Source organism: Alnus glutinosa, chromosome 9, assembly GCF_958979055.1.
Source record: "Alnus glutinosa chromosome 9, dhAlnGlut1.1, whole genome shotgun sequence".
NCBI lineage: Eukaryota > Viridiplantae > Streptophyta > Magnoliopsida > Fagales > Betulaceae > Alnus > Alnus glutinosa.
Genome location: NC_084894.1, coordinates 3,985,400 through 4,055,620, shown reverse-complemented (window position 1 = coordinate 4,055,620; position 70,221 = coordinate 3,985,400). Strand labels below are relative to the sequence as shown.

At 36.3% G+C, this 70,221-nt stretch overlaps 6 protein-coding genes across 12 annotated transcripts in view; 4 read left to right on the top strand and 2 right to left on the bottom strand.

Moving 5' to 3' along the window:
• The window catches only part of LOC133877659 (nuclear cap-binding protein subunit 1), a 26,289-nt gene extending 4,538 nt beyond the window's left edge, over positions 1–21,751 (top strand). Inside the window, exons 5-19 of the mRNA XM_062316048.1 lie at positions 336–398; positions 5,628–5,804; positions 10,592–10,723; positions 11,647–11,713; positions 12,425–12,624; positions 13,425–13,495; positions 14,709–14,793; positions 15,240–15,308; positions 15,427–15,545; positions 17,097–17,235; positions 17,470–17,970; positions 18,508–18,807; positions 19,759–19,937; positions 20,160–20,271; positions 21,409–21,751. Coding sequence (XP_062172032.1) covers positions 336–398; positions 5,628–5,804; positions 10,592–10,723; positions 11,647–11,713; positions 12,425–12,624; positions 13,425–13,495; positions 14,709–14,793; positions 15,240–15,308; positions 15,427–15,545; positions 17,097–17,235; positions 17,470–17,970; positions 18,508–18,807; positions 19,759–19,937; positions 20,160–20,271; positions 21,409–21,513 — 2,319 coding nt within the window. The 3' untranslated portion in view covers positions 21,514–21,751. The remainder of the gene's footprint in view (positions 1–335; positions 399–5,627; positions 5,805–10,591; positions 10,724–11,646; positions 11,714–12,424; positions 12,625–13,424; positions 13,496–14,708; positions 14,794–15,239; positions 15,309–15,426; positions 15,546–17,096; positions 17,236–17,469; positions 17,971–18,507; positions 18,808–19,758; positions 19,938–20,159; positions 20,272–21,408) is intronic.
• An 18,065-nt stretch (positions 21,752–39,816) lies between these two features.
• On the top strand, positions 39,817–47,570 carry LOC133877789 (hexokinase-3-like). Its single transcript, XM_062316203.1, has 9 exons — positions 39,817–40,426; positions 41,864–42,011; positions 42,120–42,302; positions 42,622–42,696; positions 44,444–44,599; positions 44,704–44,802; positions 44,884–45,011; positions 46,764–46,845; positions 46,962–47,570. Exons 1-9 carry the CDS (start codon positions 40,152–40,154, stop codon positions 47,343–47,345), a joined length of 1,530 nt encoding a protein of 509 aa, XP_062172187.1. The 5' UTR covers positions 39,817–40,151; the 3' UTR covers positions 47,346–47,570.
• Positions 47,571–49,062: 1,492 nt separating this feature from the next.
• On the top strand, positions 49,063–54,561 carry LOC133877818 (uncharacterized). Of its 2 annotated transcripts, none has more exons than XM_062316243.1 (7): positions 49,063–49,257; positions 49,355–49,471; positions 50,256–50,750; positions 51,768–51,907; positions 52,006–52,126; positions 53,593–53,733; positions 54,232–54,561. In XM_062316243.1, exons 1-7 carry the CDS (start codon positions 49,180–49,182, stop codon positions 54,313–54,315), a joined length of 1,176 nt encoding a protein of 391 aa, XP_062172227.1. In that variant the 5' UTR covers positions 49,063–49,179; the 3' UTR covers positions 54,316–54,561. The 2 variants fall into 2 exon arrangements, with proteins under 2 accessions (XP_062172227.1, XP_062172226.1); XM_062316242.1 differs by having other exon boundaries at positions 49,064–49,257; positions 49,352–49,471.
• Positions 54,562–55,817: 1,256 nt separating this feature from the next.
• LOC133877583 (large ribosomal subunit protein mL102 (rPPR5)) lies at positions 55,818–59,178 on the top strand. 4 transcript variants are annotated; one of them, XM_062315948.1, is made up of 2 exons: positions 55,818–58,325; positions 58,680–59,178. In XM_062315948.1, exon 1 carries the CDS (start codon positions 55,990–55,992, stop codon positions 58,288–58,290), a length of 2,301 nt encoding a protein of 766 aa, XP_062171932.1. In that variant the 5' UTR covers positions 55,818–55,989; the 3' UTR covers positions 58,291–58,325; positions 58,680–59,178. The 4 variants fall into 4 exon arrangements, with proteins under 4 accessions (XP_062171932.1, XP_062171933.1, XP_062171935.1 ...); XM_062315949.1 differs by having other exon boundaries at positions 58,663–59,178; XM_062315951.1 differs by having other exon boundaries at positions 58,626–59,178.
• Positions 59,179–60,603: 1,425 nt separating this feature from the next.
• LOC133877952 (ubiquitin-conjugating enzyme E2 20-like) lies at positions 60,604–62,684 on the bottom strand. Its single transcript, XM_062316414.1, has 6 exons — positions 62,249–62,684; positions 61,689–61,716; positions 61,257–61,484; positions 61,099–61,162; positions 60,944–61,003; positions 60,604–60,854 (listed from the first exon to the last, which is right to left on the bottom strand). Exons 1-6 carry the CDS (start codon positions 62,599–62,601, stop codon positions 60,808–60,810), a joined length of 780 nt encoding a protein of 259 aa, XP_062172398.1. The 5' UTR covers positions 62,602–62,684; the 3' UTR covers positions 60,604–60,807.
• An 802-nt stretch (positions 62,685–63,486) lies between these two features.
• LOC133878120 (uncharacterized) lies at positions 63,487–69,727 on the bottom strand. Of its 3 annotated transcripts, none has more exons than XM_062316623.1 (9): positions 69,562–69,727; positions 69,146–69,193; positions 68,767–68,836; positions 68,283–68,373; positions 67,813–67,874; positions 65,446–65,723; positions 65,328–65,361; positions 65,117–65,248; positions 63,487–64,036 (listed from the first exon to the last, which is right to left on the bottom strand). In XM_062316623.1, exons 2-9 carry the CDS (start codon positions 69,191–69,193, stop codon positions 63,846–63,848), a joined length of 906 nt encoding a protein of 301 aa, XP_062172607.1. In that variant the 5' UTR covers positions 69,562–69,727; the 3' UTR covers positions 63,487–63,845. The 3 variants fall into 3 exon arrangements, with proteins under 3 accessions (XP_062172607.1, XP_062172606.1, XP_062172608.1); XM_062316622.1 differs by having other exon boundaries at positions 69,573–69,726; XM_062316624.1 differs by lacking the exon at positions 69,562–69,727 and adding an exon at positions 69,306–69,365.
• Between the last annotated feature and the right edge of the window lie 494 nt (positions 69,728–70,221).

Here is a 70,221-nt window from a genome sequence, read left to right as displayed (position 1 = left end):
TATGAAAACACAACTAAACTGGACCTATATTTGTTCCAAATTTTTAGCGCTCTGTAACAAGCTAAAGTTCTTTTGAATTTCTGTTCGAAATCTCTTGTACACACGCAGAGGACATGAGGTTTCTAAATGAGATTCCTGATTACTTAGAAAAAGAGAAATGATTACAGGATCGTAAATTTGATTTTATTCTAAACAACAATCCTGATTACAGGATTGTTGTTTAGAATTTGACCTTTGTTTTTTATCTTGTTTGGATGTAACTTTCTTATTCCTTTTGGGATTATTCCTGTAGATAACCTCTTGTTTCTCTTTCTTTCTCTGTGGCTAACATTCAGGATGCCCTAGATTCTGGAAATTGCAACAGGATTCGTATTTTTATGCGGTTTCTGACTGCTTTGGTATGTACATTTTAGAATGAGATATGCAATAAAATCTGCAATTAACTTGTATTGTTGATTACCTAGTTCTTTGACATACCTTATGGGAATATGACGTCTCTCTAGTTTTTGTTTGTAAACTTGACCTTTTAGCCTTAAAGTTTTGGTGAATGGTTTAGATTATTACTTATAACAAAATGATGTTGGAAGAGATAAATTGGGATTTTGAATTATTAATATTCTTACTATGACTCATTGAAGTACTTATGAAAAAAAAAATATTGTTACTTGACTGTTAGTCTGTTATGGTTCTTTGAAGTGCAAGCTCTCTCTCGCTTTTTTTTTTTTTTTGATAAGTAAGAGAAATTTCATTAAAAGCGCAAAAAGCAATCAAGTACACAGGTAGTATACAAGAACGGCAACTAAGAAGAAGAAGAAAACAGTACTAGAAAATCATTAAAGTTAATCACTAAAGGGGTAAGGAACGCAACCGTCTAAGAGTACAAAGAATAAAAGAAAAAAGAAATGAGCTCCTCCTCAATGGTTCTTTCTTTGTCTTACGAACTGTCTATCGTTGCGTTCCCTCCCAAGCACCATAAGTGATAGCAAGGAACCTTCTTTCACACAACCGCACTCCGAGAGCGACCACCCGTCCACCAGCAAGCGAAAAGATCAACCACCCGACGAGGCATAACCCAAGAAAGACTGAAGTGGCTAAAGATGGCATTTCATAGAACGCAAGCGACATCACAATGGAGAAGAAGATGATCCACAGACTCCCCATTCTTTTTACACATACAGCATCTATCAATCACAATGACATGCCTCTTTTTGAGATTGTCCAAAGTAAGGATCTTCCCTAGTGCTGCCGCCCAAGTGAAAAAGGCCACTTTCAAGGGAACCTTGATACGTCAAATACTTTTCCGGGGGAAATGAATTGTCTCCTTATAGGCAAGAGTCTTATAGAAAGATCTAACATCAAATTTCCCTTTGCGAGAATGAGACCACCAAAGCTTATCTTCGCCATCACGATCTAGACTGATGGAATACAATAAGGTAAAGAAAGAAGTCAAGACGTCCACCTCCCAATCGTGTGCCGCTCAAGTAAATCTGACATCCCACTGAAAAGATTGTTCTCCAGAATCAAATGAGCTGCCACGAACGAATTCTTGTCACAAGCTATGTCATACAAACCTGGAAAAGTTTTCTTGAGGGGCATCTCTCCGCACCACACATCATCCCAAAATCTGATCTTGGATCCATTTCCCAAAATAAATCTGGTATGGCTACTAAATAGACTCAACCCCTTCCTAATGTTCTTCCATAGCCCCACTCCTTGAGACTCATGGGGGTCTAAGGAACACCAACCAACCCACGAAGAACCATACTTTGCATCCACAACTGATCTCCACAAAGCCTCTCTCTCATGCGCATGACGCCACAACCACTTCCCTAACAAAGTCTGATTGAAGATCCTCAAATTCCTGATACCCAAACCACCTTCTAAAATAGGGGAACAAACTGTGGACCAGCTAACCAGGTGATATTTGAATTCTTCACCTAGACCTCCCCACAAGAAGTCTCGATGAAGCTTTTCTATACGACTAGCAACACTGGATGGAATAGGGAACAAAGAAAGGAAGTGCGTGGGTAGATTAGATAAAGTACTCTTTATAAGGGTAACTCTACCGCCCCAGATACATTCGCTGCCAACTAGCCAGCTGTCTTTCAATCTTACCAACTACATCATCCCATATGGATTTAGCCTTAAAAGGGGCCCCCAATGGAAGACCGAGATACTTTAAAGGTAGAGAGGAAACATCACAACCCATGATGCCAGCCAATTCATCCATATTATCCACATCACCCACAGAAACCAGTACTGACTTGGCCAGATTGATTTGTAAGCCTGAAACAGCTTCAAAAGACAATAATAAAACCCAAAGAAATCGGAGATGATCAGGATTAGCCCCGCAAAAGACTAAAGTATTGTCTGCAAATAACAGATGAGAAATATTAAACACCCCGTTGCTACCAGAACCCACTGAGAAACTTGATAGAAAGCCCTTGTGAATAGAAACAGTGAACATCTTACTAAGGGCTTCCATCACAATGACAAACAAGAGAGGCGACAGAGGATCACCCTGTCTCAGTCCGCAAGAACTGCTGAAAAAACCAGAAGGGGAGCCATTCACTAAGACGAAACGTGCCGAGGAAATACAATGCGCTATCCATGAACACCATCTCTCTCTAAAACCACATCTTTTCAACATATACAATAAGAAGTTCCAGTTGACATGATCATAAGCCTTCTCAATATCCAACTTGCAAATCAACCCTGGTACACTTGATTTAATACAACTATGCAAACACTCATTAGCAATAGGAATAGAATCAAGAATTTGCCTACCTTTCACAAAGGCATTTTGAGGTTTCGAGATTATCTTTTCCACAACCTTTCTTAGTTTATTAGCAAGAACTTTTGCAATGATCTTGTAAACCTCACTCACAAGACTAATAGGCCTAAAATCTTTAAGATCCACAGCCCCAGACTTCTTCGGAATTAGAGCAAGAAAAGTGGCGTTCATGCTTTTGACAAACTTGCTATGAGTGTAGAAGTCCTGGAATACTCCCATGAGGTCTGACTTAATCACATCCCAACAATCTTGGAAGAACGCTAAGGTGAACCCATCAGGACCTGGGGCCTTATCACGATTCATGCCTTTAACCACCTTTAAGACTTCATTTTCCTCAAAAGGAAGTTTCAAGGAAGATGCCTCAACTGCATCCAAAGAGTCAAAAGCAAGGTTGTCCAACCTAGGCCTCCCAAGTGTGAGGTTCTGTAAAAAGGGACTCATAAAAATGAGTAACATGATCCCTAATAACCTATTGATTGGAAGAAATAAAGCCATTGACTGAGAGAGACTCTATGGCATTGGACCTCCTGTTCGAGTTAGCTATTCGATGAAAAAATTTAGTGCATTTATCCCCCTCTTTAAGCCAAAGAACCCTAGACTTCTGTCTCCAACTAATCTCCTCCTGCAAAATAGAGTTCTCCAGATCTCTGATGACCTCATATTTCCTATCTTCTCTTCGGGAGCTAAACCACGTTGTTCATCCAACCTATCAAGAGCACATAAATCTTCTATAAGCATATTTTTGCGAACCTCCACATTGCCAAACTCCTGTTCGTTCCATCTCTTAAGAGCAATCTTTAAAGCCTTAAGCTTTTGAGAGAAGATAAAACTAGGAAAGCCTTGAAAATGGTAAGACGTCCACCAAAGTCGCACCCTTTCCACAAACCCTTCAGCCTTCAACCACATTCTCAAACTTGAATGGTCTGGGACCCCAGTGAACGCCTCCACAATCAAGAAGAATCGAAAAATGATCAGAACACAATCTAGGAAGCCTTTTCTGCAGAGTACCTGGAAACTTGACTTCCCAATCAGGAGATACAAGAAATCTATCAAGGCGAGACCAAGAGGGATTCTCCTGATTATTAGACCACGTAAACGACCCTCCTGCAAGTGGAAGATTTTTAAGACCCTACTAAAAAATAAAGTTTGAAAACTCCATCATGGCGGCGTTCAGGCAAACATCTCTTGATCTTTCGGCAGGAAAGCGAGTGGCATTGAAGTCGCCCCCAATACACCAAGGCATCTCCCACCAAGATGAAAGGCCGGCCAACTCATCCCAAAGAGAACTTCTAAGGGCGTCAATATTAGGATTGTAGACCCTAGCAAAGGCCCAAGAAAAGTCATCAACAACACTTCTAAAGGAGCATGCAAGAACAAACTCACCCACGAACACGTCTATCTTCTCGACAATCTTTTTATCCCGCATGATCAACATACCTCCAGAGGCACCACAAGAGGCTAAGTAACACCAATCAACAAAGGAACAACCCCAAAGACTTCTCACTATGTTGTCTGAAATAATTTCTAATTTAGTTTCTTGCAAACAACTAATATTTGCCTTCCATTTTCTGACTCTTAACCGCTTATCACCCTCATTTAACCCTCTAACATTCCAAGAAAGGATTTTGGGCTTCATAATAAACTGTTGTGCACCATCCCTTTGCACCTACCACTAGAAGAGCTTCCACTATGTGCATCATAGTTAACAATACAGAATAATCTGTTTAGTTCCCTCGTACCTTTGTTACCCGATTTCAGACTAAAACCCATTACCTTCTTATCATGACTGGCAATGAGATTCTCAAACAAGGTCAAAATCTGACCTTTTGAGCCATCACACATAATTCCCAATGGATGATGGTACTCTAAAGCCATCTTCAACTGCAACTCCGGAGACCCCTTGCCAGAAAATCCCCTGACCTTGTCACTAGGACAACAGGACAGAGGAGTTGGCTCTGCCTCAGGGATCGAAACTAATTCCAGCCCGTTCCTTAACCCCAAACCAGAAAAAAGTTTGTGAATAAATGGGCCGGACATCAACGAAGAGATAGAGGCAGCAGGATCCGACTCAACCAAAGAACCGGAAGGACCCGACCCAGCCCAGACAACCATCGCACCATCTGTGTCTGTCGGAAAATTGGCCAAAACGCCCAATACTAAGATTTTGGCCTCAGTACCAAGGCAAGCTCCCATGCTTCTTGTGGGATTTTTTGTTTTTCGATAAGTAATAATGTTTTTTTTTTTCAGTTGCATAATGCATATTTGCATTTTCTACCCTTGTACTTATTAAAAGGAGAAACTCCAATAAAGTATACTCTAGAAGACAACCAGAATCAACAGGATAAACTAAGTTTATTAGACCCTTTATTTTTAGATTTCTGTCTATTTATAGTTGGTGTTTTAAATGCTTTAGACATGACTACCTGTATACATCATGATATGATGTGTAGATTGGGTAGCACCTGTTTTCTGTTGCCAATTTTTTTTCCTCATAAAAATTTTTTTTAAAAAAAAGAAGATTTTTTTTGAGATGATGCCTATATCAACCCCTTTCTGATATCAGTTTGGACACTTAAGAATGATTTTTTCATGTTTTACCCCTTTAAGTGCATGGCACAATAGTTGCATTTTGTTTTCTTGATTTAATTCCGACAGCCCGCCTGACATTCTTTATTCTCTCTTTGTTGTCATTTGACATGCACGCATAAGTTTCAATTTAGATGAAAATTTTGTATTCTAGAGCAGGAATATCTTTTTTTTTTGGTGCTACTATATATAAACACTCATTTTTCGTGCTAAAATAGTTGGAATAATATGCATCTTTGTTCTACAGATGTGTAGTAAAGTCCTCCAACCCAGTTCTCTGGTCGTTGTCTTTGAAACATTATTATCATCGGCTGCCACAATAGTGGACGAGGAGAAGGGAAATCCCTCGTGTCAAGCATGTGCTGACTTTTACATAACTTGCATTTTATCTTGTCTCCCATGGGGAGGAGCAGAACTAATGGAGGTAATGTTATTTAGGTGCTGCGTATATAATCTGCTGATTTTATTTGGCATTTGCTAGTTTATCTTCTTATGAAAGCTATGATCATCAAAGTGGATTCTTTTTTCGCATTATTCCCCTAAAGCTTAGACATCTCTTTCAACATTTTTCTCAACAACATCCTTAATCTTGAGTTCTCAAACTTGGGTTTTTCATTCTTTTGCTTCTTATTTTTTGTGTGTATATGACTATCATGGGCATACGCATTTATGTCACAGCTATGAATTAAGTTGCAAAACATAGAGAAAAACATGGGATTGTTTGATGAATCGAAATATCATCACCATTTAAGGGGAAAAAAATGAAAAGAAGCTAGTAAAATTAGCATAGTCCTGTGCAGTCAATCATATTTACGCATTGATCAATCTGAAGCAAAGTCCCCTTTCGATAAAATGAAATAGAATCATATTGTAAGCAAAAAGCTTGACCATATGGAATAGGCTAGCGTCTAACTGTTTATGTACTGTGAATTTATGGCTTTTCTTTTTGGGTAGCCCCACATATCCCAAAGAATGATAGTACCATAACAGAGAAGGGAGAAGTAATATTGCACGGGTCGCCAGAGGAGTACTCGCTTCCTGCATGTTCTCGAGACTCTTCGGTTGATCCCATGGACAAGGTTTTGGATCTACGTCCGCTGGGTAAGAAGACCCAAGCCATCCACTCTCCACGAGGTGCGACAACTGCCCATTTGAAGTCGAATCTGCGTTCATGGGTTCAGATTCTCGTTAGTTTCAACTTGGCCATGGGCAAGGTTGCTGGGTCCGGTAGGGGCCTCAAGCGGAAAGGGGTCCGTTTGAGTCGGTTTTTACCAAAACCCAAACCCAAAGCAACGCTCCTATTGGATGCCTATGAGGGTTCAGGTCTGGTGCCAACGGTTGTTCGCAGGTGCTCTCCTCGGCCAGAGTTCTTGCCACCAGAAGCTTTTGGGGTGGCTCCGGCCTGCATGCAGTTCTTTTTTCCCCCCCTTGCCGGCTTCGGAGTTGCTGCCTCCAGTGGTTCTGACTGTTTCTCCGGCTTCGGCAAGGTCAACAGTGGAGGGCTTTTGCGCTGGGTTGTCTCAACCTACTTTCCATGGTTCTTGAGGCGTTTAGGGTTTTCGGTTCTTAGGGTTTGTTGGGTTTTGTGGTCTTGGATTTTTCAGTTTGTAGGGTTTGTTTGTTTGGGTTCTTTCTCTTGGACTAGCTTTTGGTTGTTCTTGTGTATACTATCGGTGTACTTAGGGACGCTTTACGCTTTTTAATAAAGCTTTTCTTACTTATAAAATAAAAATAAAAAATGTAATGCTATATTATTACATATTACTATATATAGTATTAGTACATATAACTATAGTATAATTATTACATATACTTATCAAAACCTATATTACTTAGAACTTTTGAGAAACTAGGAAAGTTGAACATTTAGTGGTGAAAGTATTATAGTCCTTCTGGCAGGTTCTTAGATGTGATTAAAATCATAGGGTTTTGTGGAAAGGGTGAAATAGTGGTGGACTTCTTACTGCTTCCAAGGTTCTCCGAGTTTCATTTTGGCTCATAAACTTAAGGCTTTGAAAGCTATTTTAAGAGTATGGAATGAGAAGGTGTTTGGCAATATAGAGAGACAAAAAAACTTCTTTTGGATGAATTATGAGTTCTTGATGTTCTAGAAGAAGAGAGCTTTATGTGATGAAAAGAAAATGAGGAAGGATAAAGTTATTAGGTGATTTGGAGAGGACTACTCTTTTGGAGGAGGTGAGTTCGAGGTAGAAGTTGCTGATGTTGTGATTAAGAGAGGGTGATAAGTGCACAAAGTTCTTCCATCGAATGGCCAATTCAGATAGAAGAAATAACAACATTGAATCTTTGATGGTTAATAGCACTGCTTGTTTGATTATTATTATTATTATTATTATTTTATCATTCTGAGATTAGAGAACATATTGTGCAGTTCTATAATAGTTTATTTATTGAACAGTTCAGCTGGTGGCCTAAATTGGTTGGCCTTTCCTTTGAATCCATTGGTGAGGTTGAGGTTGAGGTTGAGGTTGGAGAGAGTGTTTGAGGAAGGTGAGGTCTTTAAGGTGGTGAAAGCTTTAACAGTGATAAGACCCCCTGGCCCTGACGGTTATTCTATGGCATTCTTCCAATCTTGTTGGGATGTTTGAGGCTTGGATGTTTTAAAAGAAGATATAATGAATGTTTTCCATGATTTTCACGCAAGAGGCAAGTTTGGAAGAAGTTTTAATGCAACTTTCATTGCTCTTATTCCCATGAAATCAGGGCTGTTGATATTAACAAGTTTTTTACCTATTAGCCTAGTGGGGAGAGTTTACAAAATTGTTGTCAAAGTTCTAGCTAACATGTTGAAAATGGTTTTGGAGAAGATTATCTCTTAGTCTCAAAATGCTTTCATCAAGGTAAGACAAATTCTAGATTCTATTCTCGTAGCTAATGAAAGGCTTATGATCATGTTAGTTGGGATTTTTTGTTGAGGAGGTGCAGTTTTGGAGAGAAATGGCATAATTGGATAGCTTATTGTATTTCTTCGGTGCGTTTTCTATATTGGTGAATGGCACTCCGATTGGATTTTTTAATAGTTCTCGTGGCCTGAAACAAGGAGACGTTTTGTCTCCTTTGTTGTTTATCATCATTATGGAGGCTTTATGTAAAATGGTGTTAATGAGTCGTATGGGGTTGGTCTTTGGAATAATATCAAGAGGGGTTGGGGGGAGTTTTCTAGTTATACTAGATTTGATTGGGTGACGGCTCCAAGATTAGATTTTGGCATGATGTGTGGTGTGGGAATCTTGCCTTAAGGTAGCTTTTCCAAAGTTATTCAGTATTGCTCGCTCTAAGGATGCTTTCGTGTAAGATCATTTAGAGTTTTCAATTTACTTAACAGTGGAACGTTAATGTTATTAGAGCAGCACATAATTGGGAGGTGAATTTCTTTGTTTCGTTCTTCAAACTATTGTACTCCATCAGACTGAGATAGGGCGGTGAAGACAAGCTTTGTTGTGCTCCTAAGAAAGGGTTATTTGATGTCAAATTGTTCCATAATGTCCTAATTTCCCATGATAGTTTTCATTTTTCTGGGAGGAGTGTTTGGTGGAACAAGGTTCCTTTTAGAATGGCTTTTGCTTGGTTGGTTGGTACAGAGCTCCCCGCTTTCACTCCTCCTCCCCTCTCAAGGGCTTTCGAGTTGGGGGAGAAGATTCGTTCTTCTCCCCCCTTGCTACTTAATTCCAAACACTTTCGGCATTATTACCGGAGGGCTAGGGAGCTTAGGGAAGGTCATTCTGTGAAATGGAACGATGGGTTTCTCTCAGATTCCTTGGAAGCCTCGAAGACGGCTACAGAGCTTCCATTGAAGAAGGTTGCAGAGCCTCTAGTGAAGAAATACTTTCTTAGGAAGGGATTTCTCAACTCTTGTCAGAGTGCTCCCTCTCAGAAGGTGGGAAATGGCTTCTCCCAAACCTAGGCTTCAATTGTTGATTTTGAACACAATAGGGAGATAGATGTTTGGGAGAAGGCGTTTTTTGAGAGGCTGCCCGTGGAGTGGGTGATGGATGAGGGTCAAGGTGAGGAGTACAGGGCTATCTTGGGTGAGATGATTGAGCACCAGATCCAATGGAAAGAGGGAGCTTCGGAATCTGCAAAGTTCTATCAATTATGGCGACGTTAAAGCTTCTCCTAGGTGTAGAAAAGGCAAGGCACACATGTTGTAGGGTTGTATGCCTTGGTGGATTTTGTGGGTTGTATCTCGGGTGTTCTTTCGATTTCTAGGTGGTTGTGTTTGGTTTCTTTTTGTGGGTGCTTTTGTTTGGGTTCTTTTATGGGTTGTTTTTTGGATGTTCTTTCAGTTTCTAGCGTTTAGTTTATGTGGTTTATGTTGGGTTTTCGTGGGTTAGCCTTGGTTCTCTTATGTATACTACCTGTGTACTTTGGAGTGCCTTACGTTTTTTTTTTATAAATTTTGCTTGCTTATAAAAAAAAAATAAAAAAAATAATAATAAATAATAATAATAATAATAATAATAATAATAATAATAATAATAATAATTAATTAATTAAAAAAAAAGATTGGTATTTCATGTGCAAGAAGAGTGGGGAATCTATTAATCATTTTTTACTCCATTGTGAGATTGCTAATGCCTTATGGAACTCTATTTTTCAATATTTTTGGTTTCGATTGGGTCATGCCTAAAAAAGTGGTAGATCTCTTTGCCTGTTGAAGAGGGTAGTTTGGTAGTCTTTATAGTGTAGCAGTGTGGAAGATGATTCCGTTATACTTAATGTGGTGTATCTAGAGAAAAATAAGTGATCGAAGTTTTGAAGACCGTGAGAGGAGATTGGCGGAATTAAAGGTTTTTTTTTTTCTTTAATAGCCTTTATCACTAGATGCTTGCCTATGATTGTTTTCATATTTCTAGCTATCATGATTTTCTTGAATATTTTCTTTTTTTAGTTAGGTTTTTCTCTTGTATACTTTGTGTGAACTTAGGTTGCGTCCTTTCTCCTTTTAATGAATTCCAGTTACTTAATAAAAAAAAAAAAAAAAAAAAAGGTTCTTGGCATATTTTGAAGTTGGGTGTCAAGGAAATTGAGTGTGGTAGTTACTGTGCTTTTCTTTTGAGTTCCTTTACTTTTGTATCAACTCCAGGCTTGCATTTTGTATGTGCTCTTATGATCATTAGTTTTAATGCTCTCAACTGTAAAACTCTCTATTCTCCCCCTTGTTTGTTGACATGGCACATCTATATGCAGCAAGTTCCTGAGGAGATAGAGAGAGTCATGGTTGGTATAGAAGCTTATTTGAGCATCAGAAGGCATGCTTCTGACAGTGGTTTGTCGTTTTTTGAAGATGATGATGAAACTAAGAATGGACTTGGTGAAAAGGTAATTTTTTTTAGTAACTATCTATTGTAAGGGGGTGTTAATTTCTGTTTCTCTCTCTCTCTCTCTCTCTCTCTAATAAACACCAACTTGTTTCTTTATTTGCATATCTCTTTTTTTATAGGTACTAAGAGAAATTTATTTGCATATCTCGTTTACATCCCATGTACTAGGGAGTACACTTTTGATTTTCTTTCGATGAAATTTGATTACTTATTAAATGAAATAGGGCCAAGACAGCTTTCAATTTGAAGCCCACTGCTGCTTTCTTTCCAGCACCAGTATTGACCCATTTAGGTCCCTTAATCAAGAAAAAAAAATACAATTTAAAGCCAGTGTAAAATAAGACTACTTAGATTTCTAAGAATAATAGGCCTTGAACAATCTTTGTATAACAAATATAGAAATTGCAACTTAGATTGTTGGTGCCAAGAGGGTTGATCTGAAAAATGAGTTCCTTTATATTCTAATAAGTAATTACATACTCTAAAGCTTTTTATGAGCTTTTTTAGAGGGGCTTAATTGAATTTTTAAACTAAATACACTTGTAAATTGTAATATGAAAATACAGAGAGCGCTTTAGAGAGAGGAAGAGACTGAGAATGTGAGTCACCAAGAGAGAGAGAGAGGGCTGAGGGGGAGCTGCGGCTGCGAAGAGGGGGACAAAGAAAATGAGGCATTAGGGTTTCGTTTTCTACTCCTTTCCCTAGACAAAATAACGTCATTTTGGGATTAAATGTTGAAACGACGTTGTTTTATAAGACAATTATCTTTTATATATTTAAGGTTAGGCAGAGGCAGATTATGGCTATATATATAGATATATGTTGCCATTTTTTACAACAATTTATTTTTCTTGTTTCTCCTTGGATTACCATGGTGCAGTTGTTCTACTCAAATTGTTTTATTTTATTTTCTTTCTTCAGGATTTCTTGGAAGATTTATGGAGTCGGGTACAAGATTTATCTAACAATGGATGGAAACTTGAAAGTGGTAATGGTGTTTAGCTAAATTGTTGTTTTTTCCCTTGATGAAATGGGCTACTAGTTCATTTATTCTCTTCTGGTTGAATTTGGGAAAATCATTTGTAACTAAAAAAATATTTTATGGCAATTGATGGTTTATAGGTAATGCATTAGTAATAATTAATAATAACTTTCGGTGATTGCACTGCTTTGAATTTAATTCCGAATGAATACAATGTTGTATTCTCCTTTCATACAGTTCTATCAGGGAAATTTGGAAGGATTCATAATATAGTTAATTTTTTACAGAAGTATATAATATTGAACAAGTATGTACTTAACTTATTTATTGTGTATTTTTTTTTTGATAAGTAAATGAAATTTTATAAAAAGCGTAAGGCGCCCCTCTAAGTACACTGGAAGTATACACAAGGAAACATCTAAGAAGGCAAAGAAAAACGAACAAGAAAATCAGAGAAACTAATAGACACGGGTGACAAAAAAGCCTCCGTCCAAAGATACAACATAAGAAAAAACGAAGCAACAATATCCTCCATGGAATTCTCCAAGTCTTCAAAACACCTAATATTTCTCTCCTTCCAAACACACCAAAGAAACTTATTTATTGTGTATTGTATGTTCATTGATTAGTCTATGCTCTGACAAGCTAATAATTTGTTTTCGTTCATGTTTTCTTTGGTTGATTTTATGACCTGTGTTCTACTTTTTCACTTGTCAGTTCCTAGACCTCATCTTTCATTTGAAGCTCAGCTGGTTTCTGGTAAGTCTCATGAGTTTGGGCCCATCAGCTGTCCTGAGCAACCCCATTCACCTTCAACACTTTCTGGGATAAATTATGGTAGACAAAAGCATGAAGCGGAGTTAATGTATCCTCAAAGGATACGCAGGCTTAATATATTTCCCGCAAGTAAATTTGAGGTAGTTTTCAATTGAAGATGTTAATGTTGAAATGTATGTGGATTCATATTTTCATTCTTCAGGGTCGTCTGTGTATTTAACCTCTTTGGTTCTTAAGCTATTTGATTTTAAAATTACTAATGCTTATATTGTTACAATTAGCTTCCAATATCGTTTTTCCCCTAGGGTGGGAAAGCTTTATCAAACTTCTGACCTCTAGGTGATACAGCTATCTGTTAAACCCTTTTATTCTGAGTGGCTTAAAAGATACCCCTCTGCCCTATATCATTGGTCCTTTCATTTTGGATGTCCTAAATATTATCTGCTTTGAAAGTCAATTGATACATTTTTAATAACTTTTCTAAATTACCCTTTACTTTATTTGAATAGTCAATACCCTTTTTCCACTTGCTTTATTTGAGTTTAAATTGAGGGTAGTTTTGCGAGCTTATACCTTTTGGTGACTGATTTGATGTGACAAACTTTTTTTGATTTGCATACTTTTGTTTGCATTTCTACTTCTTGATTTTTCATGCTATTCCGTGCTATCTCTTTAATTAGATTTTACCTTAGTTTTAAAAAGTGGATTAGACTGGACATAGCATATTCAATAAGTCTGCAAATAGAAAATTAGTCTACTTCTTCTTATATATAACTCTATGTATTATCACTATGCTACTTTAAAATTAAGTATTAGCATATCATATTTCAGTATTTGGACTCTTTTATTTCTGTAAAATGCAAATTGGCACAGCATTTGGAAACGGTGACTGATTGATGCCATAATTTTTGTGTTCTCTCTCTGTTCTCTTGAATGGCAGGACCTACAACCTATTGATCGGTTTGTTATGGAAGAGTATCTGCTAGACGTGCTTTTCTTCTTTAATGGATGGTTTGTATTGCTGTTATTTAAATATCAGATCAATTTTATAGCCTATTTGATTTTTCAACTTTTTGTTAATTTTTGGATCAGTAGGCTCACTTTCTTTTCAACCTTGTGGGGAACATGTTAACAGATGGTAAAATTGGAACTCGTGGAAAATATTGTTACATTAGGTTTATTTTGTTTAGGTAGAGGCCTCCTTGTAAGAATTCATAGTGATCTCCAATATGTAAGATGATGAAATTCTTTATCTTATGCATTTATTGTGAAATAAAATCATTTATTTATTTATTTGATATGATCCATGGTGTTTTTGATAAAGTTTTGCTTGTTCTCTTAAATTGCCATCTGGTATGTTTATGACAAGCTGAATCATTTTTTGGAGTGAGAAAATTAGTTCTTTTAATTAAGGTATCATGTTAAGACTGTATAACATTTAGAAGTTGCGGTGTGGTCAAGAAGGCTAGATGGTGTTCTTTAAAATGGTGAGGTTGTTGCCCTTATTTGCTTCTACTCAGGTGAAGTAACCTATTTGTTGATGTGTGCGCCCATTTATGCTCAGTCCTCTTTAAGAGAGGAAAGATCATAAATATCTTAAACTTACATTTCCTTTTCCTCTAAGTTTTGGGACTTAGTTGGATCTACAGTCAAGTGCATTCGAAGGCTTTTAATGGTACTTAAAGAATAAGATCAGTCTGAAACACACGTAAAGCATTACATGACATCCTTCTGAAAAATAGTAGCCTTATGACACAGAAGCATTAAAGCTTTCAAGCTAAAGAAGAATCCCTGAAGAAGTTGCACCTCCTCTTCTTGTTGAGGATGAGGTTATGGATTCAAGACCCACTGGATGTACCAATCAAGTATCTAAATAAGTAGGCAAAAATTCATTGGACCATATTGTTACCAAGGTTAATTCATAAGCAATGTGCCAGCCATGCTATGGTTTGAATGTTGGGTCAGAAAGAGATTTGTACACCCTAGAATTTTTTATTTTTTTTTTCAACTTGTTAGTGTTTGTTAATCCTGCATATTGCTTTTCTTATAGTTTCAATTTTAGTTATCTGGTCTCTTGTTTAATTTGTTGCTGCTTTTTTATGCTCCTTAATTTACTTTTTACCGGTGAACTTTCCTATCCTCAGTTTTTTTTTTGGTGTTTTTTGACCTTTGACCTTTGGTATTAATTTTTATTATTGATGTTTCTTGGTTCATGCAAAGCTAGTCGAAAGGAATGTGCTTCCTTCATGGTTGGCCTGCCAGTGCCTTTCAGATATGAGTATCTTATGGCAGAGACAATTTTCTCCCAAGTAAGATTTTGCAACCTTGCCATTATGCTATTTGGAAATTTGGCAAGATCCTTTGTGTTATGTGGTTATTCCTGATTATATGCTTTCTCGTATCAGTTACATATTTAGTTGCAATATTCATGTTGGAAACCAAAACCATATGAAACATAAGGTTTCTTTTTTGTTTCTTTTCCTTATTTTTTTCTTCCCCTTGAGAGTATATGGAAGTGATACTTGCTGCAGGCAAATTGCCCCCCCTCCACACACACACACGCACCCTTTTTTTAAAATAAAAAAATTTAGCAAAGTCTTAACTTACAAAATTGAGAAGAAAAAAAAAAGGAGTTTTATCATGTTTAGAATCTGTATCCAATTGTTCTCGGTATGGCTTTAATACTAGCCTTTGTTTAACAGTTTGGTTTAGTAGAATATCTGACTCAAATGATTCTTCTGCCTCTTTCTTGCAGTTACTTATGCTACCACAACCTCCATTCAAGCCAATATATTACACCCTGGTTATCATAGACCTTTGTAAGGTACTATGGAAACTTTATTTTAGTTGAAGCAAGTCTTACCACTTCCTCTTTTGTTTTCTTGGAAGGAACTAGAAGAGGCTCTGTAATAAGTTGTCTGACTATGAGGTTTTATTCTTAGGCTCTTCCTGGGGCATTTCCATCAGTTGTAGCAGGTGCAGTTCGTGCTCTTTTTGAGAAAATAGCTGATTTAGATATGGAATGTCGAACACGGCTCATTCTTTGGTTTTCACACCACCTGTAAGTTCAAGCATCAGGATTTTTTTAATTTGAGGATGTAGTTTTTGTGGCAACTAGACCAACATTTATACTTTTTCCGTTATTTAGATGGGGTGACAAAATCCAGTTTTTTACGAATTGCTATTAGTAATGCTTTTTGAAGATTTTTCTCATATCTCTAGTTACGTGCTACTATGAGATCTAGCCATCCAAGAATGTAATCTTGTTCTAAGTTTTTTTTTTTTTTTTTTTTTTTTTTTGGGGGGGCGGAATATACTTTAGCTCCCTGAACTACTACTGCATTTTCATTTATACCTCCAAACTTTAAAAAGTGAAATCGGGGCCTCTCATACTATCACTGCGTGTCAAATTAGACATTTTTGCAATTTTTTCCTCAAAATACCCTTAAAGTTATTAAAAAATAGCCATTTGAAAAAAATTAAAGTTATTAAAAAATAACCATTTGAAAAAAATTAAAATTATTAAAAATTTGAACAAAAAAGAAAGAAAAAACTGAAAATATTAAAAGAATTAGCCCCCTTAATTTTATTTTTTTTCAAATGGTTATTTTTTAATTTAAAAAATAACTTCGAGGGTTTTTTGTGGGGGAAACGCAAAGGTGTCTAATTTGACACGTGATGGTAGTATGGGGGCCATGATGTCACTTTTTAAAGTTTGGAGATGTAAATAAAAATGTGGTGGGAGTTCAGGAAGCTAAAATATATTTTCCCTTTTTGTTTTGTGGAAAGGTTAAGTTTAATAAAGAGTGTAGCAATGATACGAGGAAGTCCACTCCAAACAAAAGAAACAAGATTGAGTATTCCTCTTTGAACTGTGTTTACTGTATCTAATTAACAACTGCACTTTTAGTTTTTGCTTTTGAGAAATCATTTGGAGTTGAAATAGTACCAAATTTGGAGCTAATTGTGTAAAAATGAATGAAATTTATTTTGAGAAAAAGTCTGCACGTCACGTTGCCTCAGTGGTTGCACGTGCTAAAAATCGGGTATATTCCCTTTACTCAGCTCAACTTAACTAGACCTTAATCTTGCTAGTTGGGGTTGTTGCATGAATTGTTTTCCAATTTTGTCACTATAAATGTATTTCTGTTAAAACAATGTTTTGTTCATTTAATAAAGAAGTTGGAAATTGTAGGATTTGTCAAGGCCATGAATTTGGCACGTGTCTTTGCTAGTTTTGTATGTTTCCTTGAAAAAACCTCCTATCTTCAAATTTATTTTTGGGATGGGTCCAAATATATAATCTCTGGTACACTTGACAATCTATTTTGATTATGTCTGACCATGGTCAGATTAGATGTCCAGTGCACTAGAAACAAGGAATGCTCATTCTTTTTCTTCCGCTGTTTGTGTTTAGGACAGTTCCAGGTTACTAAATATTTATTATGAGTTTTCCTTGAGGTTAAGCAAACTTACTATCAAGCTATGTCCACGAGTAGAGCTTAGGCGCTTAGAACTATTGCTAAGTTCATAATTCATCCTCCCATTATAGAAGTTGAACATATTCTTTACTTGGTTTATGTACGTTTTTAATGGCATCCTAACCATGCAGATCAAATTTCGAATTCATCTGGCCATGGGCAGAGTGGGCATATGTCTTGGACCTCCCAAAATGGGCCCCGCAACGTGTATTTGTCCAGGAAGTTTTGGAGAGAGAAGTTCGGTTGTCGTACTGGGACAAAATTAAGCAGGTAACAAGTCATGCTGAAGGCTGTTTAAGCATGGTTGAAACTGTCTCCATAAGAGTCAACCTCTACATGGGGTGGTCATTAAATGCCTTTAACTTTGGTCACTATAATGATTATGCCTTACAAGGCAATGCATTGTGTGAATGTCCTTTTCATAAAAATAATGTATTTTAAACTCCAATTTATTTGCATGGTGTTAATCTTGACGTATTTCCCTCATAATATTTTTCCAAATAGAGCATTGAGACCGCACCTGGTTTAGAAGAGTTGCTTCCTCCGAGGGGTGGACCAAACTTCAGATTCAGTGTTGATGGTGAAACAGAAAGATCTGAACAGCATGCACTTTCTGCAGATCTCAGTAACATGGTGAAAGGAAGGGCAGCTGCCCGTGAAATTATTTCATGGATTGAAGAAAGTGTGTTTCCACTTCATGGTCTGGAAGGTACCCTCAAAGTGGTCACGCAAACTTTTCTTGACATTGGATCTAAAAGTTTTACACATTTGATCACTGTCTTGGAGAGATATGGTCAAGTAATTACAAAGATATGTCCTGATCAAGATAAGCAAGTCATGCTTATAGCTGAAGTGGGTTATTACTGGAAGAATAATGCCCAAGTGGCAGCTATAGCAATTGACAGGATGATGGGATACCGACTTATATCTAATTTGGCCATTGTGAGATGGGTCTTTTCTCCAGAAAATATTGAGCAATTTCATACATCTGATCATCCGTGGGAGGTACATCATTGCAGTTTCTTTAGTTTGTTTTGTTCCCCATTACTTGATGCTTTATGTATGTTTACTGAGTATATCTCTTTAGGTGTCTGATCACCTTATGATTTACTTGAAAATGTTGAATTTAGGCAATGGAACAAAAGTCTCATATTTGTCGAGAAGTTAATTTTTTTGGTTGGGTGCAGGCTTAGTTGAGTTGAGTTGAGTTGAGTTGAGTTGTAAATACCGTTGACGATCAAATAGTCAGTGTTTTAAGCAGTTTCATGCTGCCTTCAACAAGTCCTCATTTGTCATCTCTGGAATTGTTCCATATGATATTGATATTTGTATTATTACATGATCCCAGTTGTAGGTTGTGGGATCCAATTTTTCAACTTGGTTTGCCTGTCACCTATGAAACGAGCTCCCAACCCCACCCCCCAGAAAAAAGAGAAATACTTTTGGTTATTTGGTTTTCCTTCCTGTTCTGCATTGGAATATAATAAATAATTCTTTAAAACTCGTCTTGTAGATCTGACTTTTCCTTTATCCCATCTGCAGGTTCTAAGAAATGCGGTTAGCAAGACATATAATCGTATCTCTGATCTTAGGAAAGAGATATCATCTCTTAAGAAAAGTATTGTATCTGCTGAAGAAGCTGCAGCAAAGGCAAAAGCGGAATTGGAGGTTGCCGAGTCAAAGCTTACACTTGTAGATGGTGAACCTGTTCTTGGTGAAAACCCTGTGAGGTTGAATCGTTTGAAATCGCGTGCCGAAAAGGCTAAAGAGGAGGAGATATCAGTACGTGAGTCTTTGGAGGCAAAGGAGGCTCTTCTTGCTCGAGCCCTTGATGAAAATGAGGTGCTTGATATATAATTAGTAGTAATGTTTCTTTATTCCCCACCCCTTTCCCCAACACCTTTAATCTGTTACGGTTCTGTTCACTATCAGAGAAAAAGAATTACTGTGCTTTTCATCAATCAATCACTAGTCTAAAAGGAAACGTAGCACATATTGTCATCTTGGAATTAGGTGTTATAATTAAAGACAATGGAAAAGTTGGATGAAAATTTTAGTAGTTATGTATGGTGGCAAAAAGCAGACATGCTTTGCTAATATTGCTTGGATGGTTGGGTGGAAATGCTGCTCTATGATTTATTTTCTGACAAGGATTTTGCTTTATGTTGCCACTCTGATGACGTGGAACATAACTCTGAACTTTTTGCCCTTTCAATTCTAGACTCCTATCATCTTGAACTGCAGTGTATAACATCTACTAAACAATGGCTCTTTTGCTTAGTTCAGGCTTTTTTTTTTTTACTTTCTGTTTTTGCTTTTTACATGAAAGACATCAGCATTGATTCTTTCCCAAATAATGTGAAAGACATTTATGTGCCTTGGCTTGGAAAATGGGGCAGAGATACATGTCATCGAATGGCAATTTCTACACAGGATTCATGTAGATTCAGTTTACTATTGCTTGCTTCTATTGAATAATTCATGCAATGGTGAGTCAGCAGTAGTCGCTTCCAGCAATAGTAAGTGTGATTAACGATAGCTTCCAACATTTAACCATTGTTAGAGCTTACATGACTGCATTAGATAATACATACTGATTGCTGCTTCATTTTTGTTTTATGGTTCCATGGGATTGGATACAAGACGAAAGCTGGATTTTTCAGAATAGAACTCACTTTTGGTTCCTATGATCTAGCACCCCCTTATCTTTAATTTGTAACATTTTAGTTTCCACCCCTATGATCTAGCATTACCTTACATTACATTTGTTTCTACCATGATTGGCATTTACAGGCATTGTTCCTCTCTTTGTACAAAAACTTCTCTAATGTATTGATGGAACGCCTACCTGAGGCATCTATAGCTGGAACATTGCGGGAGTTAAAGTCTATTCAAGTAGATTCAATGGCAGTTGACCATGAAGAATCATCAACGATGGAGGTGGACAACGAGAATGAAAGACAGCAAAAAAGGTTCTTCCCCCCCCCCCCCCCCCCCCTCCCCCACAAAAAATAATAATAATAATATAAAAATAAAAAATAAAAAGAGAAGACTGTTTACCGTTTTTATATCGACATCCCAGTAATAGCTTTGTTTTATTTTTGTTTTTTTTTCGATGAATAAGCAAACTATATTAATCTCAAAACAACTTTACAAAACTGTTCAAACCCAACACTTTGTTTTATTTTTGGCAGTCAGCCAAATGGTGGAAGGACAAGCAACGTCTATAACATAGGTGAAAAAGAGCAGTGGTGTTTGTCGACTTTGGGCTATGTCAAGGCTTTTTCAAGACAATATGCTTCTGAGGTAAAGAGTCTCTGGCACTCCTGTTCCTTCTTTATAGTTTTGTCGGAGTTTCCTTTTCCCATATCCTCATCTCGTTTTCTTAACTTTCCTATATCTGCAGTACATTTCTGCTAATGTAGCTGCATATTCTCTTTTTGGCTATAGTATGGCATATATATAAAGGATAAACCATGTTAGGGTGCCAAGCTATCAATCTTGATAGGTTGTCAACCATTTCACGTATAAATAACTATTTTATAATAATCTAAATAATCAATAGATTAAGGAGGTCATGTATGAGAGATAAGTATGCACAAAACATGAAATTACTTCTTTTCACTTCAAGAAAAGGTGTAGTTTTTGGTCCATACATGCAATATTATCTACTGTTCAAATATAAGCTAAGATGTTTACTATATAAAAGACTCCCACCTTTTATGGATCTATTTGAACGGACTTGAGGAATAAATGATCCTGGAAGAATATTTAAAAATGGTGATGCCCTTTCAATCTCCAATTTCCTTCTATCTTTTGGGAGCTTTTCTTTTAAGAATGTCTTTAGAGTTCATTTTGCTTTCCATTTTCTTCTATCTTTTCTTATTTACATCGTTTGTGTGGTATAGCACATGATTTTATAGTCTGAATGAGGTTGGCGAAGAACGAGTAAATTTCCTTTAAGGGCAGGTCATTTCGTCAATTTGTATTGTTAAATTGTTTATAGACCTTTTGGTTCATGCATCTTCTCACGGCATGGCAGATGGTCTTATCTCTTTATACCATAAAGCATTACCTCATGGCATCAAGCCTTCTTTTTACTGCATAACTTTAGCATTGTGTGAACATAATTATACTTTTTTGAATGTTGATGGTTTATTTGGTCTTGTTAAGTAGATTTATGAGCAGTCCTATGCTAGGGTTCACGATAAAGAAGGTTGTTTCCTGTTCATAACTAGTACATCATTATTTTCACATACTTTGATTGTTCTTCATGTGATGCATCTACCTCTGAATGATCGCATCAAGATCCTCTCCAGTTCCTCTCAACTGGAGAGGATCCTGGTCCGGGGCGTGGCTGTGTACTTACTGTTATCTAATTTGATAAATGCAAAGATCTTTTGTTTCTGACTCTTTTTTCGGCGTTAAATTTTGGCTGGGCAGATATGGCCTCACATCGAGAAGTTGGTTGTGGAGGTATTAGGGGAAAATGCGCATCCTCTCTTTCGCAAAGCCGTTTACTGTGGCCTTCGTTGTGCGGAAGCGTGATGTGGTTTGTTGTGTAGGGAAGCAAACGGGAATGAGTTGGTACATTACTTGAGAGTACTTCTTTGCCCTAACATCTAGCGAGGCGGCTTTATTAGGCAAAACCTTTCATTTGTATTTTTAGTGTTCTTTCTTTTTCCTTCTCTTCTGGCTTGTTAACAAACTAGTGACTATTATAAGAAACAACTTCGATGAGAATTAATGTGGATGTGTATATTGTACATGGTAAGTGATTACTTCACGCTGCTGTTGACTGTTTTTGATTAGTACTAATCCAATCTTACTAAAAGTGTAAGACGCTTTCAAGTACAGCGGAAGTATACAAAATGAATCACCTAATTAGATCTGCTTCCTATGCATGTGTTAGGCATATTACTTTCTTTTGGTCGAGAAATGCTTTTTTGCATTTTGGAATTCATATCTCGTACATCTTTACTGAGTTAGCATACTTCATCCACCCATAGTTAAAAATAAAAAATAAAATAAAATAAAAAATGTGGTTTGACGAGGATGAATTGGGGATAGAGTTATGTATCCTATAAATTGTTAAATCCAGTTGTTATAAATCAAAGTACAACAATATTGGGATATTAGGCATTCAAATTTGATAGTTGTAGCCAAGGATGAACAAGACTTTTACTTGAGACAATTCTTTTTTTTCCATCGGCAATAAAAAAAAATAAAAAATAAAAAAGAAGAAAGAAAGGGGAGCCAGAAAAACATTCTTTCAATATAACTCTCGATCTTTCATAACTTTTGCATTTAAGGATTCAAACTTTAAAAAGTGTCAATTTAAGGTATCTATTTTTCAATATTAATTATCCGTTAAAATTTTTCGTTAAATCCCATTAAAATTTTTAAAATACCCTTCTTTTTTAGGAAAAAAAATAAAACAAATCGCAAGGATTTAAACGATGGTCAAAATTTAATGGAATTTACAAAAATATCTATTGGATAAATCATTGGATTGATGAAACTATTTGACATTATGCGAAGAAAAATGATAGATTTATAACTCTTTTACAATTTGTTGACATGTATTAGCATGTGATCGAAGGGTATTCAAAAAAACAAAAAAAAAATCCGATTGCTTGGCTCCAATTAATTATGTGTTGACATATATCAACCAAGTAAACAAATTGTAGGCGTCAACAAATTGAGCCTTGTTTGCACAATCTCCAAATTCCACCAAAATCAGCACAATCATCGTCGAGTCAAAAGACTAAAAAGCCTTGTAGCAGAACACTTAAAGAAAGAGCATGAGCAAGTTGGTTACTCTTCCCACTCTTATGCTTCAACCTAAAGTTATATCCCTATAAATTAGCTTGGCGTGGATTCAAACTTGCTTGGCTATTGACATGTTCGGGCGCTTCAAGATTCGAATTTAGAACGAACTCCTTTTGAATGAGATGAGACTGCTAATGTCGAAGTTGTTGAACAATGGTGTATAAAGAAGGCAATCATAACCCTAAGGGGTTGGCCTAGTGGTTTATCAGGCTTGATGCTTCTAAGAATATTATTTCTTGAGGTCTCGAATTCCAAAATTCCTAGGTGCTACTTCCCTCTTGAGGCCGGCCATTTGGGCGAAGCCCACATTTAAAGGCTCAATATCTCTAGTGGTGTGGGATATTGGGTCAAAGATTAGTCTGATGGATCCTGGGTGGGTCTCTATGCTTGATGATTACCATTTCATGTGAGGCAGGCCAAGGTAACGTCTAGCTGCTATATAGGTAAAACTGAAAAAACTCATGATTAAAAGTTGCCCTTAAACTTGCCCTTTTCATGCAATTAGTACTGAAGTTCTTAATGAATTGAGGGACAAGATGAGGCCAACGCATGAAAGCTTGTTACTTTGCAAGTTGTTTGGTGTAGGCCACTCTTGAATAGCCTTTATTGATCTTTTCATCATCCACTCTTAACTCATGTACAATTCAAGACAAAGCCTAGGAAAACTAGGCTATTTGGGTAAAGAACACTTCTTAACTTGTTTTAGAGGGCTTGGACGTTGATAGAGGTAATTAGGAAGAGAATATTGCTACAAATAAAGACGTGGTGACTACTGATATTAAAGAAGCGAAATTTAAATCTGTGTGGGAATTACTAATTCTTGATCAGTATAGATTGCAAATTATGAACACTACTCCAAATAAAAAAATTTGTAACAGTAGAGAAGAAAAGAAGAAAAAATTGTACCAAAAAATGAATTACTGAAAACAACAGTTTATAACTGTTGAATTAGATTATGACTGTTGAAATAGCAGTTAATAACTGTTAAAATCTAACGGTTGAGACAGTAACTCTTTACATGTCTTTTCTACAACTCACATATAAGAGTGACATGTGTCATTTAAACATGTGATTCTCACATGCTTAAAGAACACATGTCAACCTTAAATATGGTTTGTATAAAATTTTTTACTGGCCAGTTTGTAGGAAATTTCTGTCCCTCTTAGAATAGCAATTGTACACATAAAAAAAAAAAAAAAAAAAAAAAAAAAAAAAAAAGTAATTTAATAGATTTATGTGGGACTCAATTGTATTTGGGTGGTAGTGCTTTGCCTTGTGCCATTGTCTGATGCCATTCAACTCTGACAACAAAGATTCTCTCAATCCAGCTGTAATCCGAGGTAATGAAAGAAAGAAAACCCCCCATTTTTGTATTGAAGGCGATGGATGATGCTTCATGCTTCTTCATGTTTTTCTTCTCCAGGCTTCCTGCACCTGCACCTGCACAGCTCAGCGTCACTACTTTTTGGGCTACAAAGCAGCTGTCCGAAGGCCCTGCATTCCAATGGCCCAGCCTGTATGGAAGTGACCTTTTTTAATTTTTTTTTTTAAAATAAAAAAAATATATATATATATCAATAATTTGATCAAACACGAGCAATTTGCTCTCGGATTAGAATATCATAAATACAGTTTGAAATTTCTTTGACCCGGACTTTATCCATGACATGCTTAACTGCCTCTCTAGCTAAACCATGAGCAGCTGAATTTCCGTCTCTCTTCGCATTTATCAATTCTCCCGGACCGTAAGTGACACACTTCATCTTTCATTTCAAATACAATAACAATAGATGTCCCGTTATTGAAAAAATGGAGGGAAGCCTAATCCGTTAATAATAGGAATTTCTCAATTTCAAGTGAAAAAAAAAAAAGATTATTCATTTTGGGATCTAAATTATATTTCACAAATCTAATGGTTTATATATTGCTACAATATCTAACATTTAAATGACGTGACAAAACAAAATTTGAATAATAAAATCGATCCTCTCCATTTATTCTAACCATTTAATTTGAATGACTATAGACATGATTTTTTATTTTTTATTTAAAAAAAAAAATAAAAAAAAAAAATAAAAATTGATAAAATACCTTAAAAGCTGTAAAATATCTGATTCGTGTGAACTTTGCGCAAGTGGGAAATGTGAGTTGTCATTGGTTGGGCCCACATAAAACTCATGCTTTTCCTTTCTGGACACGGGCTCATACATGTGGGCCCAAATAATTCTTTTCACATAATATTGGTCTGTGGGCCCATATATTTCAAACACGTGAATAATTCAAATCATGCGGTGCACCTTGAGTTTTGCACTTGGATGCCCCCACAACGTTGTTTGATGTTCTGCCAATAAATTTCTTCTTTTTTCATTAGGGTGTGCTCGTGGCCCATGGGGAACAAAGTTTTTCTCTAAATTGGGTCGGAGAAAGGATTTTTAATTAAAACAGGCATATGTTGCTTTTAGAACACGTGAGAATAAAATGCTCTAAAGACATATGTCAATTTAATAGACAGTGTAGGGCTAGTAAAACGGGTACCCGACACAACCCGTTAAGACCCGCGACCCGTTTAACATAGACCCAAGCATGACCCGTTTATGTTAACAAGTCGGGGTTCCAGACACGACATGAACACGATAATTTCACGTGTTACCCGATACGACCCGTGAAACCCATTTTTAACATAATGGGTCGAACCGGGTCGGCACAACCTGTTTGACCCGTTTAGTCGTTCATTAAAGACTTCAAGTAAAATTTCTAGATCACGTGGTAGGGGTGAAAATGCGGTTACAGTTAGCGGTTATTGGCCAAAACCGCTAACCGTAACCACCTAGGCGGTTGGCGGTTATAAACCGGCAACCGGTTTTATTTTTATTTTTTTTTTGCTGGTGTCCTACTGCTTACGCCGATTGCCAATCATACAAAAACAACTAGTAGATTCACATCATCAACCACAAAGATTTAGATCTAAGACCTATAATAACAAATCAAGGCCTAGAATAACAAATCAAGGTACAAAAATTCAGATCTAAGAAGCAATACGATCTCGGTGACCTGGTGAAGGCGACCCGATCTCGACGAAGGCGACACGATCTCGGACCATCGGTGACGGCGACACGATCTCAACGACACAAAGAGAGAGAGAGATGAGAGTAGACTAAGAGAGTGAGAGTCGAGAGAGAGGGGGAGGTGTGCTGCACACTGTGAGTGAGAGAGAGATTTTGTTTACAATAGGATGAATCACTGAATTAGGTTTTGTTTTAAAACTGTATACACTAAAACGACGCAGTTTTGGTGTAAAGACCAAAACTGCGTCGTTTTACATATAAAAAATATAATATATATAGAATAATAAAGGCAGAACCGCTAACCGCCTTTGTAAAAATTGCTAACCGCATATGTAGGGTTAACGATTTTTAAGGCGATTTTAACGGTTTTGTGGTTATACGGTTAGCGGTTGCGGGTGGTTATTTCACCCCTATCACGAGGTGTAAATATACAAGAAGAAAAATAAATTATTTCCCATAAAATCAGGATTCGTGCATAGATAATCTCTAAAACGTAAACTTTATTACGATTAGATGCCGACCAAGCAGGCAAGCATCACGATTATGATTTTAATACCCACAATAATGATGCTATAAAAAAATTAAAAATGAAAATCAACTATTAACATACCGGCGGACCCGACGGTACCGGATGCAACATCCGCGAAAAAGAGAGAGAGAGAGAGAGAGCGGCAGAGAGGCGGGGAGAGCAAAGATGTCGGTAGCGAGCACCGAGCGGAGAGCAGAGACTAGAGAGACTGAGAGAGAGAGCGTCGAGCGAGTCCAGTTTCCGATTGGGCCTCGTGGGAGGAAGAAGAAGGGGCGGCGGCGTGGAGCTGAAGAAGAAGAAAATGGAAGAAGAAGAGAAGGGCGGCGGCGCGGCGAGGCTGGAGGAAAAACCAAAAAAGAAAGAAGTTAGGGTTTTCACTTTTCCAATTTTGTGTTTTGATTTCGGCTAAAACAGATCATTCCAAATTTCCCATTCCCCCCCTTTTTTTTTTGTTTCTTTAAAATAATAGTAGTACTTTTTTTTTAAAAAAAAAAAGAAAAGAATGAATTAATTATGTCTGGCGGGTCATCCTCGGGTGACTTGCGACCCGACCTGCCAGACCAAGATAAACAGGTCAACCCGTTTATGACTCAAACCCATTAATTTTATGTCGTATTCGTGTCGAGTTGTCAGGTATGTCAAAATTACCAACCCTACGACAGCGTCCAAAAAATGTCATAAATTTTGGGGTAAACATATGGAAACACCTTTATGCGTGCTTTTTGTATGAAAGTGAATGATGTTTAGTATTGGGGCACTGTTTTTGTTGACACTTGAAAGTTGGTGCACATGAAAAGCAAGCTGAAAGAGGTGGCAGTGTTCATACTTGGTCAAAAGGCTGAGATAGGCATTGTAGTTCTGATAGGACAAAAGGTTCGTAGGTAATGAGCAGCTGTGGGCCCAACTGACCTCCCTTATGTGGAATGAATGTGGCTTTTAGTGGGCCGGGCACAGGCCCAATCATTATTATTTTTTATTTTTTATTTTTTATTTTTTATTTATATCAAATTAAGAAAAGTTGTGCTTCATGATGATTGCTTGCCTTCTAAGCTCTAAAATTGATGGCGGATATAAGCTCTAATTATGGTGTCATAGAATGTTGAATAGGATTTGTTTCATTGGCATCAATGGCATGGCCTATTTTTATGTCCTTTACTTTCACGAGTTTCCCTTTTAATCCCCTTCAAAAATTTATATAACTCACCAATATTATGTCTTATAACTTTTATTTCTCGTTTATTACGAACTGGCATGTCAATTTATATGGTTCTTATCGTATCAGCCACTTAAATATGGACCGCCACGTATCAATCATTTCTATAAAATGTAAACTATTGCTTGAGTTTATAACGATGTTGTACTAAAAGTTTCGGTACCCCAAAACATTTTTATTATGCCATATGAGTCGGCTTATAGCCTTATGCTCTAGAATATCATGAGGGGGGCACAAGCGATCAAATTCCATCTTTACAAACGCTAAACTTTGGCTAACTAAAGTGATTAGAGCAATCAATTTGTGTTTACATTTTTTACTTTCACATATATTTTTAATAGCACGTGTGATTTTTACATGCCTTTTTAATTAATTAAATTAAAAAAAAAAAAAAAAAAATCCTCTAACCCAATTGAGAAAAAAACTTTTATGCATATTCATTTGTTTTGAGTTTATATGTTGAATTTTATACAATTCATTATCATTCATATGGAATTCTAAAAAGGCCATCAACCCTATAAAGTCTATTTTGGTGTAAGGAATAACGTGAACGGCCTGAATGCTCGGACAAAGATTATAGACAAGAAAAAATCTTTTATATTTATAATTTAATATTATTACATTTAACGGGATTGATGATGTCATATTATTTAATTTATTTTTTAATAACATGCTAACATATTTATCACGTAATATAATCATCACCGTTAAATTATAATCATCATCACCATTTCAATTAAAGGGAGGATCCAATTTGTCATCGAAGTGATCCTGCGAATGAGATAATTAAAGAGAAGGCCCAGTATGGGTCCCAAAATAGAATGACGCAGTGCTGAGGTGGCCTCTGGCCCATCACGGGACCGCATCAGGCCCAATCCGACGTGGCACGCGGAAAACCGTGTGGAGAAGCGCAGAATCCAAGGGGAGCGAGGGAAAAGAAAAAGGAAGAGAGGAAGAGGGGTAAAATAGTAAAAGTGAAACTAAATTAAAAAAAAAAAGAAAAGAGCATGGTCCCTCGATGATATGTAGGTCGTGAGCTGTCATAAGGGGGCGACGGGACACGTGTCCGGGTCCCAAACCCCGGGGTGGTCCCATATAGCTGGACACCTTGTACCGACACGAGTTGTGGTTTGAGCAACGTGGGCGTCGAGATACGAGTACTATTTCTTTGTACAAAAAGGATGGAAAACAAAATAAGTGGTCCAATTGAGTGGGCTTCAAAAGATAGTAGCATCTTTTCGTCAAAGATTAGGTCCTCCACCATATATATATTTCAATTTGTTGGACAAGTGTGTACAAAAGATCTTTAAAGGAAAAAAAGAGTTTTTTTGGGAATCAAATCACTGCTATAATTGATTGAACCTACTATATCTCTAAGGAAAATGACTTTGAAACTGCTTTCATATATTTGCGGAAGGTAACAGGCTGAGAGTACTTTTAAAGTTGAGAGGTCTGACTCGTTTAACTAAACGTGTCGTGTTAGGATTGACCCATATAATCTTATACGAATATCTCGATACGACCTGAATCTGAACACGAACCAAACACAAAATTAACAGATTATGATTGAGATGTTTGACTTGCTTAATTAAATGAATTAAGTTATGATTAGCTTATATAATATTATATATGTGTATCGACGTAACCCCCGACCCGAATATGACTCACCAATATGAATCGTCACTCCTATTTATATCACATTTTCAAAGTTTAAACAAAGTAATTAAGAGGTCCCCCTACATGGAAGGAGGAGAAAATGGAATAGAGAGAAACCAATAAATCATAAATGAAAGTTTTGGGTTGGTGTGAAATGCATAACCGGTGGTCACCATCGAAATAAAGAGGCAAATTAGGCAATGGGAGCAGGTGATTCACATTCACCCCAAGTTTTGTGGGTGCTTTTGGTTTTGGTTGGCTCATCTTTCTTTCAAAATCTTTTGAGAGGCCCAGGCACAGCCGCACAGGCACTAGTGGATGACCTGAAAATGACTAGCATTTCATGCCAAAACAGTGAAGTACCCCCTCCTACTCTCCTATTCTCCTAGCTACTCTCCTAGCCTAGGGCCCTAGGCTCCTATACTCCTAGCCTAGGCTCCTACTCCTAGCCTGCACACCATGTGTGCTTTTTATAAGGGGGGAGAGAGAATTGACTCAGGTGTAGCCAAAAATGATGGAAACAACTGGAATTGTCAAAAGCCATCGGACACACATATCTTGACGAGATACCAGGCTATTATGTGCCCACTTTTGGTCGGCAGGTTGCCCATGATGAGTTACCAAAAGACTCTTCCGTTTTCTTCTTCTTCTTCTTCTTTTCATAATAAAGGAATTTACAGACCATAGAATTGAATATTGGCGTTAGTTTACAGGTCTATATCATAAAAAGAAAATATAAAGCTAGATAAAGTGCGGAATAATATAATAGATAAAATAGTATAACTTGGTCCCTAAATTAAATATCTACCTTCTTCCCTGCCTTGATCAATTTTTTTTTTGACCATCTTTTTAAGCATTTGCATTGAAGTCTACAAAACTGAAATTCAAGAACTTGGAACAATTTAGGACCCATGAATTATTGTTCACTTTATGTTGCATCAAATCAATTTATACATTTCTTACCCGACAATGTAGTTGGCAAGTGTAATGTCCTTGTTCACAAGTACTCTTATATATATATATATGCTACAAAAAGTTGCAATTATACTCAACTTTATTAAAATCCAGCCCCTATTTATCTGTCTTTAAAAAAAATATAATAATAAAATTTAAAGGTATATTAATACTGTCACGTCAACATAGTAAAACAGTAATAAGATAAAATTGTGATTTTTAGTATTATTCTATTTCAAAACTCCATTCTTAGAGTGAGATAACCCACGGATGTGGATTGATACAATTAACCTACCTCGACAAGTGTGTGAGTCGAAGTGTAGGGCTCTTCTGTCGGATGAGAATCCACTACAATTAGACTAGCAAGCTAATCTTAGGAGATCTCAATCTCTCGCTTGCCTCAAACATGTGTGAGATCTACCTGTCCTCTGCGTGGAGTTACTCATATTGGGTGCAATACAACGAGATAATTAAATGAACCAATTGTGAGATAGCCTATATAAAATTTTCATGTTCAAATAAATTTAAACTGCCCAATTATCTATACGGACATGTAAGTTTCATAAAAACTTTAGGCAGAACTTCACTTATAACTTTTGATCTTTTATCACTTTTGAAAATTTATACCCAAACTTTAGAAAATGTCACTTTAGGTTACATATCTTTCAAAAAAAATTTCAATTTCAACCGTTCGTTATATTTTTTTTTCGTTAAATTCTCTCAAAATTCTCAAAATACCCCTATTTTCTTTATCAAAAATAAAAAATGAAAAAATTGTTAGAATTTAGAAATTGGTTAGAATTTTAAAAAAATAAACACAGTGGTATTTTGATAATTTTGACAGGATTTAACAGAAAATTCTAACGGACGGATGAAATTGAAAATTGAAATATGGATACCATAAATTAACACTTTTTAAAATTTTGGTATTTATTTTTAAAAGTGACGAAAGATTAAAAACTATAAAATATATATATTTTTTATAATTATTATCCCGAAAAGCTAATAATTTAAACAGTAAATTTTGCATAGAATCGCCCTAAGTCATAACTCAGTTTGGAAGCCATCAAAACGTTGTGTCAATATTGGTCAGTTGAGGAAAAGAATATTAAAAAGAAAAAAGGGGGGAACAAATGGGATTAGAGATTCCAGGGGGGGGGGGGGGTGGGGGGTTAAACCTGCTACTTTTTTGTGTCTAATCAAAACATGTCATGTGCCTTCGTCATCACAACATGTCATCGCTTTACCTTATTACGTAGGCAAGAAAATAAAAATAATATAAAAATCACGTGGCACACTGTGATTGGCCATGGACAGGTCAGAAATGCCCCCCAACGCATGATAAAAAAATAGGCGTTTTATTTCACGGTTTTTGTTTGGCTCTTGGCGCTATCAGAGAGAATCGGACCGGACCTATTACGTTTTATTTGTTCGTACGCAACAGACACGTGGGGGAGTCGGGTCAAACCTCTTGAGCTAATTAGGAGCGTGATGTTTTTGTAACCTTTTTAGGGTTTTTTTTTTTTTAGGTTCAATTATTATATATAAGGGGCTGCGCTGCTTAAAATAATTGAGCATGAGCATATATTTTGACGATCCTTAAAAAATAAAAAAAATAAAAAAATTAAGGAGGAGGATTCTTGCAAGGTTATGAGAAAAAGTAATTTAGGATGGAAAATGATTCGGATACGGTAAATTTTACTAAAATTTACTACAAACTCACGTGACGGTCCGTATTTAAATGTATGGCATGATAAGTATCAAAAAGTTTCATTCCAGTAGCGTGGTTCAATGTCTTCTTGTCCCTCTATATATCTATTCGGGTTCGAATTGTGTCGGATTCGAACTGTGTCGATGTATGAGTATAATACTTTATAAGTCAATCACAATCTGACCTATTTAATTAAAAGCGGGTCAAACCCATCAGCTCTAATGCGTCAATTTCGTGTCGAATTTGTATCAGGTTTGCAAGTCGTATAAACAAATTGTCAGACCTAAATATCGCAGGCCAAAATCCGAATCATCTCAAAGAATTGGTATAAGGCTATATATGTGAATGCTAACTCGACCCATTAAATTAAACGAGTTAGATTATTTAACCATAATCTATTAATTTCATGTTAGATTCAAGCTGAATTTATGATTGTGTAAAACATTATCGGTGATAATCTCATTATGGGTGGCGGTTCTCTTATTGAATTTCCACAAGGGGATTAAGGCCATTTGATCAAATATGCATTTATTAGTGGGCATTTTTCAGGTATTGAATAGTTTTAACAAGCAATTAAGGCCACATTGATGAGGGGGCTTAATAGTTAATAGGAAACAATTAGCTCGTGAGATATATTATATACATATATAATATGCTTTATTGTACTAGTTTTAAATTTTGAATGGGTTTTTTTTGAATATATAATAAAGAAAGATTAAAGAATATTCAACAAAGTAGTTGGTGTCATAAAAGACGGGGTTAGCACGCTAGAAAAGTATGGACAAATTAGAGACACGTCATTGGGTGATTTGAATGGCTGGGATTTTGGAATTCAAAATTAGGGTTTGAACTTTCGTACGATGTGAGAGGCTTTTCATTGGTCAAATCAAGTCAAACTATGATAAACAATTCCCAGCATGAGCGCCGAGGCGGAAGACAAATCCACCACCATTATGGCATTATTCATTCCAATTGCTTAATATTCAATCTTTATTGCTATTTTATTTTATTACTCAAAAACCCCCCCACTCAATTTTTTTTTTTTTTTTTTTTTTTTTTTTTTTTTTTTGGGAATAAACCCCACTCAATTTACTATTTTTCCCTTTACATTCTTTTGGAGAAAAGTTATATATATATATATATATATATGTGTGTGTGTGGTTTTAAGAGCGGCTAAATTATTAATTATTCAAAAAAAAAAAAAAACTAAGCAAAAGAAATTATTTAAATGAGTAACGAATCAAAATCTATGGCTTTAATATCATGTTAAAATATGCATTACTTATTCCAAAAAAGAGTAATGATATTTGATAGACGACTGTCATGCAACTTAATGATGTGATAGTAAAAATTAGCTATTACATCATAACTTGTAAAAAAAAAAAAGGTTAATTTTTACTATCACGTCATCTAAGTTGTATGACAATCGTATATGAGTTTACTAAATAGCATATTAATTCTAAAAACTTAAACCGATAGAGAATCATTTATTTAATTAATATTATAATAATTGCTTACCGCCATTTTCCATGACTTTTGATGTCTACATTTTTCGGCTAACTTTCTTTTTCTCTTTTTTTTTAAAAAAAATAAAAATAAAAATAAAAAAGAAAAGAAAAAAGAAATTGGTCGGGCCAGGCTAAAATTTAAATACTTATGGAGGTATAATTTTTGTCTCCCAAGTTTAAGTGGTAATATCTAAATCTTTTGTGCATATATAAGATAACCATTTTTTTTTTATCTTATATTATTAGAATGAATTTGATTACAAGCTAAATTGCTCCACTACTTCATATTATTATTTTTTTAATATTTTATATCTTAATTTCATTTATCTTTTGAGAAAATAATAGAGAGTTTCAACGGGTCGATTTTACTAAATCCAATCATATATTAGGAGATTGTTAACAATATATATATATATATATATATATATATATATATATATATATATATATATATATATATATATATATATATATATATATATATATATATATATATAGTGAATTTGGCATGCAATAAGAAAACTAAAACAAATTAATTAATATCCATGATCAAAGAGTAAGTGACATATATGTCCACTAATCAATTATATATGTAATCTACATAACAAGGAGACAAAAGTGACGAATTAAAAAAAAGTTGAAATAGGTTATAATCATCTCCTACCTTAAGGCCTATTAGCTTAGGTGGGCAGTAGTGTACTATTGTTGTCATCTCTTTCTCTTCCACCACATCTTTTGGTCTCGTTAAGCTTTTGGCTCCCATAGCCGATAATTATATGTTATTAATGAAATTTATTACTAAGGTAGATTGAAGCATCCGAAACCTTCCAAACAAAGTGTATTAGTTTGAATAATAAACTTCTAATTATTTATTTGCAAGTAATATTAAATACTACACTCTTATCTTATAGGTGTATATAACAGTGTCTATCAGTCTTTGGAGGCTCGGTAGTTGGCTCTTTGGTTCCGTCCATGATATTACACCTATTTTAATTAGATGCCAACCGTGTTTATCAGAATAAATAAATAAAATTCAAGCAAATGGGAAGGAAAAAGGATTAATTAATTCTTCGTTTGTTTCGGCGTAAAATTATTTTCTGAAAAATGATTTCGGTATTTTTCGGTGTTTGGTAGGTACGAAAATAGTGGTCAACCGAAAAATGATTTCCGTTTAACAAAAAATGCTTAATAAATTTCGAAAAATGATTTGCGCTTTTTAAAAGCGTAAATCATTTTCCGTAGATGGTAGATGCAGTCGACTATCTTTTAAACAACGTAATCGACCTTTACGTTCAAGCAATTCACTATCGCCGGATTCCGACAAGCCAGATTTTGACACTGGTCGGTGTCGAAATCTGACAAATTTTGCCAAAATCCAGCGACGTCCGACAACTGTCGCCGAAGTCTGGCGGCACAGTGCCAGATTCCAGCCAGGTTGGCCGGAGCCGCATGGATCTCCAGCCATCTGGTCGGATCTGACCAGAACGGCAGGATCCCGGCCAGATGGTCGGGATCCTGCCGTTTTGGCTGAATCTCCAGCCAATTCGGCTGAGATCCTCCCAGAACAGCAAGATCCCGCCTAGCTGGTCGGAATCTGGCCTGGATCTGACCATTTTGTGCCGGATTCCGGCAAAGATTGCAGGAATCTGGCACAAATGGCCTGATTTCGGCCACGTTTGCCGGAATTTGTATGAAAAATATTTTTATATTAATTTTTTTATTTTGTGAATAAAATTTAATTTTTTTAAATTAATATGATTAAATTAAAATATAAAAAATATTTGTAATTTTCTGTACGCGCCAAACATAGAAAAATGATTTCGACAAAAAATATTTAAAAATATTTTACGACGAAAATCATTTTACACCGAAACAAATGTAGCATAAGTTTCATGAAAAATTTGATGTGGGTGGTCACGTGGGCGATGACTGCCTAGTCAATGAGTTTGATGGAAAACAAGGGAAGTACATAATAGAACGGTGGATTTTAATTAACTTTTTTTTGTCAATCTCGTTCTTTAAAAGCGATGAACCGGTCACCTACTCATATTGAAAAACAGTGTTATATTAAGCACGTGTTAGAAAAAGTAAATAAATAAATAGAATGCCAACGCATGCCAATTGCCAAATTGTAGGGTAGCCGGTCAACCAGTTGGAGTTGCAGCTTCACTTGTCGCGTAGACAGATCATAAATGTACGGTTCGGATCATTTACTACACGCACTGACTTAAATGCTGCACGGCCCGGATCAATTAAAATCTATGAAAGCTGTACAGAAAAAGATGCCACCCATCGGACGTCTCGTGATGTACGATATTCTCGAGCCGTATCGGTTTTCCTCTCATCTTACAATAACCTGCGTGTTCTAATAAATGCCTTTTTTTTTTCTTTTTTTTTTCTTTTTTTATTTCCTCTCTTTAATTTTTCTGATGATTAGACATTCGACTTTCATGCGTTAGTTTAAAACTACTGCATGAATACTGTACTGTTTTCTACACAACGGTACTATTTTTCACTTAAAGAAATTTGTAAAACTTTTAATAAATTTAAAAATTATAAAAATAATAATAATTAAAAACAAAAAAAAAATTAAGGGGTGGCCGACCACCCCATTATTGGCCAGCCACCCTCTTGGCTAATTTGGGGTGGACGAACCACTCCAGTCGGCTATCCACCCCCAAAAGGCCAAAAAAAAAAAAAAAAGAGTTTGGGTTTTAAGGGGGGCGGACCACCCCCAAAACTCAAACCTTTTTTTTTTTTTTTTTTTGTTTCTATGACTTAATTATGCACTACTCGTATGACGTATAGAATTACTCAAACTTAATAAATTGAATTATAGAAAAAAAATTCAGCTTAATTTAGAGAAAAATTTTGCCGATTATCTGGTCAAAACTCGGGGTATTATAAATTAAAAATTTGAAATCCCGATGACTAAGAAATTGTACAATAATAAATTTTGAATCACAATTGTTAGGGATAGAGCCCCCTTTAGACCCCCCCAAAAAAAAGAAAAAGAAAAAAAGAAAAAAAAAAAAGATAATTGCAAACAAATATGAAAATGACGATAAAAAATCGATTTTATGAACAGTAAAACTTAATATAATAATTATATTTTTTTGTTGTCGGGCAAAGTAAAAGTTGAAATTTAGTAGCATACAAAGAATCCAAAAGACTGAAAATGGTTTGGTCGTTTTGCATGTGATCCAGACAGTAACATTTATTAAATGACAAGGAAAAAGAAACAAAATATATATATATACGGTGAGGAGTGAGGAGGGTAAAGGGTTTTTTTTTATATTATTGGTGAGCACAGCTGGAACATAGCGGGAGACAGCTGGCAGTACGGCGGTAGATACGCAGGTACCGTCGCCGTTTCATCTTTAGCTGTCTCCAAATCTAGAAAGTAGAAACCTTCCCTTCCCTCGGACCCCTCCCCCCCCCCCCCCACTCTCCAACCTCTTGAGAGTTTGAGAGGGATGGAGGGAGGCCCTTCACTTTTCAGTGCCTTTTCTGCCCCTATGCTTTTTTCGAAATTTGGCAAAAATATGGGGGGCGGGGGTGGGGGACCTCCTCATCCCTTTGGGAATCACAGTGTCCCCAATTTGGTGTTTCGTATAGGTGGAGGGGGCATTTGCATTTTTACTATTATACCCTCCTCCTTCAATTATGCAAAACATGTCCACATTAATTAGGCATGTTTATAATTTCAAGAGTCCAATATGTCATAGCCAATCAAATTATGACATATATCATATTTAAATTAAAATTATACTAACAAAATTTGTTAAATTAGTGAATGAAATATGCTGTAGGTAGTAAATTTTTTTTTTAGCATATCTCAATGTTCTTCTTTGTAAATCAAGTAAACCACGACGACTTATTTTACATTTTTTCTAAGTTATTTTAAAGAGAAATGCTAGCTATTTAGTAAACTGGTACATGACTGTCATGTAATTTGAATGACGTGACAGTAAAAATCAACAATTTATTTTTCTTTCTACAAAGTTCTTGCCGACCCAAATGCTAATTTTCCCTGTTCCATCGTCATAGTTGTATGACAGTTGTATAGGAGTCACTGTTACAAAGTCATTGCTGACCCAAACACATGTTTTTAAATTTTTTTAATTAGCACGTGATAATCACGTGTTTTTTTAGAGACGCGTAACATTTTTATAATCTGGGTTGAATAAAATTTCTCTAATCCAATTTAGAGTAAATTTTTATCCTAAATAATATATTCATGGTATCTTAATAATAATGACGAATATTCTTGGCCTTTGAGATATTTTTGGGTAACCATTATGTGCTTCATTGACAACACATAATACAAAAAGCATGGGTCTTTTGAAATCCTTATGTCTCATCTTATCCCTAGCTTTTTCAACCCATCCTACTATTTGACGTAAAAAAAGGAGAATATTTACTCACGATGGAGTAGTAGAACTGAAAAAGAAGTAAAGAGATTGTTGCTTTATTTCCTTTTGCTAAAAATAAATATCTCAAAAGAATGAGTCAAAGAAATATGTGAAGACAAAAAGGGAGAACATTGGGTAGTCCAATTAAAATTGAGTAATACAGGTTGTTAATTACTTTATTCTCTATTAATTGTCCGTTTAGTCTAACGGTTTCAAAACGTGCGATTTACTGTTCAATTTCGAGTTTAAACACGAGGCTTTGTAATGACAACAAAGCGTAGGAATTCACTTTTTATTTTCATGATCTATAGTGTTCAACTCGTAGTACTTTTTTGTCCCTATGAATTCTTATCGAGAGACACCAAATCGTAACGAAAATAATTTTGTAACCCTAGCAATAGTGTTAGGTTTTTAATATGGAAATTTCAATGTCAAAACAAATTGGAATATAAGAGATTTGAGTTAACGATTAAGTTGGTGTAAAAGTTGGTCAAAGACATAAGATTTTAGGTTTATGTGTGTTGTCCAGCATAAATTTAGTAGGAGTACAAAATAACCATACCATTTGAATAAGACATAAGATGAGTGCAATATTGGTGGCGTTTGAAATATAATTCAAATGGATACAACTTTGTATTACACGAAAATTTTTCAGCTTTGAAGTTTACAAGGTCAGTAAATGTATGAAAATTTAGATGAAACAGCTTGGTTGGAGTCCAACTGCAACCCGTTTGAATGGAAGCCTTCAATGCAGTCTCATAACCGTATGGCTGCAAGAGCGGTTGACGAGCGTTTGAATGGGGTGCAATTGTTCATAAATCTTACATAACAATCCAATCAGTATGGTGGTTGGGCACTGTCCGAATGGGAGAAATATCACAACAAGGCAAAATCGTCTAGTTGGAGCGCCGCCGCCGACAAAATTGTGAAACCATAGCCGAGTTAATTCAAAAAGTCTAGTTTTCTCTCGTTTTATATAAGCCTCACATTACATACCACAACTTCCGAACACCAAGAGAAGCTATGTTTCATTGATTTGATAAAAAGTTTACCATTGTTATTGAGCCTGAACTGATTCAAAACTTCTCATTGTTTTATCATTACTATTAAACCATGGAAAAGTTTAGAGCCACCAAAGTTATGGTTGAAACGGACAAACTTCGTTCATAAAGGTGATTCAAGAAGACTAGAGGGTTTGGAGTCACTACGATGGGAGGGAGGTGAACGTGTTTTTTACTGGGGTTGTAAGATTGCCTTTAAGGTTCACTAGCCCTATAGTACTCGGGTTAATACATTAACACGTGTTAAGCAGTCTTACGTAAATTGCCACATAACAGTTTACAACCGACGGATTGGCGTGATAAAGTACAACCTAATTAAACTCTTACACGAGTGTATAAGAAATGCATAGTAAAAACAGAAAGATTGAAGCCCTTTAATAACCCCCAATTGCCATCCTCATTAATGCTAATAAACCCACCATTTCCGTGCGGGAAAAGAATTACTGTGTTGGAGGAGAAATTGATAGGAGAGGAGTCGCATCACATTTGTGGCTGTAGCAATAAAAGTAGTAGAATTAAAAGGGCATGAGCACCGTCTTTAGACCTTATCTAATTGCAATTGTCTTAATCTATCTCCAGACAAAACAACCAACTGGAGCTTTCGAATAGGGCTACCAACTGTTGCCCATAGAAATTTATTTTTTTTTTTAAAAAAAAAAAGAAAAAGAAAAAGAAAAAAAGGACAAGGGTAATTTCTGAGAAAACCAAGGGCAAATTGATGCACCGACCCCACAACAGAACAAAGGCTGAAAGAGGAAACACAAGTCAAAGTTGCAATTAACCTCAAAAATCTTTCATAAACGGTAAAAAAATCCCCAAAGATACTCGCACAAATCCGGCGATTGAGAAATTCGACGGGGCAAATCCGTACTTTTGCTCGCTCCTATAAGTACCCCTCACTTCGCTTTCCAACATTACAACCTCATTAGTGCAGGAGCCCCTTCTCTCTCTGTCGAGCTTTTGTTCGAGCAGCACATCGACACCGCTTGACCGGCGAGTATTGCCCTCGGACCCGCCGGCGAACCGGCACGGGGAGCTGCTGGTGAACAGTTGCGATTTTCCGAAGGAGAGAAACCCGATAAAGCCGTCGTTTTGAGTGTTTGAAGGCTGTAAGGGCGTGCGGTGGGGGTGTTTGTGCGTGCGAGTGCATGTCGAAGCGGCGTGGTTTCGGGGGGAGTCGTAGGAGGGAGGCCAAGCGGCGTCGTATCCGGATGGCGTGAGTGATCGGAGGGGATTGGGGAGATGGGGAGGGTGGCGGTGGTGGGAGTGACGGTGACGGTGGCGGCGACGGCGTGCGCGGTGGCGGCGGTGGTGGTGGGGAGAAGAGTGAAGAGCCGGAGGAAGTGGCGGAGAGTGGTGGGCGTGCTCGCGGAGCTAGAGGAAGGGTGCGAGACCACGGTGGGGAGGCTGAGGCAGGTGGTGGACGCCATGGCCGTCGAGATGCACGCTGGGCTCGCCTCCGAAGGAGGCTCCAAGCTCAAAATGTTGCTCACATTCGTCGACAGGCTCCCCAATGGGTAATCGCATGATCGTGTTTGGTCTTGTTTTGGGCTTCTCTTTTATGGGTTTTTGGTTTTCTTTGTTGCGTCTTGGTTCTTTTCGTTGTTCGTGGTGTTTAGGTTGAATTCTTGTGGGTTCGTTTGTTTTGGGTTTGGGTGGTCTTTTTCTACTCTCTACTTGACTGTTTAGCCTGTCTTTTTCTTAAAGAATAAACTTTATATATTGTGCTTTCATGGCTTTTGTATAGTGGCTGTTTTTGATCTCTTTGCTATTTTTGATGACAATTTTGTGTTTCTTTTCGGGCTCTTTCTGTATGTATTCCCTTCTACGTTCATTTTGGCAAATTCCGCCTCTATTTGATTCCGGTAACAGTTTCGTCACTCTTTTTCTTTGTTACAGTTCTGATGGTTCTCAAATGAGTATTTCCATTTCTGTAACATTATCTGTGCTCTTCTTCCCTTTTCCCCCTCATAGATAAAGTTCATTGGTGATTTGGTGTTCTGTTGTCATTTAATAGTGTTGATTGAACTTTTGTGTTAATTTTGTTGGAAGTCGACACTCTTATTGTTGTTTCTTTAATTTTCTCTGCTGCCCTTTCATTCAAAATTCTCAATTAAATGTGCCATTTTGGTTTTGTTTTTGTTTACCCAAGTAGTATGTAGTCTTTTGTTTGCTGCCTTTTTCTTTAGTTTCGGATTTGTTAATGTATTTGGCAGGTTATTCTTCTAGGCGATACTGATACATGGCTTTTAGGATTGGGATGCTTTCAAGTTATTCACTTATCAATTATTTGTATGAATATATATTCCAGATAATGTTGTCTTGTTTTGACAATTGACATTGTCATTAATCAATCTGCTTTATTTGGGAATATTTTGTTTGAAAAATTTACAAATGTGGTATACAGAATTTTGGAGGTTCTTCTTTTCATTCCGTTCTACAGATATATATGTACAAGTGCGATAAGATGTGACTAGAAATACTGTATAAGATTCCTAAAGTTGGAATCTTTTTGTTCTCTATTCTATCCTAGTCCTTTTTCCTATGCAGATGGGTTTATACTTATTGCGACATCACAAAATTATTCTGCAAAATATGTTTCATTCAGTTAACTTCTGCAAATTGGGGCTTGAACTGGCTCTGAGGTGTCAGGTGTTTATTGGCATCTAAAAATACGTTTCATTCAGTTAACTTCTGGAAATTGGGGCTTGAATTGGCTCTGAGGTGTCAGGTGTTTATTGGCATCATTTTGCTTCATTTAAGATGTAATTTTGGTTGAGGATTATGTTTTAATTACTAACACATGCTATTGTTGATTTCATTTCTGCATTGATTATGTTTGTCATGATGGATGCAATTAACGTATTGTTTCCATTTCTGTATGAACGGTCTGTGACTATCAAAAGCTTGCTTTTATAGTACCATGGTAAAATTGATATTGGTTTTTTCATCAGGTGTGAGAAAGGAACTTATTATGCACTAGATCTTGGGGGTACTAATTTTCGAGTCTTGCGGGTTCATCTAGGAGGTCAAAGGTCTTCTATCATGGAAAAAGTGGAACGGCAACCCATTCCCCAACATTTGTTGTCCAGCACAAGCGAGGTCACTGACTGACTTTATATCTCAAATATTATACCAACATTAAGCATTTCTTCAAAATATTATGACATGCTGATTATATGGAAACTAATGTGTTTATATTGCTTGCAGAATCTCTTTGATTTTATCGCGTCGTTGTTAAAGGATTTTGTTGAAAGAGAAGGAGGTGGTCCTGAAAATTCACTGAACAAAAGAAGGGAACTTGGATTTACATTCTCTTTTCCGGTGAAGCAAACATCCGTTTCATCAGGCATTTTGATTAAATGGACAAAAGGATTTTGCATTGAAGACATGGTTAGTTGGATTATATTCTTGTAACTTGTACATTGAAAGCTCCAAAATCATAGGGAATTTGTGAAAGGCAACTGCCTAGTTGCTTGTGAAATTTTTTTCGCTGATTCTAAAATTGGATGGTATCAGTTCTAGTAGGAGCCAAATCAAGCTAAACTTTGATTGAGAATAATCTAGACTCTGCTTTGCCAAATCAAAGTTATTGTCTTAACAGTTTTTTTGAGTATCAAATCGTAACACAATTTTACACCAGAATCCTCATAATAATCTCTTTTAGTAACAAATATGGGGAATTGCCCCTTTTTTTTTGTTTGTTTGTCAGGTTGGAAGAGAGGTTTCTGAATGTTTAGAGCAAGCAATGACCAGAAAAGGCCTAAATATGCGGGTAGCAGCCCTGGTGAGCACTCCATGAGCATCCTTCTTAATGGTGTTTATTTATGCCTTGAGGATCAAGTAGTGTTTTACTTTTTTATGGGTCATTCAAAAAAATTGAAACGGTTGGATGCAATAATTTAGAATTTCTATTATGTTCTAGGCGTGTAGCACATTGGAATTATGCTTTAATTTTCTTGATTTGGGAGCTGGCTCACCTTACAAATATGTAAACCATGGTTCTCTCCCCCTCTCCCTCTCCTACCCACTCCTCCCCCCGCAGCACAATGTGTGCATATTATATGATTTATTATCTGTACATGATATCTTATATTTGCATGTTGGTGCTTTCATGCTTACATGTGGTATACTGAGTTTATATGTTTTGAATTGTTTGGTTAAAGCTGCAAGTCCTTGAATGCTGTGTTAAAATAATAAAATGCATGAAGATAACTAGATAAAAAAAAATCATTTAAAATCATCTAGGCCTCAAGTCTCCTCTAGTTTAGTCAACTACATCAATACTTGTTTTTCCTTTAATCCCTGTCAAAGGCCATAATCTTTGAGCCAAGAAATAGTACTTTTTTGAATTATATTTAAATTTATAGTGCTTGGGCTCCATCTCTGCATGGCATGGTTATGTGCCTAGCTTTATGTTGGATATGGATTCACTATTCCACTGTGTTAAAAAAATATCAGAATTATTTTAGGGCGAACTTGTAAAAGGTAATAGCATTACTTCACTGGCAATTAACCGTCATTTCGATACCTATTAATTGAACATATCTTTGTGCAATAACTTTTCACAAAAAAAGGAAATTGAATGTTAATGGAGGTCCTGATTACGTTGCATTTTTCTCCTCTTTAATATAGTTATGGTTGTTATGACTTCTGAGACGCATGTTGAAATTTAATTGCTACATTTTCCACAAACTGAAGTAACTGATACTCTATTAGTCATTAATCAATGTAATAGTAATGGTTCTAGTAACCATTTTCAATGTTTAAGTTGAAATTAATATCTTAGTCATGTGAAAAATCTTTTAGAGAAGTGCTGATAGCGTGCACTCGCAGGTGCGTGTTGTTTTATACTATATGATATGTGTTTCCTATGAATGCAAGTGATGATTAAGAAATTGCTAGTTAAAGTTAGTAGTAGTAGCTAAATCAATTTATTGTATTATCATTTGTAGATTGAACTTTGAGTAGTTTCTTGTTCAGGCTTGTATGAATTCTGATGTTTTCTTGTGGCTCATAAAGATCTCTGCTTGATCATTTCATTTATATGAAATTTTTGTCAGACTGGATATTTCACTATGAACAGAACATTTTTCGCCTTTGATTGTGACAAGTGCTCTTGCATGAAATGTTTAACATTGTTGCAGTAACTTGTTAGCATTAATTATTAGTGTTATTGTCATTATTATTATTATTATCATTATCATTACTTTGACATAAATAATGTGTATATTTATAACGTGATGGAGCAAGATGAGCTGAGCTTCAGCTCATTTGAGGAGTATCTAGTTGAAAATTAGTATTTTTTATTTCTTTTACTCGGAATTTATTTGTTTGAGCTAGTTCCCCTTTCAAGACACCCTCGAGCTTAGTGGGCTTGAGCCCATCTCAGTATTTGTGTGTAATACGATCGGTCTAGGCTTGAGCCCATGCTCTATGACATGTAATTGGCTTTCGTTTATTTACAACTACAATTACTTGTGAGCTATATTACTTAATTCTTGCAAGCATAATATTATTTATTTATTAAGCAGGTTAATGACACTGTGGGAACATTAGCTCTTGGACATTATCATGATCCAGACACTGTCGCTGCAGTTATAATTGGTACAGGTACGAATGCTTGTTACTTGGAGCGGACAGATGCTATCATCAAGTGTCAAGGGCTTCTTACAACTTCTGGAGGCATGGTATCCTTTCTTTTGTCTCTAGACACAGACATCATCAGATTCTTTATCTGATGAATTGATTTACTTTGTTATTTGCTTGTTAACGTTGGGTCATCTTTCTTCAGGTCGTCAACATGGAATGGGGAAATTTCTGGTCATCTCATTTACCTAGAACTTCTTATGACATTGACTTAGATGCAGATAGCCCTAATCCAAATGATCAGGTAAGTAAGGTTCAGTTGCTTACCCTTTTCATTGCTTTACTGTTGCGGGATTAACTCAAACTTTAAGATTTTTTGATACAGGGTTTTGAAAAAATGATATCAGGAATGTATCTTGGTGACATTGTGAGGAGAGTAATTCTTAGGATGTCACAAGAGTCGGATATATTTGGAACTGTTCCTTCCAGGTTATCAATGCCCTTTATTTTGAGGTTCTCTCCCTTCCTCTCTCTCTCTCTCTCTCTCTCTCTCTCTCTCTCTCTCTCTCTCTCTCACACACACACACACACACACACACACACATAGACAATGGTACCTGAATTTTTGTTGCCCACACGTGATTCTTGCTATGTTTTTCTTTGTTTTAATTCTGTTGCCTCTTGACTGCTAATGCTATATAAATATGAAAGTTTAGCTTCCTCAAATGTTAAATACAGAATAGATGAAGTATATAGTCCGCTGCTAAAAAACTATAGAAAAATATTGGATAATAAAAATAAAATGACAACCCACCAGAACTATCCCATGGTTATTGAGCCTTGAGTGTGTTTTGTTTTCTGTGTGTGTGTGTGTATATATACATTCTTTCTTAATGCTATTCTGAATGTCTTGATGTTATCTATACTCCAAGACTGCTGATTTTTTGTCTCTTTGCCAGTGTCAAAAAAATTAATTTTTATGGTCATTAACATGTGTGGGCATGCATTTTCCATTACCTTTATTCACGGATTCATTTGTCATTCTGATAGAAATATAACAGCTGATAAATAATTATTTATGATCAGAAGATAGATGGAAATTTATTATTGCATGTGCCTTCAGAGATTATGAGAATGAGCAGGGATTTTTGAATGAATCTTTCTAGGCACTTTTGGATATTAAGGAAAAACTGTTTGAATTGTATAAGGGATAAAGATTGAAATTGAAAATCTTAAAATCCTGTGAACTAGAATCAAATCCTTAATTCCAAGGAGCTGAAGACAAGTTCAAAATTAACAACAATAACATATTGCATAAGCATACAATTACACTTACTGTGCATGACCTTAGATGCATTGATATTCAACATATTATTATTTTGCACATAATGTGTCTTTGTATGTTTTTACATCCTCCCCCTTTTGATAAGCCTCTACAAATAAAGTTTAAAGAAAAAAAAAGAGCCGAGGGTGAGCGATCCTTGTTGATCTTTCTTGGCCTTTAGACATGTTATTACCTAATGTCACTTGTGTTTTGTTGTGGATGCCAGCATTTCTTTGTTATAAGTAATTTGATTTCAATAAAAGTACAGAAAGGTGCAACCCTAGTACATATGCAATATACAAGATAAACCCCTAATATAAAGAAAAAGAGGAACAAAAATCCAAAAACTCCAAAACTCAGAAAAATTAGAAATGGGCAAGCTATTGAATGTTGCTATCTATGCGTAGATGGATTGGAACATCTTTTTCAGCTAACAACGCAGTCTCAGGATGGTCGTGATATAATTTTATACTTGCCATTTGCTCTCCCTTTAAGCTAGTTGTTTTTAGCATGTGAGACATTAAGTGCTGGGTATAGACACCAAACAAATTCCCCGCCACCCCTTCTTAATGTTTCACTACACTCTCTGAAGTTAGTTTGAAGTTAAAATTCTCAGTTGAAGTTGGACGGGATGGCTTTTGGTTTCTACATTCGTAAAAACAAATGGGACCTTTCTTGTATTTAGCCTGTTATCTTCTGAGGATAGTTTCCTGTTACTTTGTTTAGCCATTTAAGATTGCTGGATGGTTTCCTCTGGTAGGTCCCAATTGATAGATATGACCTCATAGCATGCAGGAAGCTGCTTAACTGAAACAAGCCACCTATCTCATTATAATATTTGAATCTTTATGTGAAAAATGTGTGTTATTGTCTTGCTTGTAATACAGTTTAATGCCCTCTGGATGCTACAGATTTTCATTGTATCCCCTTTTTAATTTCAGTTCGCAATTGATTGCCGCCATGCATGAAGATGATTCCCCTGAGTTGACAGAAGTGGCAAGAATCTTTAGAGACATTCTGGAGGTAGACTCCACTATTCATTCAGTGTTCCTATTCTCCCTAGACGAATGATTTTAAGCCAAAATAAATTACTTGATTCTTTGGTGAATTATCTTACTTGGTGGGTTTTGTCATTTCAGATTCCTGATGTCCCATTGAAGGTTAGAAAGCTTGTTGTAAAGGTATGTGATGTGGTGACCCGTCGGGCTGCTAGATTGGCAGCTGCTGGCATTGTGGGTATCTTGAAAAAGATCGGCCGGGATGGAAGTGGCGGCATAACAGGGGGAAGGAGTAGAAGTGATGTTAAAATGAGAAGAACAGTCGTTGCTATTGAAGGGGGTTTGTATACATGCTATACAATGTTTAGGGAATACCTGCATGAAGCCTTGATTGAAATACTGGGGGAAGACATTGCTCGATACGTCATTCTTAAGGAAACAGAGGATGGATCAGGCATTGGAGCAGCCCTCCTTGCTGCCTCACATTCATCCAACAACAGTGTGGATAGCGTACAGTTGCTATAAAGATATATATATATATATATATATTCATATATATACATATAGCCCCTGTAAAATGTAGAGTTCATTTTCCATATCTTTTTGTATAAAAGGAAGGTTTGTCCATATATTTTTTTTTCTTCTTCTGAAATTTTCATCAATTTTATGTTCTCTGATGTTGGCAATGTGAAAATAGTGTTATTTATAAAAAATTTCCTCAAAAAGTATTTAATTATGACTTCTTTTTGACATATTTAGTGATGGGCATTTGGATTGAAAGGGGAAGGTGATGTTACCCCAATTTGACAAAATTCCACAGTTCCTTTTTTTTTTTTTTTTTTGGTTTTTTTGCAAAAAAGCAAAGACATTAAAAAATAATTTAAAGCACAGAATATTAAAAATTACTTTAATCTTTATGTTACATTACAACTAAAAAGTAAAAAAATCACCCTCTAAAAAATTGTCGAACGAACACTTTAGTTTTTCTTCTGATTTTTTGGTTCCTTTAAATAAAAAAAAAATTAGAAAAATTTGGTCGGGGAAAATGTTATTCCATTTTCAGGAGAATGGTGATTTGAATGGTTATTCATTATTTTAAGAGAATAGTTATTTATTTCAAGTAATTATGTGCAACAAAATAGGGAAATGACTATACTACTATTCATTTCACTTTTGGGTCTATTTTTACATGCAACCTTAATGTCAGCTTGATTTAGCGGTTTTAAATGTGTGGTTTGAAAAAAATAAAGATTTCAAATCCAAAATTAGAGATAATTGTATTGTTGATCCCTGTGATATGTCATAATTATTTTTCACTCCCTATGGTTTAAAAAGTTCATGGGAGGTTCTCGTGATATGCAATAATTACAAATCGATCCCTAGCGTTAAATTCTGTTAAAATTTTTAACAGATTCTGTCAAATGTCACGTCAGCGACACGTGTCGCAAATAAGATGGCGACACATGTCCATTTTAATAAAAAAAATATAAATTTATTAAAAAATAAATAAAAATACTTAATTTTTTTTTTAAAAAAATTAAAATTCAAAAAAAAAAAACACAAAGAAAAAACTGAAAGGGTGGCAGGTCCACCCCTTAAGGGGTGGCGCGCGGCCACCCCTTTGCCTTCAGCATTTTTTTTTTTTTTTTTTTAAAAAAAATATGTATTTTTTTTTTTTTATTTTGTAATAAATTTTTATTTTTTTATTAAGATAGACACGTGTCGCCATCTTATTAGCGACCTGTGTCGCTGACGTGGCATTTGACGAAATCTGTTAAAAATTTTAATAGAATTTGACGCCAGGGATCGATTTGTAATTATTGCATATCACGAGGACTTCTCATGAACTTTTTAAACCATAGGGAGTGAAAAATAATTATGGCATACCACAAGGATCAACGGTGCAATTATCCCCCAGAATTAAAGAAAACATAACTTTAAAAAAATGTATTTAAACATTTGATAAAATCTACAAAATTTGTGCACTTCTAAAATTTGAAAAATAGGTTTTAACCCTTAAAAACGCGAATTTGACTTACAAAATTGTGGGACGAAACACTCCTAAAATTTATCTTAAAAAATCGCATACTTTTTCTTTCTTTTTATTTATTTATTTATTTATTTATTTATTATTATTATTTTTTACATGGCAAAATTTTAGTTATTTTATTTTAATTTTACCCAAAATTTTAAAACTATCTATAATCCTATATTTATATTATTGTAAAATTAAGAACTAAACCCTCTCTTCATATACAACTACAAAACGCTATATGGATTCGTTCATGGAACCCTCGAACTGAAAGGCTTTGAACAAGCAGTAGACGTTGGAGCTATTTTACTGTGTCTGTCTCGAAACATGCGCGCGGAGAACAGATCGAGCGGCGACAACGCCGCCAAGAGCAAGAAGAGAAGGCAGCGCTATCTCCCCCACAACGTCTTTCTCTCTCTTTCTCTTGCTCTATGAATTATGTAGTATTTAGTCCATGTCAACTTCGGGTTCATGACAGTTTTTTTCTTTCTTGTTCCAGAAGCCAGTAAAGAAGAAGGGTTCGTACCCATTACGCCCTGGAGTACAAGGGTTCTTCATCACGTGCGATGGAGGCCGGGAAAGCCAGGCTTCCCATGAAGCCATTAACGTTATTGATTCTGTATGTCTCTCTCTCTGTTTCTGTGTGTGTGAGTTGTTAATTTCTTATTGTCTTGTATGATATGTTTTATTTTGGTTTATTTAAATTAGTTATTTGATCTTATCTCACTTAATTGCTTTGTGGGTATATGTTTATTGTTGTTGAATTCTATTTCTATATGCTTCTTTTCTGGGTTCGATTTTTTTTATTTGGTTATCATTGATGAACTTACATTATAGTCACCTGAGTATTGACAAGATTATGGGATTGAATTAGAATGATGTTTGGTAAAGTTGCTTTTTGATATATGAAAATCATTTGGGAAAGGTGAAGTTAAAATAAGAGTGAAAGGAAAATAAATTGGAAAATTTTCCCTAATTAGGTTGAAGATTTGGGAAAATTTGGTGGTTGTACTTTTTTCTATTGAGAGAGAATTAAATTACGACCCTGTAGAGTTTATTAAGTATATGGCATTGTCCCTTTTTTAAAAAAATAGCTAGGATTTTTGCTTTGTTTCAGCAGCAAATTAGAGAAAGGAGCATTGTTTATGTCTTCTTTGGGTTGTTTTTCTTCTCCACTCTAATGAACTACACCTTCAATATTCAATTCAAACAAAGTGTTGATGCACGGTCCAGTGGGAACATAGATAGAATCCTTATAAACTTCGTAGTATTGTTGTGCATGCACGGAAGTTTGTAAATATGATCTGTCTTCTATGAAGTCTGACAAAACATATAGAGAACCTTTATTTTCCTCTTATCTATGAGGTGGAGTTAAGTTACTCTCCTGTTTTTTTTTCTCTCAGTTTTTTGAAGAGCTAGTCCAAGGGAAAGGTTCAGATGTCAAGCTTGCTGAGTTACCAAATAAACCTCTAAATAAGAAGATTAAGTTCTCAGATTCTGAATCTTCTAGTAGCGATGATGATGGTGATGATGAAGACGAGGAGGAGGAGGAGGAGGGGAAGGAGGAGAAGGAGGGGAAGGAGGAGGAGGAAGACAAGAATAAATCAGGTACTTGTCAGGATGATATTGGCAGTCATAAGGTTGCAACAAATCAGGAGCCACATCCTCATACAAAAGATGATGTGCACGATGGAAATCAGACAGAAGAAAAAACTAATGATATTGAAGGGAATGGTAAGAATCATGAGAATCAACCAAGAGAAACTGAGGAGCCACCAGCAAAGAAACAATGTCTAGGAACAGATGCATCGAAATGTGTGATCCATGAAAAAGTGGAGGTGAAGTCTATTGATAAACTAATTGAGGCTGAACTTGAAGAATTGGGAGATAAGAGCAAGGTGAGTTAGCAAGTGCTGCCAAACTTTGTTACTCAATTTATTTTGATTTGATTTAATTTATAATTTTTGAATGTATCTGATTCAATGGCCAAGCCTGAATATGTCTAGAGCTTTTCTTTAGCTCATATCTTTCAATTTCTATTTCTGAATGATTTTTGTTCTGCTTAATCATTTTCCTGGCGCTTCTTCTAGTTATTGATCTTTAGCTTATTTTTCTATTAAGTTTTGTTCATGTGCTGTTATCTCTTCTCTGCTTCTGCATTATGGTGGTTCATGCTAGAGGTATTTATGATTCAAAGCTTATACTCTGGTAATAAATATATGTACATAGGCTATGCTAATAATTTTCAGTTGCTCATGCATTTTGTCATTTCTTCTGTGAGTGAGTGCAGATTTGGTGAAGTATGCTACTATCAGTTTCAATGTCTTGCATGTAGTGTCCAGTCTGTCTGGATTAATTTCAATTTTGTTCCAAATTGTATTCTTAAAGTTTTTTTTAGAGTTGTTTCACATTTCAGTCTTATTTCTAAATGGATCATTTTGATGAGCTGAATTTTGAATCTTATTTACATTGTCCTGAAAAATTGAAGATATTTTTGATAGTTTCATGTATTTACATTGTTTCTAATAATTTATGCAAGAAATTGTTATTATTGTTTCCCTGCCTTTCATATCTATTTCGGTGGACCCAAAATGAGATTCTGTCACTCAGGTAATTAGATCACAATCAACCAATTTTTTTGTCATATGTAATCAAAATATCGTTAAAAGCGCAATACGCATGAAGTATACAAGAGTGATGCCTATTTAGAAAGAGAAAAAAGAACATAAATGTGGTAGTTCATGTCTCCTTGGTGGAGGATGTATCACTTTTTGCAGGGTCCCATATCATGAATACTCCACTTTATGTTCAAATTTTTAACTGCTCTTGCTGTCGGTGGCATATTAGTTTTCTTCATTTTGTTCCAACCCAAAGGGCTTGTGTTTTCTCTTGCATTGACGATTATTTTTATACAGAGGCGCTTTTTCAAGCTTGATTCGGGTTGTAATGGCGTTGTCTTTATTCAAATGCGGAAGAGAGATGGAGACCCTGGACCCAAAAATATCGTGCAGCACATGATGACATCTGCTGCATCAACAAGGAAACACATGTCAAGGTTCATTCATTGCTTTTAAGTTAAATTATACAAAGCACATGGACAGAAGAAATGTCATATTGGTTCTGGCAAGATAACATGTTTGTTGTCTTATATAGGTTCATCTTAAGAATGTTACCTATTGAAGTGGCATGCTATACTTCAGAGGAGGAAATTTCAAGAGCAATCAAACCTCTTGTGGCACAATATTTTCCAGTGGATCCTCAAAACCCACAAAAGGTAGTACTATTAATCAATGTTGCCATTCCTTATCGTACCTTTGCTGATAAGCAGAGTCTTAAGTATTTCTAATGCTGCCTAATTGATAATTTTCCAATAAAATACCCTGTTGGTTGCAAGTGAGTTAACCAAGATTTTCAACTATATTTTTTTCATGAACAGTGTTTTACTTCCTAAATGTAGCAAAAATGAATCTTTCTACAATCAGGAATAGTAGAATAAACTCCTCAGAGGTCCAATGTTTTTTCACTTGTTTTCTAGTGCTTGTCATTAATGATGCACGCCTGACTTTGAACTTAGAATATACTATGGGAAAAAAGGTAAAAAAGATCAATAACAGATCTTAGATCAATAAAATAAGCTGAGTCTGAAGTTTAACTGGGCACAGTTTGAGTTTAGAACTGATACACACAACTAGAAGGCGAGCTATCCCAATTCACAGTTCTAAATTCAGGTCATCATGGGTTGGGTTTCTATATAAAATGTAGTTGAGCACCATGCCATGTATATTCAACATATCATGACTAAAGGTCCATGTATTAGATGCAGGGCACCTGATTGAATTGGGGTTAATTGTGGACTAGCAAATGCTCTCCCAAGGATCCAACCATGGGAAATGAAATGGGCAAGAAGTTTGGGCAAAGATATTGCCAAATTTAGATGTGATGGCAAGGAATCTGAATAACTAAATATATGACCAAAAGTTTAGCAGTTAGTGCTGGCATGGAACTATAAATTCACAAATCAAAACCATGATTTATCTGTAGTTCTTAAATATTTCAATTAATTTTATGGTAGCATATTGAATGTATCACTGACACGTTGTAAGTTCTCCTTCCAGTTTGATATGTACATCCTCACTTTTTCATGTTTGCAAGACTGTTATGGTCTTGAGATTTGTTTGTTTGTTTGTTGTATTCTAGTAGGCACACATTCATGAAAGAAGAATTACAAACTTAGCATTAATCTGGATCTTGACCTTTCATTTGAATGAATCCTTGTGGTGGATCATATCTACAAATATTATTATATTCATGTCTTTGTATGTTTGTGCGGACACGAAAATCTATGATGACATGATTTGTTTTTTTTTTTTTGTTTTTTTTGTTTTTGGACTTCCTTCTCCTTTCACCACAAACCCCATGATATTATTAAAGCGAGGGATGAACAAAAATCTAGAGCTTTGATTCAAAATTATCTTGATTCATCCCCCCATGAGGAATTGCGAAAACATTTGACCCTTCAACCATTCCAATATAAAGGATTAGTGGACTCAAGCAATTGTCATCCGGATGAGAGATGGTATCTAAATGAACTAAGAAATAGAAACACCAGGTTTTGTTGTGCCATTTAGGCCCCTACATGAATTAGTGCAAATTACATCCCTTGGCTACAGCATGCACCACAAGCTGAAATCCTACTGTATGTATTGAGATGGAGTGTAACTTTTCTAATCTTCTATGCAGTTTGCAGTATTGTTTGGAGCCCGTGCAAATAGTGGTATTGACAGAATGAAGATCATAAATGCAATTGCAAAATCTGTTCCCGGACCGCATAAAGTTGATCTTAACAATCCTGATAAAACCATTATAGTTGAAATTGTGAAGGTAAGAATATTCTTTTTCTCTTGCTAAAGAAGAACTTGAATATTTCTCCCTGTTGCTCATCTTTTTTACACCATGTTTTGCAAATTTTGTCCCCTTGTCGGGTTGAGTTTGAATCTTGTTTTTTCGATCCAGTTCCATGCTAAATAATAAAAAAAAAAATTCCCTACCTACCAGCAAGAGTTTCAGAGAACTTTGGAATTTTGACTTATGTAATTATTCATTTACTTTTGCTAATAGCTATAGCTGTTGCATTGCATCAGATTCAACCTTCACGCAGGGATTGAGATACTACTGTTTTTAGATTGTCTCATCTCTTATTTATTTTTTCCTGCACCCTGAATTTTTGCAATGGTCCAGCGGTTATGCTTGTAGAAACTATTATACTATTGTTTATAACTTGTGAAAGGAACTTGTTGCTAGATGTCTTGTATTAAGTAAACCTTTCTTGAATATGATAAGTCTAATTTTTTTTTTTTTTTTCTGGTTTCATATTGTCAGACTGTGTGCTTGATTGGGGTTGTCGAGAAGTACAAGGAATTGGCTAAGTACAACCTGAGGCAGCTTACATCACCCAAGCCGTAGCCATGTCAACCTTTTGATTTGTAATGTGAATTGTTGGCATTTGATATGCTGTGTTAACATAGTGTTTTGGTATTGAATATTTAACAGTTGGGATGACAGCGAGTTAAATCCACATTAAGGATCTTGCGTTAAGAAATGAGAGATGTCATAATGAAAATCCTAAGTAGTCTAGATAGCGATTAATGTTAAATACCACATTTTTATCTTATAAATATTCTGCAATACTGATGTGGCAAGTCTTAATCAGTTATTGATTTTTTTTTGTTTTTGTTTTTGTTTTTTTTTTTAAACAATGATTTATCCAATAGGTGGTTAGGACTATTAGGTGAACATTGCGAGATAATTGTAAAGAAAAATGTGATTTTTGGCATTACTTGTTCTCGCAAGATAACAATTAAAGCTTGGCCAAATTGTATGAGTGGGGGGCTTTCAAAATGCATAACGGGTTTTAAAGTCCACGAAAATAGACGGGAAAATTATATTATTGGTCTCTGTGGTTGGCTTAAATTACAAATCGCTCTTTTTTCTTTTTTTTTTTGAACAAAGAGAGCATCTGTTATGCTATCATATATTACTGAATAAAGTCCCAGGGCAAGGACACAAACAAGAGGTTCAAGACCCCCAATACCTTAAGCTAAATGATTCTGACTTGAGACAGCAACCTAAACAATACAAAAACGTTACAGGGACAACAATGAGCCACTCTTTACATTTAAGCATACATGACAAATAGAAGATGACAGATCTAGCACTTATACCAACAAATAGTCCAGTAACTTTTAAGCATCATAAATGCAAACTGTGAAAAGAACACTAAAAAATGAAATAAAACACCCTAAAACAGAAACACAAATCGGGACCGGCGTCGGGTGGCGCTGTTGACGGCGACGGCGCGTGTACCACACGCGCCGCCACCGGAGACCTCCTCAGCATCAGAAATCCACCAGAAGACCTCGGATACACCGAAAAACCCCCAACCTTGCCTTGGAAGACAAACCGTGACCCACACGTGCCAGACCAGGGATCCCTGTGATTGACTTAATTTACAAATTGTTCACTGGAGTAAGATTTTATTAAAAAATTTGATAGATTTTGTTAGACGCTACGTCATCGCCAATAAGATGGGAGACACATGTCGATCATAATAATTAAAAGGACAAAAACTTCCTATAAACCGATTTGTAGGAAATTTCATACAACCCACATATAAGAGTGACATGTGTCCTTTAAACATCACATGTTATTTTATTAATGCTATTGAAAAAGTATGTGAGAAACATATGCTATTAAAATATATGTTTCTTACATGTGAATGGATACATGTTAATTTTATATGTGGGTTATATGAAATATCCTACAAACCAATTTAATGAAATTTTTATCCTAAAAAAAAATATAAATAAAACTTTTTTTTTTTTTTAAAAAAAAAATTGTCTATTGTGGACTAACCGTCTGACGGGACAAAAAAAAAAAAAACAAAAAACAAAACAAAAGAACACATATTAACCTAAACGTGTTGTGTAGCCGTCTCCTTTTTGCCCCCGACCTCGGCACATCGCCCAGATATCTCCCTGCTCCGGAGTCTGAAGTCTGAACTGTCCACTTTTTCTTTGCCATTGTAGAGCCTCACTCTATTGTTTGCTGCGAGTAATCAACGGACCATTTCTGCATCTAATGGCTTACATTTCTGCATCTAAACCCTATCAATGGACCTCTAGGGTTTTACCCCACATTCCCAGAACCTCAGACCCTTCCACCCTCAATCTCATCCGCTTCTTCACCTCCACCGACGACTCAATCTCCGCCGTCGATCAGAACCCAAACCCAGTTCCCGATCCGGTCACATCTTTCGACGCGCAACCCAAACCCCAGAACCCAAATCCGGAAAATGGGGAGCCGAAGGTCTACCAGAGAACCCCACGAGGTAAGCGCCCGAACCCAGAAAAGATTGAGGATGTAATATGTAGAATGATGGCGAGCCGGGCTTGGACGACCCGGTTACAGAACTCAATCCGTGCTTTGGTGCCCGAATTTGATAACTCACTTGTTTGGAATGTGTTGCACAGTGCCAAGAACCTGGAGCACGCGCTCCAGTTCTTCCGGTGGGTCGAGCGGGCCGGGCTGGTCCAGCACGACCGTGCCACCCATTTGAAAATGATTGAGATTTTGGGCCGAGCTTCGAAGCTCAACCACGCTAGGTGCATACTTTTGGATATGCCGACGAAGGGTGTGGAGTGGGACGAGGACTTGTTTGTTGTGCTGATTGAGAGCTATGGTAAAGCTGGGATTGTTCAGGAGGCTGTTAAGATTTTTCAGAAAATGAAGGAGTTGGGTGTAGAGAGGAGTATAAAGTCGTATGATGCTTTGTTTAAGGTGATTTTGAGGCGGGGGCGGTATATGATGGCGAAGAGGTATTTTAATGCGATGTTGAATGAAGGGATTGAGCCTACTCGTCATACCTTCAATATTATGATTTGGGGATTCTTTTTGTCGTTAAGGCTGGAGACGGCAAAAAGGTTTTATGAGGATATGAACAGTAGAGGGATTTTTCCGGATGTGGTCACGTATAATACTATGATTAATGGCTATTATCGGTTTAAGATGATGGATGAGGCAGAGAAGTTGTTTACGGAGCTGAAGGGGGGGAACATTGCTCCGTCAGTTATAAGTTATACTACCATGATAAAAGGGTATGTTTCGGTTGGGCGAGTCGATGATGGGTTGAGATTGTTGGATGAGATGAAGTCTTTTGGTATTAAGCCTAATGCCGTCACGTACTCAACCTTGTTGCCTGGGCTTTGTGATGGGGAGAAGATGCCTGAAGCTCAAATGATGTTGAAGGAGATGGTTGAGAGGCATTTAGCTCCAAAGGATAATTCCATCTTTATGAGACTGTTAACATGTCAGTGCAAGTCTGGTGACTTGGATGCTGCAGCAGACGTGCTTAAGGCGATGATTCGGTTGAGCATACCCACTGAGGCGGGTCATTATGGTATCTTAATTGAGAACTTTTGCAAGTCTGGGGTGTATGATCGGGCAGTTAAGTTGTTGGATAAGCTTATTGAGAAGGAAATCATCTCTAGGCCACAGGGTTCTTTGGAGATGGAGCCTAGTGCTTATAACCCAATGATTCAGTATCTGTGCAACCACGGGCAGACGGGTAAAGCGGAAACCTTTTTCCGGCAGTTGATGAAAAAGGGTGTTCTGGATTCAGTTGCCTTTAATAATTTGATCTGTGGGCATTCCAGAGAAGGGAATCCTGATTCTGCTTTTGAAATTCTAAAAATCATGGGTAGGAGAGGGGTCTCCAGAGATGCTGATTCGTTCAAATTGCTTATTAAGGGCTACTTGAACAAAGGTGAACCAGCTGATGCTAAAACAGCTTTGGATAGTATGATTGAAGCTGAGCATCTTCCGGATTCATCCCTATTCAGGTTAGTGATTGAGAGCTTATTTGAAGATGGGAGGGTTCAAACAGCAAGCCGGGTGATGAAGAGTATGGTGGAGAAGGGGGTGAAAGAGAATATGGACTTGGTTGCCAAGATCTTGGAAGCCCTACTCATGAGAGGTCATGTTGAGGAAGCCCTGGGACGCATTGATCTACTTATGCATAGTGGGTGCTCACCTGATTTTGACAGTCTGTTATCTGTTCTTTGTGAGAAGGGGAAGACAATTGCTGCTCTTAAGCTGTTAGATTTTGCATTGGAGAGAGACTTTACCGTAGACTTTTCAAGCTATGATAAGGTGTTGGATGCTCTCTTGGTAGCAGGGAAGACACTCAATGCATATTCAATATTGTGTAAAGTAATGGAGAAAGGAGGGGTTAACAATTGGAGTAGTTGTGAGGACCTCATTAGGAGTCTTAATCAGGAGGGCAACACAAAGCAAGCAGATATCCTCACTAGAATGATGAAAGGTGGGGAGAAATCCCACTTGGGCAATAAAGGGAAAAAACATGCTACTGTTGCTGCCTGATTTGTTGTCCTCCATTTTCCTTGTGCCGTTTTGAGGTGAGAATTCAGGCTTCAACTTTACTTTCAGAATGGCAGGAAATGTTTCATCCTGATTGGAATAATTTGTTGAAATTGAAATTAATCTCTTTGTTTCGAATTCCAGGAATGTAATTCCTCCTGAAAAATTTCATGTTTTTTTCATCAAATTACTTTTGAGGTGTTGTTATTAGAATAGAATAACTGACCCTTTTGGCGAAAGTTTGGGTATTAGTTACATCAAACTTCTTAAGATCTACTTTATATTGCTCTAATTGGTTGGGTCTAATGCCTACATAGAGGACCCCTTGGTCTTTGCAGTCATAATTTCGGTCAAGATGACTTGCTACTTACACAGGCTGCTAGAGTTTGCAGAACATCAGCGGAAAGACTTGAAGCTTCCAATTTGAGCTTGTGCGCGTTGCTGTGATGCTCTTAGGAAATCAACTGGGAAGAAAACACAGCAGAGCAGATGGCCATTGCTTGAGCTGTAACAACGCGGAATGTAGGATGACAATACTAATGTAATTTAAAATTGAGAGAAAAAATTTTGTTTTTTGTTGCTATTCAAGTGTTGGCAATGGATACTCTCGTTCAGTTCAATGAAGCCTTGTATCCCAGCTGCTTCTGCTCGTGAACATGGATCCGATTACTGCCCCCCATGTTATCATTCGTTTATATTACTAGGACTTACCTGCCTGCTGAGGCGAGGCCCAAAGCTGTGGCTCCTTTGGCGGTTGTACTTTTTTCTGTTGAGAGTGAATTAAATTACGACCCTATTGTTAAAAATAGCAAGGGTTTTTGCTTTGTTTCAGCAACAAATTAGAGAGAAAGGAAGCATTGTTTTATTTATGTTTTCTTTGGGTTGTTTTTCTTCTTCACTTTGACTAATTACATCTTCAAAGTGTGTTGATTAGGGTTGAGCATGGGCGGGGGGCGGGGATGGGGATTTTTTGACCCTGCACCCTACGAAAAACCTCATGCACCCGCACGGGGCGGGTGGGGATGGGCGGGGATCCCCGCTGGTTATGCTTGTTTTTGGGGGAATTCCTATCAGCTTTCTTGAGGTAGCAGATACATTTGGAAGACCAAAACCCCAAATCCAACCACCAACACAGATAGACCAGAACCCCATTCCAACATCCAAACACAGATAAACAAGCTTCTCTTTTACTAAATAGTAAATATGGAGTTTCATCAAAACAAAAAATAACCTTAAAGTATATATATACAGGCATCATCGAACATGGGAAAAAAAGAGAGGAAAAAAACTAAAATTTGAAACGGAAGATCACTGGAGATGTACCTATTAGGCGATTAAGTGATGACTGCCGACTGCAGGGGCCTTTCGCTTCCTCTGTTGCGGCTTGCGGGTGTGTCCGTGTGTGTGGGGAGGTGAGGGCGTGAGGGCCGATGCCTAGTGAGGCGAGTGGCGGAGTGATGCGGGTTGCGGCGCTTAGGGAGTTAGAGAAGTTAAAGTTAGGGTTAGGTTAGAAGTTAAAAGTTAGTAGGAAAGTAAGAAAAGTTGAAACTTGAAAGGGCTACAGGCTGCTTGCTTCACCTTTTTCTGCCTTTTTTTTTTTTCAAAATCTCCCCGGGGGGGGGGGCGCACCATGGGTGCGGGTTTTAGGCTTTGCGAGGCGGTGTGGGTTTTGCGAGGATTTGCTCAGCCCTAATTGATGCACATAGTCCAGTGTAGAGGCCATTTGTTACCCCTTTCTGCACCTTCTATGGCTGATGGGGTTGTGTCGATGTGATTATTAGGGTCTTATGCATCCCTTCTAGTTCCCACGTGATTTCCAAAACTTTATCAGGTTTCCATTTCTCATCCGGATGAAAATTGCTCGAACCCCCCCTTCCTCCTCCTAACCTACGGACCATAAACAAATCTTCCATTCTACTAGATTAACTTGACAGGTTTAGTTAATCTTCCATTCTCTTTTGTTCTTATCCCTTGGGAATCCCGTATAAATTCTGTTATCTGTCAGAGAGAAATTATGGTAGAGAAAGAAGATAAATTCCTTTCTTCCATACTGGATGGTAATTAACAACCAAGATCAAGTCTACAGGTTTATGGTAGGTACATCTAGATCGATTCAAAGATGTTGGGCAATCCATGCGCTGTATTTCTTTTAAGATGAACATTTCCTTGGAAGAATAATACACAAGACTTTTTTAGATGGAATACAGATTGGTCAGAGTCTGTCAAAAATTTCCAAATAGTTGCAATGGAGAGACAACATAACTACACAAGGGACATGGCGTGTGTGTGTGTGAGAGAGAGAGAGAGAGAGGGGACTGTAAACAACAATTGTAGCATTCATTCATCATCAAGGACCATGAGTTTCCAACAAGATTAAAGAATGTAAACCCACAGTAAATAAAAAAAAGAAAGAAAAAAAAAACTCAATTCAGTCTCTCTTCTCCAAAAAGAAAGACCAAAGGAGAAAGAAAGAGAGAGGCTTCTATAAACTTCAACTGAGAAACTCCTAAACACATGAAACTAAACAGTTGGAGGCTTGTACAACTTCACCACCATCTTCCTATATTCTGCGAGAGACAGAGGAAGCAATTTTCAGACACTCGTCCATGAACAAGTAAAAAGAAAGAAGACAAAAGGAAAATATATATATAATCACCTTCTTGATTGGTCCAGAGCTGTGCTGCTTGGGAGTTTAGAGGTGAGCTAACGTTTGGTTCTGAATTTCACAAAGGAAAAAAATTGTCAGATTAGTCGAAAAATAAAAACTGGTTTTTTACTTAAAAACACATTAAAAGAAGAAGAAAGAATTACCTCCAAGCAGACTTTGGATTGATAACAAGATGGTTCTCACATCATAAGCTGATGACCATTTATCCTACAGATATAGATCTCTCATATATTCAGATTATATAGACTTCTCATATATTCAGATTATATTCAGCGAAAAAGCATGGAAAAAAGAGCAGTACCTGAAGAATGTCCAAGCAAATATTTCCATAGTTGTCCACGTTGGGATGGAAGCAGACCGTCTCGAACTTGACCTTTGGGGGCTTAAATGGGTAGTCATTTGGAAACGAGAAGGATAGTTTGTATTCTGTTCCTTCAAACACTGTATCTTTGCTTCCATTAATAGTCCCTTTCCAGCAGAATATATTGTCTTCCTCAGGGAAGGCAGATATGCCAGATTCCCCACTCATCTATAATTCAAAACAAAGAAAATTTAACAAAAAAACCCTAGATCACCAGAATAATTAGTGGTTTGGCTGCTTAGAAAAGAGGGAAATCAAAGACTTCTAAAGTTTTTAAAATCTTTATTTTCTTGTTCCCACTAAATTTTATCAGCATCCAAACAGAAAATTCCAGGACTGGAAGAAAAAATGTGAGCATCGCATGGTTCTTACCATTAAGGCCATCAACTCAGACTGCAACCTGTTTCAAAAAAGCAATAATACAGGAAATAGGATTAGAACCCGACAAAATCCTAAAAGAACCAATTCAAATAGTGAACAGCAATATTCACAGAGAGACAATAAAAAGAAACAAAAACCCAATATTTAAGTAAACCCATCTAGCTTTCTAGGACACCTTTTTACAAACAGATTGTGTGGATGAACTCAGTTATTGGTATACACAAAGAAACAATACCCCAATTCAAGAAGAACTTGAAGATCCATGACAAAAAGATAAAAATAATAAAACCCAAACCCTAAAAAACCCATCTAACTTTCTAAGGCACCTTCAATAAAATAGATTGTGCAGTTCACTTCACATCCATCCAAACACAGAAACAAAAACCCAATTCAAGAACTCAAAGACCCATAAGAAAAACAGAAAAACAATAAAAACGCATCTACCTTATCATAGCAATCTTCAACCATCATAGAAACAGTAGCAAATAAAAAACACACAAAAAATAAAAAAAAAATAAAAAAAATCCAAATCTTGAAGAACCCACATCAACCTTTTAAGAACAGACTGAGAATCAACGTTCTTTGCCGGAGGGTGAGGCTGTTTCGGCGGTGACGCCGCAGCATTCACCCGAGTATTATTGCCATTGGCTTGGTAGCCTTGAGCAGTCTCAGTGTACCCATTAATGGTTGCCATAGATCGTTTTCTGGGTCCCAACACACAAACAGATTCAAGAAACCCAACAAAAGAAAACAAAGCAGAGGCAGACTGCAAGATTGGAAACGAAAGAAATATGAGAAGGGTTTTCTTCTTCTCTTCTTCTTTAATCCAATAAATGTGATTAGAGAGAGAGAGAGAGAGAGAGAGATCAGGAAAAGTTGTATTGGAGTATGGGTGCTTGAACATTTCAAGGCTTAAAAAGGTGTGGGAGAGTCGAGACGACGTGATTTGGGGATTTGGTGGGGGTTCAAAAAAATTTTCCGAACGTTGCGAGACGGGGGTAGATTCGGCATTGCGTTTATTCCGTCCACAACGGCTAGTTTGAACTCTGTACTTTGCTAACATGCGCACAATGCGTGACACATACCAGCTCCTGTTTTGCAAGTATGGCTTTTATTTCCCTTTTTCAAATTTAATTTGTTAAAAGGTACTACAGTTTTTATTTTAATTCCTTATAAATTGAAATGATAATCTATGTGATGATTACCACGATAATCATTAAATAATTAAATTTATCTGTCAAAATTTTTTCACCCAAGTAGAATTCACGTGGATTGCCGAATGAGTTTGTAAATGAATTATTATAATAAAAATTGTAGTAGTCTAAACATTTTCCTAACAAAAATCTATATTATATTTTTGCTTGCTCTATTTGAGCCGAAATTTAATGGTATATTATTATGTTATATGCAAATTAGATAAGTGACTTAAAGAACTCTGTTTATTTATACGAGTCATATAATATTATGTTAGCTTATTACTGTGAATTTCACGATTATTTTCAGCTGAATTTTATAATTAATATATCCTGATATATCTTTCTTTCTTTTTTAAAGATCTTTTTTAGTTTTTTGAACGGTCCAAATTTCATTCAGTTCTCTCTCTTTCTTGTGAAAAACTTGAAATTAAATATTAACAGTTAAAAAAATTATAGGTTAATTAGCATTCTGTTATTCTCATTATTTTTGAATTTACTGCAGAGGTGTACAACTGAACCCACCTGCCCCAATATAATGAGCAACTGTTATCTTATGATGGTTCCCAACCAACGAAGAAAAGGACTTGCACCAATTCACCAAACCATAATATTTCAACTTCAATACAAATTCTCATTCGCACATCATTCACCACCTTTAAGTTACAAAGAAAAACCAATCCTTGTGTGAGCAAGTTGTACATTGAATACATTCTCAGATTTATTTATTTTGTTTTTGAGAAAATCATACCGCTAATTGATAATATCCATGAATCATAGGATTTACATATAAGATCTTTCAGTTTATACCAAAGTGCTTACTTCCCTGGTCTAATGCAGAAAGATGGTTAGATTAGTCTATCAAGTCCATTGCCACAGCCGCTGATTTACAAGGACTTGCAGAATTTCAGATTGTAAGAAACAGCAATCTAAACTGAGCTTGGGAAGAGGGCCACTAGTGGTGCAGCTTGATAACACGGGATACCCTTTCAAAGAAGACTGGACACATGCTTGTGCTGAAAATAATGACTTCCCTCATCCATTCTGGTGCTACTCTCTCAAATGTCCCCAATGATAAGACACGGTACAGCAGTTCTGCTTCCTCTCCAGCTGCTTTATCTACCCATGTTAGACTGAATGAGTACCCTGATGTCACAATGATCAGAAAGTAGTGTTCAAAATGCAGTAACCAATCCATGAAATGCTTGAAGCCAAAACTTAGTTCTGCTAAGAATCCCAATTAAGCCAAAATTGCCTAAGAAACACAGACTGAAACACATGGCCCAGGAAGCGACGTGTGCAGAAAGTTAAATTGTGGGAGGTTTTCGAGGCTTGAGTAGACACAATTAAACAAGCTTTTTTGAGCTATATATTGGGTAGGTGTACGATACCGATGTGACAATTCTTATTTGAACCTTAGTTTTTTAGTTTTATTTTTATCATGCAGACATCCTTGATTTGAACATTAGTCAAAATTATGTCAGACACTTCCTTGATGTTTTCTAAAGATTATATATTTTTTTTCCATAAAGAAAACGGTTGCATCCTAATGTTTGAGAGGCATGGCTAATACGTGTCTAGGAGAGCCCAAGCAGTATTGGATATGTTCTTTTTTTTTTTTTTTTTTTTGGTCCTTTGGGATAACACGACTCGTGTACTTTATAGGGTCAAACCTGACATCTTCCTTCCCTTGAGTATGGGGAAGGAGATCCATTCAACCCAAAGATCAATAGCAAAAGAATATACTTTACAACATTTTTTCCATAATAATGATATGTTTATGACGTATCTGACAAGTTTCAAGGTATAAGTACATATACTTTTTTCCCCTTCTAAGAACTAGCCATGCTGCATAGGGTCTTAACCCCCAGAGATCCAGATAAGATTGGAAAGGGATTACCTTAGGCTGTAAGAAGCAACAATTTTTTTAACTGTGACAATTATGGTAAAAAATTAACTTATTATGCAAAGCTCATGGCAGGAGTATAGCAAACAAGCCTAAATCCTAGTTCAACGGTTTAAGTTTTCAAGCCTAAAAAGTTCGGACACCAGATTATGTCTTTAGAATGTGATCTAAAAGTATGAAGTAAATTGACCAAATCAGAACTTGAGAGACCAAATTGGCAACAAAACCAAACTTGCAGGACCAATTTGTAGTTTAGCCAAAGAAATATGGATACACCAAAGTCAAGGAATTAAAAGAATAATTCCAGATTGATGAATTACCACTTGATTGATGCAGGGCTGAGATGCACATTCCTTGAGTTTGATTAACAGCTGATAGTTTCATGCCCACCAAGTACTCAACAAAAGCTTGAAAGAAGCAGTTAGCAGAGCCACTTTCTTTCAGGGCACCGCCTAAAAAATACTATCATTCATGAGGTAAACCAAAAACATAATGCCATGTAAAATGTCAGAATTCATTTCCAACACCAACCTGATGCGTCAATAGTTCTTCTACAGCATTCCGGCTGGATGGTTACACAAAAGTGGTCAGAAAGAAAAAGGTAAAATCAATAATTTCTGCTCAAAGTATGCAGGATTAACTGATATACCTGCTGAACATTTACAGCAGCATTACTGTACCCAGTTTCCTTGGACAAGTTTTTTGCTGCTTCTCTTTGCATAGCATCATCTTGACTCACAGTGCCAGAAAGCCTGCTACGTTTTCTTGTCATTATTCTGGATGACCTATTGGACACTTCCGACATACCTTGTGCACCTCCAGGCATATTCAGTTGTGCATTAACATTTTCACCATCCTTTATACTACCCAAAATTCCCTCCTGTTGTTGCTTTCGGAGCTTTTCTAATTCTTCAGCAAGAGCTTTATCTGCCATAAATTTATCCTCTTAATGATGAAAGGGAATTGATTGACAGTCACAGAATAAAGATGAATTGATTAATCATATGACAGAGACATTACCATAATTACCAACAATTAAGGTTTTCAACAAAATTTCGTTTATTTACGAAAGTCAATTGAAGATTCATATGGGTTGAAATTTACTAGTTTCTTTTTTCCCGGTAAGCAAGAATTCATTGAACAAATAACAATACAGAAGCTCCAGGGCATATCTCTGAAAACAACCCCCTCCCACAGGAGGAGGGGGAAGCCCTACCGAGCTTAAGAGAGAAACAGAAGATAGAAGGGGTTCATCTAACTTTCAGTACATCCTTCAATATGCCCCAAGACCCTATCAACTATCTATTTTCTTATGAAGGATTAAAGCCAACCATGGGGCTACTGCCATTGTAATCCAGAATATAATATCAAAGAGGACACTAATAACACTTCTAGGCCTCCCATTGAACACCTTAGTGTTCCTTTCTTGCCAAATGGAATATACTGGAGCTGTAAACATCAGTTTGCGATCATACTTAACATGGACTTGTTACTGAAGCTAGTAACCATTCACTGCATCGTATCCCCCCACTTCATATGGTCTCATGGCAAGTTTCACTTATTACAAAGCAAATGCGAAATCCTATTGAGAAAGGGCAAGAGAAAAATAAATGATTGAGGTTTTCATCCTCTTGATTGCAAAGGGGACATCTAACATCCTAGATAGTATCCCGAGGAAGCAACTTATTTTGAGTTTTCAATCTCTCCCGTAGAGATAAGTAATGTATCATAGTATGGCATGCTATGATTAACTCCCGAGGAAGCAACTTATTCCACCCTCTTTACCCAATCTCAATTCACTCTATTGCACGAGGTCAGGCAATGTAGCTTTGATGAACTCCTGCCGTTCCTTCAAAAGAACTACTGGCCACTTCCAACCCATGCCATCAATAATGGCGCAAAGGGACGCAACCTAAGTACACGGGAGGTATGCAAGAGAAACACCAATCAAGAAGCAGGAAAAAAAAACATAAATAAAAAAATTCAAGAAATGAGAAAAATGAGAACAGTTATAGGCAGCCATCCAAACATAAAGAGTTTTGAACACAATGGCTTTTAACTCTATCTCCGTCCTCTCACAATCTTTGAAGTTTTAAAGTTGCGTTCTCTCCAAACTTCCACATGTAAAAACGACCTTCGCTTTCTTAAACAAAAATATATTCATCTTTTGACTCTTCAGTTGTTCCAATCAACAAGTTCATTGTTTTCTTCTTCTTACCAAAAGATGTTGATCATCTAGGCTGCCCTCGATATTATGTGTAGCAGACCGCATCATTATAATCATACCGATATTACAAATCCTCTCTGATCTATCATACTTAACCTGCTTTCTACTCACACACACACACACACACACACAACAGACCACATCATTATCATAATACCGATATTATTAATCCTCTATGATCTATCATACTTAACCTGCTTTCTAACACACACACACACACACACAGATCTATCATACTTAACCTGTTTTCTACTCACACACACACACACACACAACGGACTGCATCAATATCATAATACCGATATTACTAATCAATCCTCTATGATCTATTATACTTAACCCGCTTTCTAACGCGAACGCGCATGCACACGCACACACACCGATATTACTAATCCTCTCTGATCTATCATACTTAACCTGCTTTCTCACACACACACACACACACAAAAAAAAAACTTATTTCTATTGTACCAAACTTGGTACAGGTATCAGGTCCCCTTAAACCACTAGAAGAACCACTTTTACATCATGTTCCAGTCCTTCCAAGACAATTGGCTGATTATCACTGCAGGGATTATAATGCTCTCAAAACCAGGCAAATAATCTTAATGCATGAGTAACCAGTCATCACTGCACAGCACCCGTGCTGGTTTTCCACAGAAGCAAGGAAGAAATTCCTATTGTTCTCATCTAGGGTTGTCTAAGATGAAACAACATTATGCACACCAAACTAGTAAGCCAGTATAAGAGTTACAAGCAGCACCAATTGAACCAATTCATGTGTCTTACTCTTCTGGCTCTCTTCCATTAAATTTTTTTGATAGTCAGCAAATTGTTCATCATTGGTGGACCTGAAAATGAAAGTAAAATATATTTTAGATTCTGTAATCATTAGACATGCTAAACATACCTGAAATTGAACAAGGGAAAAATATAATTGACTCAATTGAGAATTTTTTTTTTTGTAGGAACTCAATTGAGAAATTAAGTTCAAATGTATGAATTATGTATTATTTAGATTCTGTTAATAATTTAGTTGCTGAAATATTTCTTCTGATAGCAGCCCAACAATCAAGGGGCTGGAACCATGTACAGCTTGTATATACATATTCACCACATGTCAATGAAAGAAATATCAAGGTTTCTTCAACTTTACACGATATTTAGACTCCGCCAAAAGTTCAATAAGTGGTACTTAAAGAGGGGGCAAAAAACTATACTAAGCAAAGCAAAAATTTAACATGAGTAGGAATGCATGCCTGGTTGAAGCCACTTCACTTCTCAAGTCATCAATCTGAGCACGCAATTGGTCATTTTCATTTTTTAAGTGTTGTATCAGCTCCTCTGCAGCTGCAACAAGTGAGGAAATTGTGATGAAACAGTTTACTTCATTAGAAGCTTAAAGCTTGAGCTTTAACTATTGTGACTGTAATAGTAGTTGAGTAGAGTCCAATTGATGACAAATGTTATTAGCTTCAATTAGCTTAACAGGATTCTCTAAGTTTAAGTGAAAAAGAAAAAACCATACTTTATAGGGTTCTTTATCCCCAAGCCAATAGAAAGGTACCCTGATGTTCAGTTGATATACAAAAAAAAAAAAAAAAAAGAAAGCAGGAAAACAGAAAATTTCTAAACACCCAGCTTTTAAATATTGCAGCAGAATCGTGACGGTAGACTTGAGGTGGCCACAAAAGAAACCATAAAAATAGGGACAATACACAGTATAAACCGGAAAATACATACCATTCATATAATTCACAAATTTTTCTTCTTGATCTTTACTTAGCTTATCCAATTCAGACCATTTCTTTGTCTGCACAAAAAGGAAAAAGGGAAAAAGCATGTGTAAGAAAAAAAGAAGAAGAAAAAAGAACTATATATTTTACACTGTCTAGTTCATAAATATGGTAAAGAATCAATAGCCAACTAAATTGGTTTCCCATATTCTTAAGAACCAAAAATAAAGAATATTAAAAGACTCCAAACAATCTAACCTCACAAAATTCTCAGTGACCAAACATAGCATTATAACATATATGGATACTAAGCAAATAAACAGTGTCACGTTAGTTAATTTTCACAGTACCAAAGGAATAGAAAGAAAAGTGAAGAGCTGAGACACCTTGAGTTTAGTGTACTTATCGTAGAGCTTCGAATAGAGAGCTTCCATCTGCCAAGAAAACAAAAAAGCATACATTAATTTATAAAGCAAGATAAAAATTACTGGATTTCGTGTAAAATAATTATAGAGCAAAAACAGGAATTTCAGAATTTGTAGCAACCAACAAATTCTCTGGGCCCCAGAGCTCACATACATCAGGAACCGTACAGCCCTGTTTGGCTGCCGAGAAAACTGGAGTAAAAGGGGAAACAAAAAAGAAAGAAGAAAAATTTTCATTTTTTTTTTCGGTTACTTCCTCGGGAAAGCAAACGACGGAAAATGGGAATATTTCTCGGCAGCCAAACGGAAGGTTATGGGAAGAGAGAAATGGTAAAGAAACCCTAGAAGTGTTGAACATTGAACCCAAGCCGAATTACCGCCTCGGTACCTCTGGGTGTGACCGTGAGGCGAAAAAGCGCGTGACAAAGGAATTTCAAAAACAGAGAGATTTTGGGAGTGTGTGAGCTCCAAAGCGAGTGGCAGCGGGAGAGAGCGCTTGGGTTTCAAAATTCGAATTCGGCTGGTCAATCACCCAAACAAGACTGATCTTTTTCTTTTTCTTTTTCTTTTTATTTTTATTTTTATTTTATGGAAAATTATATTTTTCTTTCATAAACTATCAAACTTTAATTCGCTATATCTGATATCCTATTTAAATTCCTATGTGAAATGACTAAATTACTTTTCTTGTGAAAAAAGTCTCAAATATTTTTATTTAAAAAGAAACGCATAAAAAAAAAAAAAAAAAAAAAACTCAAGAAAAAGACTCCTACTATAGAATAAAAATCCACCGCAATTAGGTGCGGGCAACTAATGTAAGAGGTTCCATGCATAACCTATCTATCCGACTAGATGGCCGAACAGGTGGGTCTAGATCTCTCACGTTAGTTATCCTTAGTATCTCAATAATCTCTACAAAAAAGTTGCTTACCCTTTTATATTGTGAAAGATAAAAAGAAAATTATTTTACGAGTAGTGATTGGGGGGATCATTGACCAGCTCCCTCTCCCCTTTATATTAAAGGGAGCCGGTCGATG

Excerpts from the sequence above, each read along its gene's own strand:
- LOC133877952 (XM_062316414.1), bottom strand. The coding sequence starts at position 62,601 with ATGTTCAAGCACCCATACTCCAATACAACTTTTCCTGATCTCTCTCTC. Across the intron at positions 61,717-62,248 it reads TCTCAGTCTGTTCTTAAAAG|GTTGCAGTCTGAGTTGATGG; the intron begins GTTGATGTGGGT and ends TTTTTGAAACAG. Across the intron at positions 61,485-61,688 it reads CTGAGTTGATGGCCTTAATG|ATGAGTGGGGAATCTGGCAT; the intron begins GTAAGAACCATG and ends TTTGAATTATAG.
- LOC133877789 (XM_062316203.1), top strand. The coding sequence starts at position 40,152 with ATGGGGAGGGTGGCGGTGGTGGGAGTGACGGTGACGGTGGCGGCGACG. Across the intron at positions 42,697-44,443 it reads ATATGCGGGTAGCAGCCCTG|GTTAATGACACTGTGGGAAC; the intron begins GTGAGCACTCCA and ends TTTATTAAGCAG. Across the intron at positions 44,600-44,703 it reads TTACAACTTCTGGAGGCATG|GTCGTCAACATGGAATGGGG; the intron begins GTATCCTTTCTT and ends ATCTTTCTTCAG.
- LOC133877583 (XM_062315948.1), top strand. The coding sequence starts at position 55,990 with ATGGCTTACATTTCTGCATCTAAACCCTATCAATGGACCTCTAGGGTT.
- LOC133878120 (XM_062316623.1), bottom strand. The coding sequence starts at position 69,193 with ATGGAAGCTCTCTATTCGAAGCTCTACGATAAGTACACTAAACTCAAG. Across the intron at positions 68,837-69,145 it reads ATAAGTACACTAAACTCAAG|ACAAAGAAATGGTCTGAATT; the intron begins GTGTCTCAGCTC and ends CTTTTTGTGCAG. Across the intron at positions 68,374-68,766 it reads ATTTGTGAATTATATGAATG|CTGCAGAGGAGCTGATACAA; the intron begins GTATGTATTTTC and ends CACTTGTTGCAG.
- LOC133877818 (XM_062316242.1), top strand. The coding sequence starts at position 49,180 with ATGCGCGCGGAGAACAGATCGAGCGGCGACAACGCCGCCAAGAGCAAG. Across the intron at positions 49,258-49,351 it reads AGCGCTATCTCCCCCACAAC|AAGCCAGTAAAGAAGAAGGG; the intron begins GTCTTTCTCTCT and ends TTCTTGTTCCAG. Across the intron at positions 52,127-53,592 it reads ATCCTCAAAACCCACAAAAG|TTTGCAGTATTGTTTGGAGC; the intron begins GTAGTACTATTA and ends TCTTCTATGCAG.